At 41.0% G+C, this 72,089-nt stretch overlaps 1 protein-coding gene and 1 long non-coding RNA gene across 4 annotated transcripts; one reads left to right on the top strand and one right to left on the bottom strand.

Moving 5' to 3' along the window:
- Window positions 1-34,489: 34,489 nt before the first annotated feature.
- On the bottom strand, window positions 34,490-39,630 carry LOC310763905. The gene is made up of 3 exons (XR_014548906.1): window positions 39,270-39,630; window positions 35,812-35,864; window positions 34,490-34,617 (listed from the first exon to the last, which is right to left on the bottom strand). It is a non-coding gene; the product is annotated as an uncharacterized lncRNA (long non-coding RNA).
- Window positions 39,631-39,784: 154 nt separating this feature from the next.
- FAM204A (family with sequence similarity 204 member A) lies at window positions 39,785-66,726 on the top strand. Of its 3 annotated transcripts, XR_014548881.1 has the most exons (9): window positions 39,785-39,934; window positions 42,833-43,098; window positions 44,287-44,377; window positions 47,105-47,141; window positions 47,918-48,017; window positions 49,963-50,052; window positions 62,919-63,025; window positions 63,350-65,870; window positions 66,005-66,726. XR_014548881.1 is itself a non-coding variant. In XM_083616750.1 (8 exons), the coding sequence occupies exons 2-8, from the start codon at window positions 42,835-42,837 to the stop codon at window positions 63,399-63,401; spliced, it is 741 nt and encodes a 246-aa protein (XP_083472876.1). In that variant the 5' UTR covers window positions 39,785-39,934; window positions 42,833-42,834; the 3' UTR covers window positions 63,402-66,726. The 3 variants fall into 3 exon arrangements, 2 of the variants coding, with proteins under 2 accessions (XP_083472876.1, XP_083472875.1); XM_083616750.1 differs by having other exon boundaries at window positions 63,350-66,726; XM_083616749.1 differs by lacking the exon at window positions 39,785-39,934 and adding an exon at window positions 40,207-40,342 and having other exon boundaries at window positions 63,350-66,726.
- Window positions 66,727-72,089: the final 5,363 nt, after the last annotated feature.

Genomic DNA, 72,089 nt, shown 5'->3' with positions numbered 1-72,089 from the left:
ATAAATTGTGCACATCCTTTGTGCCATATGCAAATTTGTATTCTCTTTTGGGGAAGGGCGGAGGCTCCAAAAACAAATCAGAAGCAAGCAAGCAATAAAGTGTCTGACAGACAGAACCCCAATAGGTGAAGTCTTTCCATACTAGAAAAGGTTTCACCTGTTGAATTTCGGCCTGCCACACAGTGTTAAAAGAGCAAGAGCCCTGATTTCATCCCAGTGCCAGTTTTAAACCATGCAAAGAATTCAATCTACAAGAGTTGGAAACCAGTTATGCTATCGTGGGTTTTCCATCAATTGATCAGAAGCAATTGATATTGCGTTCATAGCAAGATCAGGCATGGAGGTTAAGGGGTGTCAAAAGAGATTTAAGATTTGCAGCAACCAAGATTTAGATGTCTGTGCTTGGATAAACTATACATTTGATATTCAGTTTGCTAAAAATAAAGCTGTATATTTTAAGAGTGTTTGTTCTGGTTATTTATCATTCATACCTCATAATAACTACAGCAATACATCAAATTCTCTCTCTCATAAGGATTTGAGTCTTTGACACTGATATACCCATTGCTGTGTTTATACCAGCAGCAGCAACCCACCCAAAGAATCCCCCTATTTTCCACCCATGGATGAGAAAGCAATAATCCCCCTCACTGCATATTGCTACTCTAATCAACTTAACAGCCATCCCCTTAAAGAAAAGCCATCCCCTTAATGCATTCCCTTAAAGAAAGAAAAAATCCAAAATGCCAAGAGACTGGGTAACAACACTGGTCTATACTTCAGGGCTGTCATATGCTTTTGCCTTCCCAATAGTTCTAAACTACAAGTCTCATCATCCCTGGCTGTTGTCCATGCCTCCAAGGGATGATGAGAATTGCAGTTCAGCAGCATAGGAAGGACCAAAGGTTCTCCACACCTCCTGCAATGATTCATTCCCCCAACATGGTGACTTCCAGATGTTTTGAACTACAAATTCCACCATCCCTCATTGAACATGCTGGCTGGTGTTTATGGGAGATGTCTAAAACATTTGGAGAGCATCAGGTTAGGGAAGGCTACTCTCCCTGCCACTGCCACTCTGAAATATTGTTGTTGTTTAGTCGTTTAGTCATGTCCGACTCTCTGTGACCCCATGGACCAGAGCACGCCAGGCACTCCTGTCTTCTACTGCCTCCCGCAGTTTAGCTCCCCGCAATCTGCTCCTGAGGCTTGGGAGAACCTCAAGAACAGCTCAGGAGGGAGGACAAGGGAGCAAGAAGAAATGCTTGTGCTGGTGGAACATTTGTAAGAGCACAATACTGAATTCATCCCAAAGCATCTTCTCTCAAAGCAACCTGGTTAAAGATTTTGTGTGTGCGTGCTCACTATAAAATAAACAGGAATAGATCGAAGCCTTAAGGGGGCCACTAGGTGGCGCATCGGAAGATGGCTGACAATAACATCTCTCCGACCCACACGAGGTAATTTGGAGGCTATGATGGGAGTAATTAGCCTCCTTTACCCCTCAGGATTGTGGGGGGGACGGCCCTTGCCTGCTGTGCCCTATACCACCCCCGAGTTTGTGGGGGTGGGGGCACTAGGCACAAAGCCCTCCTGTGGGATTCCGGCACTCCTGGACGCCGTCCCTGATTCGCGCCGCTAGTTGCAAGCATCTTCAAAAGAAACAATTTGGACAAGATAAATTGCACATGCTTCAAGGAAAAAGGGGAGTAAAGACTGCTGACAGAAGAGATCTCTGATAACAAGACAAGAATAAAATATGAGAAGATACGTCAAGATACGGTATGACAAATGACTGAGGGGGGAGGGGGAAAAACCTGCCTTCCTTTTTCTTATGTGATTTAACAAGAATCCCCTCCCCTAATGAGTCAGAAACTAAGGACTTAAGCTGTGGATTTAAGGCTGTGTGGAGATAAACTTTCGAACCAAAGCAATGTTTCAAGATGAAGCTGGAAAGCTAAGAGTTTTGGAATGACGCAGTTAAAAATGCCGTTGCCATTTTGGGAGGCATTGTTGGAGCTCTTGGGTCTGGGAGGAGAAAGAGAGAAATAGAGTTGTTTACATATCGTGGACCAACTTCTCGGTGGGACTTAAGAGCGACAAATGCCAAATTTATGATGGAAAGAGCGATGCTATCTACGAAGGAGATATATGGAAACCATCTGGACTTAGTGGAGGAACGGGAAATCCACACAGGATTATTGTTTTGCTTATCGGCTTAAGGAGACTAACAGAAGAGATCGTAAAGGAAAAATAGAAATTATATGAACAAGATATGATGTGGAAACACCAAGATAAGACTGGATAGAATTATGAATTTTGTTTGGACTGATTGGGACTGATTTGGACATTAACGCAGTAATAAGAAGATGATCTGAATCCCCCTTTGGATCTTGAAGTATGGGTTCCCCCAACAAAATTTAAAAATTTGGCTTTGTAATTTGGAATTTATGTGATGTGATTTAATTTGATGTGATTGGCCAGTTAATAAAAATTATTATATTTTTTTTTTAAAAAGAAGCCTTAAAAAACTGAGCTGAGAGCATCACATTCAGGCTTTGAACCAGAATATTCCAGTCCACATTGAGAGGTATTCTAAGCATGGACAAAGCAAGGGAGGAGGAAAGAGGAGACGGTCTGTACATTGTGGCATTGCAGGGAGAAACTGGAAGGGCCTAGGCATGTGCAGCGTGAGAAGGGGAGGGGGGGATGGAAGGTAATGCAGAATGGTATGATGGCTTCACACTGTGAAGTGGGCTCTTTCAGATATGGGGGAAAGGATACAGTCATACCTTGGTTGTCGAACACCTTGCGACTCAAACGTTTTGGATCCCAAACACCACAAACCTGGAGTGAGTGTTCCAGTTTGCAAACTATTTTTGGAAGCTGAACGTCCAACGGGGCTTCTGTGGTTTCCGACTGGCTTCTGATTGGCTGCAGGAAGCTCCTGCAGCCAATCAGAAGCCGTACTGTGGTTTCTGAATGTTTTGGAAGTCGAACGGACTTCCGGAACAGATTCCATTTGCCTTCTGAGGTACGGCTGTCTTTAAAAGGAGATGGAGAAGGGCTGTAGCTCAGAGGCAGAGTATCTGTTTTTCATGCAGAAGGTCCCAGCTTCAATCCCTGGCACCTTGGCTACCTAAAACCCTGCCAGTCAGTGTAGACAATACTGAGCTAAATGGACCAGTGGTTTCACTTGGTCCAAGGCAGTTTCCATATAATTGCATATGAGTTCTTGTGGTCCACTTTACATGGCTAAACAAACACTATAGTGTCTGAGTAAGAGAGCAAGTGACATTTCTGTGTTCCTCCCAGGGAAAAAAAATCAAACTTCTTTATGCATGTATGTACACAGAGATTACAGATGCTTCCCAGACATCTACATGAAATTTTCTAACCCAAATTTATTTCACTACCTGCTATACACATTCTTAGGTCTATTTTGTATTGGCATGGTGGTGCAAAATAGCCCCTTGGGGCCAGCAAAGTACAAGCTCACTCATATAGTAATAAATCAAAAGAAAGTGAAAGACTGTACGAATCCCTTAAAAAAAAAAAGTGTATGTACAGCAGCATTTTTTACACACACACACGCACACATACAAATGCTGGATCAGTGTGTATTTTTAAATAGCCCTCATTTTGTGCTTTGACGCTTGTCTTTGTATAAATCATGAGTTTGATTTGCGTGCACGAATATATCTTGTCAGAAGCCAGGAAATGAATCGGTGCCTTGAGCAACATATTTCCCCTGGACTTCAAACCTCAGATGCAAGTCTCGCAGCTATAATATTTCTGCGCGACACATGGAAGGGAAGGGAGACTCGTTTAAAGCCCATGTAAGCCAAAGAAAGAAAGAAACTCCGGGTTCCAGTGGGAAACGCTGGCGCACCTTGAAGCACCACATCTCAAATGCCATACAAATTGCTTTCGAACACCCTGGTGTCTCCGCTTCTGCATTAAGCCCTACAAAGAGAGATGGTAAAAGATGATGTGGCATAAGCACAGTTAATCAAGGTGAATCCCCCTCCTCTGCTGATTATAGAGTGAGGATAGATTTCTCTGGCCTTATAGGAGAAGAAAGATACTGCAGAGATAACATCTAAACCCATAATAAGAAAAAGAGATTATGTTAACTGTTGCTTAAGATGTTCCTTTGTGCCGGAGAAACAAATAAACTGAAGGCTTTGAAAAATCAAAGGGCAATTTAATGTTGCAATTCTGTGCAGACACAAAAGAATCTCATAAAGAGTGGCCTCCTCTTGTTGCAGGTAGATCACAGAACTCTCACTGTTTCCAGCATGTCAACAGTGACGCCCTGCTACAACCACCAAATATCAGTGCTGGGGATAAATGCCTGTCTGACCGGCTTTATCTTTGAAACTGGATTAGAGGCAGGGTGTTTTGTTTTTGGGGGTTTTTTTGTAAGCTTTGCACTGGAAGAGGGAGAGGACTGTTATAAGAGTTGTGTTCTCCTGGAAGATAAGTGCTTAGGCCACCTGAAAAACAACTCCAGAATGCAGCCGCAAACCAATAGTTTTATGACAGCAGCTGGACTGTGGGGTGGTTGGGCTCTCCTTTCTTTGCACCCTTCACCCCTCCCAAAGGGAGTGTGGCATGGATTTTGCTCAATGAGGCTGAGGTTTTATAGCAGAGAATGACCTGCTCCTCCCCAGATGTTGACTCCAACTCCCATCAACTGTAGCCAGCATGGTCAATGATCAGGGATGTTGGAAGTTGCAGTCCATTGGCATCTGGGGGTCCACAATTTCCCCACCCATGCTTTCTTGGGAGAAAACACATGTGAGTTAATGGAAACCCTTGCAATGCTTTGCAGATTTTAGATTTCTAAGTGGGGAACTAGTATTGAATGATCACAGAATTGGACATCCAAGAGTTCCCTGGGAAGAGAGGTGGGTTTTAAAACCACTCTGGGAATTTTCACTCTGCGAGGGGAATAAGGGTCTCCTAAAAACTCTCAGCACCTTAACAAACTACAGTGGTACCTCGGGTTAAGTACTTAATTCGTTCCGGAGGTCCGTTCTTAACCTGAAACTGTTCTTAACCTGAAGCACCACTTTAGCTAATGGAGCCTCCTGCTACTGCCATGCTGCCGGAGCACGATCTCTGTTCTCATCCTGAAGCAAAGTTCTTAACCTGAGGTACTATTTCTGGGTTTGCGGAGTCTGTAACCTGAAGCGTATGTAACCTGAAGCATATGTAACCCAAGGTACCACTGTATAGCTTCCAAGATTCTTTGGGGGAAGCCATGGCTGTTTAAAGTGGTTTGATAGCACAGATGCGGCCCTAATGTGCTATTAAATTTATTCAAAGGATTACAAAATAATACTGGAATCAGGGTAAATGGAACCTACTCAACATTTTCACCTGAGTTGAAAAAAGTTCCCCGTTTTTTGGCACCCATCGCACAAATGTCCAGCTATTCATTTGCATTGCCTTCTTTCAGTCACACTCTTGTTTTCTTCAGTAACGTCATCACATAGCTAAACCAGAACCGACCAGCAACATTGTATTGTGCCATCATCATGTTCACCATGCAGCCTAAGATTATGTAGGATCACCTCTGTGGCTAATCAAGGAAGCATCAGCCTCACTTTCAGAGAGGGATGGGGCAGGTGTTAGGTTTGGTTCACATCCTAAATTCAGTCTTCCTAAGTCAGTATATAAACCGAAATGCAGCTAACCTGAGAAATATTCACTTATCTGAATTTTGTGACAATGATGTGTGCATTGGAGGCTAAGTGCACACAGAAATGTGTATATTGGTGCAAATAATGTACAAAAATGAACAATTCTAGGCAAAACTGTAAGAAACTATGTATATTAGAAGAAATATGCCTGAAAATATGTATGAATTTTAATGAAGACTTAATAAATGAATAAACCAGAAATTGATGAAGAAACTGGGTGAACAGAACTTAAGGATGGATGAGGAAATGGGAGCATCTGAAACAAACAAATTCACTTGTCCCTGATTTTTTATGGTATATGAGGGCATCGGACAGCAAGATCTTTTTGCACATGTTGCATTATGAAGTCATCCCATTCACTCTGAAGAATTTCAGGTTGGCTGGGATGGTTTACATTACTCATCTGTAAAGAGAAAGAAGAAGAAGCTAAGTAGGAAATAATGCTGATGGTGCATCTATGAGCAGAATCAGTGGCACTAAGCAAGAGAAAAGGTGAATAATTGCACAATATTAGTGTGTTTTTAAGAAAATATTTCTACCCCACCCAAATTACTGTATATATATATATATATATATATATATATATACTAGATAACTGAAACAGGATATTTGTTGTTGCTTTAATTGGAGTGCACTCCAGGAGTAAACAATGGATCACATTCTTCCAGAAACAGTAATTAATACGTGATAATATGACATTAAACAAAGCATAAGGATCAAAACAAATATATAATTGTAAGAAAGTTCATAAGTTGAAGGGCTTTTTAGGTTATAACCTTGGTCTACCAGCAACAATGGCTTTTTAAAATTAAATTGTAGCCTAAGCAATTGTGATCTGTTGTGTGACATATGGGGCTCAGAAATTTAACTACAGTGGTACCTTGGGTTACAAACACCTCAGGTTACAAACGCTTCAGATTACAGACTCCACTAACCCAGAAGTAGTACCTCGGGTTAAGAACTTTGCTCCCGGATGGGAACAGAAATCATGTGGCAGCGGCGCGGCGGCAGTGGGAGGCCCCATTAGCTAAAGTGGTACCTCAGGTTAAGAATGGTTTCAGGTTAATAACAGACCTCCGGAACGAATTAAATTCATAACCAGAGATACCACTGTAATAGTAATAGCAGTGCTTTTATTCAACAAAGAAGGGTGCCAGTACTGTGTACCCTTGAGTACCCCCAGAAAAGAAACATTGAGTAATAGTAATAATGTAAAAAAAAAAGGAACAATGAGAGTAGGCTTTTCCTAAAATACTTTGTTAATCTTACTCTTTTAAAATGATTACAAATGCCAGTATCTGTGTGGTTGATGCTGCATATTTTCAATTTATAACACAGAGATGGGCAAGGGAAATGGCAACGACTATTGCCTGCCCTAGCAAGCAAAACCATTCTTATGAATTTGGAGGATGGCAATTCTGAAAACCTGAGCTTTGGAAGCACGCTGGGTGAAAACGCCTGACAACTTAAAATTAGCTCTTGTCTAATTGAAGAGAGAGTTGATGATTTCATTCTTTGCAGCTCAGGGTGCAGCACATATATGGTTGGAAGCAATTTAGAAACAGTTGCCCAGCTGAAAAAAAGGTGCCACGTAAAAGATTTGCCACATCACTCTCTCTATTGGCTGCTCAGGCAGCTCCCACTGTTTCTGCTGATAAAGGTAAAGCAGCTCCACCTCCACTGCTAGCGCTAAGCTGACAAATCAACCTCCAGAGTCCTGGGAGACTCAGCTGAGCTCTCAAGAGGCACAAAGGCTACTGATGTTTATGTCATACTTCAAAATGCTCTCGTTTTACCCAGGAGATTCAAGTTTTTTGGGATTATCCCCCTCCCAACTTTTGCATCCTCTGGGGCAAATATATCTCAAAGCAAAGAAAGTCTTCCTCCCTCCCACTTCTATTTCCCCCCATGAATTTTGCTGCTGCCTGAGGAGTATGTTCTACTGTGCTCTGCTGGATAAGAATTCCTGCTTCCATTTTTTTTCCCAGGCAAGGCAAGCTTTGCAAAAGATAGAGCCCCTAGTAGAAATGGACTAGCTGACATTTTGCCAATATTACAAATAAGAAAAAGCATGTGGGTCTGCTCAGAACTAATGAGAATGTTCACAAGATGCAATGGAGTGCAATGGAATCGTCAGTGGGAAAGCCACTGTATCATAATAATAATTGATTGGGCATTAGAATTGGCCCTTATAGGTAGACACTTTCAATATCCCTACTGTACTCACTAGAACTTCCTCCTCCATAAGTAGTGTGGAAAAGAAGCTGCTTGCTAATGAGTAGCCCAACCAGCAGTCAGCCCAGATGCAGGAAGGGGTGTTAAGAAAGCAACATTTTCCATTCTGCTCTGCATTTCTAATCTGCAGCACTGTTTCCTTTCTGCTGCAGTTCATCTTCCACCAAAACTGCACTCTTTGTCTCACTGTCTGCTGTGATGAAATTATGTAACTTACACAATTCATGTTATTAATTGTGTGAATTATATTGTTCAAACATTATTCCACTCTGTACATTTCAATGCAAAGGACATGCCATGCAAATGCAACAATCCTGTGTTGCTGAAATCAAGATTATAGCCTTAAAAATGTGTGCGCTTGTGTTTATAATGCCTTCCTGCAACCATTTCCCAACTTGCACAACACACATAAAAACACTTTGCACAATTTGCTTCCCATTCACTCTCACTCCCTGTCCATTGCATCCCATCCACACTATTAGTTTATCACTGTTGTGATACTGCTTCTTCCTAATTTTTTCGCATCCCATTCTCACCTAGGCATCACCATGAAAGACGAAATGTATTACTACTATTGCTACTAAATGCATTAGTACTATTATTAGATTTCTTAGCTGCTCTTCACCAAGAAGTCGCAGGATGGGTTACCACAATGTAAAATACAATATTAAACACAGTTCAAACAAATAGATGTGCCATGACCCCCAAATCTAGCAGCAGCAATCTAGAAACAGAGTCAGAGGCACCAGGAGCCAGACGAAGTACAGGGCTCTGAGCCTGCTGATGGTGATCAGAAGACCACCATGGCGAAGGCTGTCAGACAGGAGGAAGCCAGTAGGGCCAAAGCAAGCACCCTTACAGACTCCTTCATCGGAGGAACCAAAAGTGTTTCCCACCTCTCCAGCGGCACGTAGCATGAATCAGGTAGGAGTCTATGAAATGGAGGAGATGTGTCTTCAGGCCAGAGAGTGGCCCTTTAGGAATCTGAAGTCTGCACAATGGGGAGGATTATGGGAAAGGTAGTCTAGAGACAGAGGCACACAATGCCTTGGTCTGCTCTTCGCCTCTCACTAGGAGCTATCCGTGGTCCTGCAACATCTGGACCTGCTTTGCTGCTTTCCCTGTGGGGTCCTCCATTCGACCAGAACATGACATGATGAAAGAGGCCAGAGATTTTCACACAATGTACATGTGCTACTTTGTACATATAGGTACACATTTAGAAAGGATTGCTTTTTGAAATACATTTCACCATAAAGGGGAAGGCTGTGAGCACTGGGTGCATGCCCACTTTGCTGTTAGGTTGCTAACTGTGAGGGGAAAACTTCTTGCCCTTCCTCCTCTGGTCTTATATTTCTTTTTCTTTAAACTGGACTCGGGCCACACAGACAGATGCCAACAACTCCCATCACCTGCTCCCATTTGTTCTGCTGTCTGGGGCTGATGGGAATGGTTGTTATCTTTTCATCATATGGAGAGCCGTAGGTTTGGGCACAGCTCACCATGGAAAAGCAGGATATAAATAAAAGCACCAGTGAGAGAAACCAAACCTTGAAAACGGTTTACATTTACATTTTTTAATTTAAGATATTAACTGATGCGAAAGAAAGAGGGGGGTTTGCCCTGCCGGACTTAAAGTTGTATTATGAATCAGCGGCCTTTTGCTGGCTGAAAAACTGGCTGCTTCTTGAGAACACAGACATTTTGGATTTGGAAGGGTTCAATAACAGATTTGGCTGGCATGCATATTTATGGTACGACAAGGTAAAAATCCATCAAGGTTTCAAAAACCATATTGTCAGGAAAGCATTATATAATGTTTGGACTCGGTATAAAGATTTGTTAGAAAACAAAACCCCTAGGTGGTTGTCACCAATGGAGGCTAAGGAAGTGAAAAAACTTAATATGGAATCCAAATGGCCGAAGTATTGGGAAATTATAGAACATGAGGAGGGAAAAGTAAAATTGCAGAGTTATGAGAAGTTGAAATTTAAAGTAAGAGACTGGCTACATTACTACCAGATAAATGAAGTTTTTAAACAGGACAGGAAAATTGGCTTCCAGGTGGAGAGGTCAAAATTAGAAACAGAGCTTTTGGAACCCAGCACTAAAAATCTGTCAAGAATGTATAACTTGTTGCTGAAATGGAATACACAGGATGAGACGGTTAAATCAGTTATGATTAAATGGGCACAAGATATTGGTCACGACATTATGTTTGCTGACTGGGAACAGTTATGGACCACCGGCATAAAGTTTACGGCATGTAATGCCTTAAGAGAAAACATTATGAAAATGATCTATAGGTGGTACATGACTCCAGTCAAGCTTGCAAAAATTTACCACACGCCCAATAATAAATGCTGGAAATGTAAGGAAACTGAAGGTACCTTTTACCACCTTTGGTGGACGTGCCCAAGGATTAAGGTCTTCTGGGAAATGATTTATAATGAAATGAAGAAGGTGCTTAAATGCACATTTGTGAAGAAACCAGAGGCCTTTCTCCTGGGCATGGTGGGCCAATTGGTCTCAAAGAAAGATAGGACGTTTTTTATGTATGCTACAACAGCAGCAAGAGTACTTCTGGCAAAGTACTGGAAGACACAAGAACTACCCACACTGGAAGAATGGCAGACCAAGGTGATTGACTACATGGGACTGGCGGAGATGACTGGCAGAATCCGTGACCAAGGGAGAGAGACGGTGGAAGAAGATTGGAAGAAATTTAAAGTTTATCTCAAGAACTGTTGCAAAATTAATGAGTGTTAAAATGTTTTGGGTCAGGTAAAACAGAATTGCAGGGACAAACAATTGGATATGAGAAAAAGGATTTAAAGGGGGAAAAAAGTGTTATAAGTTGACATTGGGGCTTGCTGGAAAACTTTAAAGTAGGGATGCAGAAAGGGGAGGTAAGAGGAAGTCGATGAAAGAAGGTCTAAGAAAAAATGTGAAGAAATTATACGTGTTTATATGTCTGTTTGTTTTTGTATTGTTTTGTATTGTCTATTATTATGTGTTAAAAAACCAATAAAAATTTTATTAAAAAAAAAATGAAAACGGCTTACATTTTTTGTCAAACCTCACTCACTGCTCTGTAGGTTCAGGCTAGTGATGACTCTTAATCATAGTTAAAGAAGAGATCTGAAACACACAGGTTTATAAACCAACTACAAACCTTGGTTAATGACCAAACTTTTAATAAAGCATGGTCAAGTTGGTAGACTGAGTTCATACATGATGCTAAGCCATAGTTTTAAAAAAACCCCACAACAATCCAAAGTTTCATAAATCACAGTTTAGCATTACGTGTGAACCAGGCTATTATATGCAGGGAGGACCCACATTTTAGGTTTATTATGCTTGGCACTGTGGGCACCTAGAAACTTTATATCTCTCTCATCTGTTGTTTTTATGACTTTGTTCTAGAAGAATACTATGCATTTTCAGTGAGAATAATTTTGATTCCCTGAAACAGACATAAATTGGCAAAGAAAGATGAGGAAAACCTGGTAAGGGAGACCCCTTTGTCCACAATCAAACATTCCTATGCCCAACAGAATAATAATAATAATAATAGTAATAATAATGATAATAATAATAATATAATATTTAACTTTGTGTCCCATGGTAGCATGACGGAATCATAAAAAAGATCAAAGATAAGAAAAAGTGGTTCTAGGGGCTGGATTCAATAGTTCTGAAACTGTGTTTTAAGTAATCACAATCTCCATTGTTATTAGACAAGTATAAACTACTATACTAAACTATTGAAGCCAATAGTTTTCGGAAAACTACTTTGTGTACAAATGTGTATGAAGGCTGCATTAGTGATCAGACTGCCTGAAAAAGACTGTCTGCTTTGGGAGATTATTGGGCACTCTGGGCAGGGAGCTAAGGCTCAAGCTGGATGTATATACACTCAAATGGCTGGTTTTGCCCTTGTTAGAAGTCTACATAAATTACGGCCTCTTCATTTGTTTCTTTTGTTACTCCTTCAAAGACCTTCATCATATTCATCTGACAGGATTTACTCTTGGAAAACCATAGCTGATCTTAATAACCCTTTGCCTTTTAAACACAAACCTCTTTTATCCTTAATGATTGATAACTTAGCATTCGGTCATATATCTAGGGGAGATATCTCAAGGCCATTTGTGTATTCCAAAGACTAGGAAAAGAACAAAGTGGTTCTATCGTGTTCCTTTTCCCCTTTCCCCCTTCTTTTAAGTAACTAAAACTTCTAGAAGCTTTAAAAACACAAATAATTTCAGGTAGAGGACTATGTCTGAGGGAGCAATTTATCCAATTTATTCCAATTGTTAAATATATTCCTTGTCTTTGTGCATCTTTTTTTAAAAAACAAAAAACTTTACGGAAATCCATTAGTGTAACCAATTTGTGTAATCCAGTTGCTGCTCCTTTTCTGTAAGTAATCTAAAAATGTTCTTAAAGCAGCTGATATAGTTCTGTCTCTGACACTTGAAAAGCTTGGCTAGTACCCAGATGGAAGATTGCCTGGGAACCTCATATATGCCTCTCTGAAGTTCTTGAAGGCAAAGCAGGTCATGAGCATGATGAGGGGGAAATAAAGGCAACTTTAGTCTACAACAGGGGTGGACAGACTATGGTCCTCCAGATGCTGTTAGACTACAACCCCCATCATCCCTGACCATTTGCCATGCTGGAATTGTTTTTGTCAAATGGGACCAAGTGGTACGCTATGGCCATGGGCAGTTTCTAGTTCTTGGGCCAGGTCTGGACACAAAGCAATTTGGTCTGGCCCAGGTATCCCCAACACAAATGTCTTCAGGTGAAAATAAACAGAATCACAGAATCATAGAATCATGCAATTGTAGAGTTGGAATGGACCCCAAGGATCATGTAGTCCAACCCAAGCAATTCAGGTATCTCAACTAAAGCATCCATGACAGGTGGCCATCCAACCTCTGCTTAAAAGTCTGCAAGGAAGGAGAGTCAACATTCCAAGGGAGTCCGCTCCACTGCTGAACAGCTCTTGCTGTCAGACAGTTTTTCCTGATGTTTAGTTGGAATCTCCTTTTTTGTAACTTGAAACCATTGATTCAGGTACTACCCTCCAGAGCAGGAGAAATCAAGCTTGCTCCATCTTCCATGTGACAGGTGGCCATTTGAAGATGGCTACAATATTTCCTCTCAGTCTCCTCTTTACCAGGCTAAACACCTTCAACTGTTCCTCATAATGCTTGGTTTCCAGACATTTGACCATCTTGGATCCTACAAGTAATGTTACATCTGATCTGGGTGTTCTGTTTATTTGTTTAACGCAATGTATATACCGCTTGATTGCAATCAAACTTCTAAGCAGTATGTGACGTACTGCAGCTTGTGCATCAGTGTTCTTTCAGAGCCGACCATTGCTAAATCCAGATCTCAGTCTGGTGGGCTAGGTGGCCCTTGAGTTTAAATAAGGTGACCGTCTCATCCCTGACCGCTGCCCATGCTCACTAGGGCTGATGTGATTTGTAGGCTGAAACATCTGGAGGGTGCCAGGTTGGGAAAAGCTGCAGTATGGATATCCTTGCATGATATTGTAATCTCAAGTATGGGTCGATTCTGTTCTATATTAATAGCCTGTGCTGGAGCAGCAAAACCAGACTCTTTCATCTGCCCCACCTGCAATGAAGCATGTCTATCCCGTATCAGTCTCTATAATCACTGGAGGCACTGTAACTCTCTCCAATGGTTTGATTTTATCTTCCATTCTCTCTCTAGACAGACAAATGCCAACAAACCGGATCTGCAATTAATATATCGTTGGAACACTGACATATGACACAGGTTGGTTGGTTGGTTGGTTTCATTTATATTCCACCTTTTTTCTCCAAGGATGGATCTGGCTGAGTGGAGATTTGAACTCAAGTCTTTCAGGTCCTGGTCTGACAATCTAACTACTACACCACACTGGCTTACAGTGTTAACAGAGGGATGTAAAAATTTAGTACCACCCAGATTTGCATTTGACTTCCAAGTGTGAGAAAAGTTTCTTTACTTATAGCTGTTTGGATTGGATTTTTCACTGATAAACAAACTTCTGTTTAGCCTCGAACTAAGCAGCTGAAATTTCGACTGACACCATGCATGAAAATCACATTAGCCTGCTTGTACAAAAAATCCTGCTCTGGCTACCTCTAAAGTCCTAGTTATTAACTTACAAGATCTTAAATTGACTTGCTTTCTGAATACCTCAGAGACATTATGGGACCTTATACATCCTCGGCCATTTTCCTTTGGCCTCGGTCAATTGGATTAGTTCTTTCTGGCTGAAGACATTGAGCCACAGGGCACTTGAAGCTTTTGCTTCCACCTTATGAAATTCATTAACCACGGAGGTCAGGGTGGCTGACTTTCTGATATGCTCTCAATCGGAGATCAAGTGGTACCTTTTCTGGGTTGCTATGCAGCATCTGCAAACCTTATGCGAGCTTTCATTTAGATTTCTGTATCACTTTTTCCCTGTCAGGGTTCAGTCAGGCTAGAAATGTATTTATTTACTGATTTAAGAGCTGCTTCTCATCCCACTGTATCTTTTTGAACATACATTGTATTGAAAAATGATCCAGATGTCACATCTTAAAGGAATGAGACCCACAATGTTCAACTTTACCTTCATGAAGAGGACATTGTCACCAATAAAGATGCTTGGCCCTCACACTAGTACTACCTAGGCACTGATCACCTGAAAGGCTAAAGCAGGAATGAGGACCTTTGGGCCTGAGGGCCTTTTTGGCTCTCCAGGTCTCTCTATCCAGCCCATGGCACTTTCCCCAGACAATCCCTCCCCATCACCAGCTCTGCTTCACACCCTCTTTGTCTGGAATGTGTCCTTGAACTCTGATGGTGTTTCTTGTGTAGAGGATAGAGAGTGGCATGTGACTGCATACAGAAACTAGCCTAGTGTACAAGGGTAAAATTTGCCTTTGTTGCTTCACCCACTTTTTCTCCTGGCTCTGCCCACCAATGGCATGTGGCCCCCAAAGGTTGCCAAGAAGGGAAGGCAGTCCTTGGGGTACTGGGAAAAAAGGTCCCCCCAACCTTGGGCTAAAGTATGACTGGGCCCTGGCCCTGAAACCATGCAAGGCTCCTAGTTGTATGGAGGAGTCTATGTGGGGCAGCTGTCTCCTCTTCAGACCCGAACATAGCTGTCAACGTTTTCCTTTTTTGAAGGGAAATTCCCTTATTCTGAATAGGATTCCTTGCAAGAAAAGAGAAAAGTTGACAGCTATGGACCTGAACCACCTTTGCAGAGGCCAGAGTGACTACATACAACATCAGGACCAAGGCCAACAATGTTCCCTCTCTCTCCCATTCATGTGTTTGTAAAGCTCAGCAATTGGGTACATATATTATACGCTCACTGAATGTTGCATGTAAATGGCTGTACAAGTGCACCGCTCAGCTATCCGCACACATAGATTCATCCTAAATGTGATGTGTTACATCATGCATTTAGTGCATTATTGGACCTGAAACTAGCAAGAACTGAGGCCTGCAACTAAATATTGCAGTGTGGGGTGATGTTTTTCAGCTAGATAAGTTCTTCCTGATGTTTAATAAGAATCTGGGTAGTACCAAAATGGTTGGTACCACCCCTGGAGCAGGGGCAGTGAGATTACTTAAATGTGCGCTAAGAGGAAAGGGGGTGGCAGAGGACACTGGAAGTGTAAATGACTACCAGACTTCGAAAAGCCAGTATACTGGATCAAGTTCATCAATTTTGCTTAATTACACTAAATGGTTTTGCTTATTACGCTAAATAGTTTTAACAGGATTCCGAATAAATGTGCAATTAATTGTTACTGTTTTGAATTCTTTTTTGTTATCGTCTTCCTTAGCAAACCACTAATCTGAATAATGCTTTTTATAGGGTAGGATACGGGGCACTCGGGATGAGTTTATGGAACCAGTGGAGTAGTGACCTGAAAAAGTTTGAGAACCACTGAGCCAAACAGTCATTCCCTTTTCCATGACACTCCATTCCATCACCTCCCCTCTTTTCCTGCTCAGCTCCCAACTTTCCATGCTCGCTGATCTTCCCTGGTTCTCATTGGATTCTGTTTATCTGAGGGGGGGGGTAACTCCTTTGGGTCCCTCCAAGTCTCTTTGTACTTCTGCAAACTTTAAGGTACAGTGGTACCTTGGGTTACATATGCTTCAGGTTACAGACTCCGCTAACCCAGAAATAATACCTCGGGTTACATACGCTTCAGGTTACAGACTCCGCTAACCCAGAAATAATACCTCGGGTTACATACGCTTCAGGTTACAGACTCCGCTAACCCAGAAATAATACCTCGGGTTAAGAACTTTGCTTCAGGATGAGAACAGAAATCATGCTCCGGCGGCGCGGCAGCAGCAGGAGGCCCCATTAGCTAAAGTGGTGCTTCGGGTTAAGAACAGTTTCAGGTTAAGAACGGACCTCCAGAACAAATTAAATACTTAACCTGAGGTACCACTGTACTCTCCACACCTGCTCATACCAACCTCTAGTGTGTGGATTTTGCTGACAGCAGGATCTGCACTCAGAGAATGAGTTCACCATTGGTATAGAAAGAATGTATTTGTCAGAGGCAAATGCTGGGAAGTTCTCCACACACGCTGAGAATAATCTGCATTGTTCACGCACAGCATTACTCAACTCATAGAATAAAAGAGGGCAGCTTCCATGTGAACCCCAGAACTGCAAGACATATGGTGGGTGTAGAATTTCACTTTCAGTCTGCAAGATACACTGGCACATTGCGTTAGGAAGACTTTCAAATTAGTAAGTGGCTATACAATCGAGATGTCATGCCTAGAGTGAAGCACTTAAAAATTAAAGTTAAAACGTTAGCGTCACCTCCAGAGACATGTAAGACACATGCAGGTTTTCTGGTTTGAATTATTTTGAGTGGTTCATGATGGAGAAAAGAGGGGGAAGACATTTTAATAAAAAATGACCCAATGAAGTCTCCCCTGCCCAGCCAACTTTTCACAGAACAGGTTGACAGGGCATTATGAGTTCTTTTGTGACTTACTGTACACGGAAAGGGTCACAACATCTAGATTTAGTAGCATCCTAAATAGGTACAGTAATTTATTCTGGTTATTCCATTACATTCCCTCTCACTGGGAATGCTAGTATTTCTGAATGGCTTCCACACAAATGGAAACCAGCTGAAAAGCTGACCACGACCAAGATGTAATTTAAGATGGCATTTAAGTCCCTTTGTCTTCCCCGTCTCTGGAGATATCATCATCAAATAAAGAATTCATCAGGTAATGTTTTTTCTTCATTATTCAACAGCACAATTCTGAAGTGGGAAAGATAATTAGACATACAGTACTGTCGACACAAAGTTTATGGGGAGATTCTGATTAATTAGCTATGGTAAAAAGGGTTTTATAGAGTCATAATTAATTTATATTTCAGAAAAGGAAGGCCAATGCATTAAAAAAAAAAAAATTCTCCTAGCAACAGGTATCTCAAAGTGTGCTGATTTTCTGATTATCTGCTCTTTGGAGGAATTGCACAGGTGTACTTCTTTTCAAAGAAGCAAATGCAGCTTAATCAGTACAGCTCTGTTGGTTTCATGAAGAATAGGTCTATTGACTCCTATGAGCAATGATGTCCCAGAACATGGGACTTCTGCATACCAGATGCCAGAGCCAGTCTACCCATGAGGCAGGGTGAATGAGCTGCCTCAGGTAGTGGAAGTGCAAGAGGTGATGCCCCTCCCACTCCTCCACTGCCATTGTGACCCAAACGCCACTCTTCTTGCCCCAGGGTTGGAGAAGATGAGCACCGAAGCCTTGTGGAATGCCCACCACCACCACCAAGTTCAGCAAGAGGGAGTCATTCCAGCACACAATGTTGCCACTTATCCTTCATACTCCTGGTGCCAAGTCCTTGTGGAATGCCCCCCATCACAAAATTGATGAGAGGAGGGTGCTCTAGTGGCAGCAGAAGTGGCGGTGCAGGTGGAACATGCGATGGGTAGGGCTGTGCCTGCCAGATGCTATGGAACAGGAAAGGGCTACTGCATCCTTTGGGTCTTGCTCTACGGTGTGAAGAAATTGGGCAGCCAGGATTTATTCTCCCTCTTCCATAATACTAGAGCTAAGGGTAACCCAACAGGAACAAGTCAGGTCAATCCAATCAGCTCAGTATTGTCTACTCTAATGGGTTGCCAGTGGGGTGCCACCCAGATGTTGTGGACTACAACTCCCAGCATCCTTGATGGTTGGCCATGCTGGCTGATGGAAATTGGAGTCCAACAACTTTGGCTGCCTTTGGTCTATACTGATTCATAGTGGCCCTCCAGGGTTTCAGACAGGAGTATTTCCCAGGGATGCCAGAGACTGAATCAGGGCCTTTTTGAATGCAAAACATGTGCTTTTCCAGCTGCAGCCCATCCCCAATGAAATTGGTTGCCAGTCGATTCAGGACAGGCAAAACTAAACTACTTCTTTGTACAATGTGTCATTAATTTCCATAATTTACTATTACAAGAAACGGTGACAGCCATTGGCTGAGATGGTTTTCAAAGGAAACTAGATACAAAGTATTGGAGACTTTTGTCGGAATCCATCTGTCTCGGGAGACAATGGAGGACTGTGCCTTAGGGGGTGAAGTCAAACTGTTGGAGAGTTACAGCGCTTGCTGTGGTTGTAGAGACCAATACGGGAGAGCCATGTTTTGTTGCAGCTGGCTTAATAGGCTCACCAAAATCAAAAGCAGTATGCCCAGAATGCTAGTTGCTGGGGAGCAAAAAGTGCAGGAGGTTAGTTTGCAAGCCTATCCAAATATACAGAATGTTGAGATATATACACACACACACACCGTATTTTTCGCCCTATAGGATGCACTTTTCCCCCTCCAAAAATGAAGGGCAAATGTGTGTGCATCCTGTGGGGCGAATGCAGGCTTTTGCTGAAGCCTGGAGAGGGAGAGGGATCGGTGCGCACCAACCCCTCTCGCTCTCCAGGTTTCAGGAAGCTATCCGCAAGCCTTGCAAGCTGGTCTCCCAAGGCTTGTGGAGAGCTGCCTGCATCCCGAAGCCTGGGGCGCACTGAAATTATTTCTTTATTCCCCCCCCCCCCCAAAAAAAAAACCTAGGTGCGCCCTATGGGCCGGTGCGCCCTATGGGGCGAAAAATACGGTATATATATCTCTTAACCCTCTGTGCATTCTTGCATTTGTGGGAGTTCTCACCTCCACATGAGAATATATATGTGTACAACACATGTCACAACATTGAAAGTTGATTTAGCTTTTCACCTACTTAATGTTGTGGGAACCAAACATACATGGTATGCAAGGAACTTGCACTTAACATATCGTTTTCCCATGTATTACAGCAGCTACCACAATCTGAACAGTCTACTGAAATACTGGTTGTTGTCTTAAAACAAAGGAAGCTGCCTAATATCAAGTAAAATTATGGTGAAGCAGAAGGGAATATTCATAAAGAGTGCCAAAGACTTGCTTCTATTTCTGAGCTAAGGTAATAAAGACTAGCAAAGAAAAAGAAATTAAGCTGCAGAGCTATTAATATTGCCCATTCAATAACTGGTGGTGCATATTGGAGATGTGCAGCATTACGCAAAATGGTTTGGAGCTATGAAAGAAAAAAAGCCCTGCAATGCTCAAGATTCCTGAATAAATAATTCTCAATTAAATGTTAGCACCTAATTATGTTAACTTACAGTAATTACCGATGCAATTATGAAATTGAAGATTAACCTGAAAATGTAGGCTAACTAATTTATTTTTATGATAGCTGGAACTTTAATGGGATGTGTAAGGCTTCTGCCATTCCAGGTATAGTGAGGTTACTTTAACACGTAATTTAAAGAGACTAATGAAGGTCCAGAGCATCCTACACTCTAGCAAACTTTCTCAGCAAGTGTATTCTCATTGCATCAAACATTATTTATCCTAGTATTTCTTCATAAATCCCGTAAAGCAGCAAGTTGCCTTGTATCACGTCAGACCATGGGCCCATCTAGCTCAGAATTGCTAACACTGGTAGTGACTCTCCAGAGTCTCAAGCATACCTGGAGAAGCTGGAGATTGAATCTAGACCCCTAGGGGCTTGGATGGCTGCATTTGGCCTCCAGGCCTGGGGTTCCCCCTCTCTGATTTACACAATCACACCAGAGATCAGGGGAAGGGATTTCAGATCAGAGGTCTGTGTTTCCAGGTAGCCCCGTGGCCCAGCACCTGCATTTCTGTAAGTAAGCATGGCACGTGCTAAGAACAAAGCAGCCTTAAACTTAAAGCAATTGGAAGAAGCAAATGGACCCATCAGAACACACTTTAACACATATTGCCAAACCGGGGCTTGAACCCACTTGTGGATTGCTGGGTCAGAAACTTGGCTGGCATTGTTATCAACTTAAAGCACATGTGGCAAGTGCAAACTGGGTAGTGTGTGCATTTGTTTTAATTAGGTATATTGATAACACTGATGTTTGCTTTTTCTGTTGTAGAGCTGCATGCTTATTAAAACAAAATGTTAAGACTATAGTATCTGCAAAAGTCATTGCCGAGTAGGTTTCAGAGAAAGGCAGGCAGCATGCAGAATATCGTTTTTGTATCTTTTTAGAAGGCTGATACTGATTATCAAGAATGAGCTATATAGGGTGGTTTTGGTTTTTTGCTATTGTACCTAAACAGCTGATGCAATTGAAGGCATCACTTGGATCATTCTGGATTCTACTTGTTTCTGAAAACAACTCTTGCTTATCGCTCTGCCAGTGAATCATGGAGCTGACTTGCTGACTTGCATGCCCTGTGACCCCCTCGCCCCCGATATATAGTAAATAACCAGAAAGGACAAGTGTAAGTGAGGCCTGGACAGGCCTTCTATTTATTCCCCAGGCACGGACCCAAGTGATACCTGCTGGTACAGTTGGCCCCATGGAGGTCCTGCACAGTAGCCTGCCTGAGATTGGCCAATTTACAGTCAGGCTATGATCTGACCAGGCCTCCCATCATGGGATTGTGAAGGGGGGGTGGTGCCAAGCCACAATGTCACCTGCCCAATGAAGCGGTAAGCTGACTTATGGAAACAGACCATGTGTCTGATAGATCATTGATCTGTGATCTCAGTTTGAGGTCAAATGCATCTGAACTGGAATCAAGCCTGGCTGACCCACCAAAAGCAGCCAGTCTCCACAGCAGCCCCTGATCCCCCCTAGGCCCCAGAAAAAAGAGCCCATGTAGGTTGCTGATGGAGCTGGGAAGGAATTTTGCCATATATAGATACTGTGTGTGTATGTTGGGCATTTAACATTTCAGAAGATTTGACAATGTCATAACTTGTGATTGGTGACAAAGTGGGGGGGGGGAGGCTACCCACAAACTCTTGTGCTTCCAATAATTGGGAACCATTCTTCACTAGAGAATAGCTACAAGACAGAGCCCAAAATTGGGAGCTATGGAAATCATAAGCAACTCATGACTTCCAGCTTCATTCCTAGTTTTCCCAGCAGGCCAGTTGGCCTGGTTTCCATCATCAGCAATGCAGCTATTGCTAACATCACAGTGTTTCTGTACAATGTGTGCCAAAGTTATGGAATCTGTATACAAACTCAATGAAGTTGGGATCCATCGTTGGTGTGTGTCTCCCTTTCTCCGTTGTACAAGAACATATTCAACAAATGTCTTCATGAAGACATCCAGAGGATGAAAAAATTTGAAAGCACTTTTGCTTTGGTTTACCTAGTTTATTATTTCAGACTTTGGATTTTGATTAAAACCATAGAATTTGGTTTGATTGCATGCAGCCTAAATGCAAATGTATTTCACTCATTAAAGATAGATTTTTTAAAAGAACAAAATGTAGTTTACAACAAGCCGGAAAGAACAATGCAGTTTGACCGTGGATTTAGTTGAGTAGAAGCCTGAAAATTCAGGGAATGGATTAATAGTCAGCAAAATAAATGGAAGTAACATTCTTTCCTTTCCAATATGGCTTTACATGTGAACCTGCTCAACTAGACTTGCTGAAGTCGAAAAGAGAGCAGAATGCAAGCAGTAAGCCAAACAGGAAATTGCATGCCCAATTTTGCAATCCCTCATCATCCACAAAGTCTCTTGGAAGTCAATGCTGTTGAAGCCCGATGTAATCATTTTATTTACTCCCTTATTTTTCAATGAATATGAATGCTCTAAACCTAGCAACAATGCCAAGTTTCAGTTGTGCATGGTATCTGCAGTATATCCTTGAAGTAACAAAGCACCAGAGATTACTTCACGTGTACAGATTATGCATTATTTGTGAGGTTGTCACTTGCACTGCTCTTTCTTTTGCAAGTGAAAGCATAAAACCATGTGATTAGCCATGACACACTATGTGTTGGGTTTTACCCAGATAAACGTCAGATTTAGATAATCCTACAGAATCTACGCCACATACTCTTAGGAACATGACTCTCTGAAGTTTAAGAACAAAAGAGTTTTCTCCCTTCCAAATTTTTACAGTGGTGCAACAGCATTACAGGATCAGGCAAAAGTTTAAGAACTTTCTAAGGTTTGCACCCCAAATTACTGGAGATTAAGATAAGAGCAAGTGGATTATGTTCAGTATGGAAAACTCTATTGAGCCATTTGAGAATACCGGTTTCTTGCTGTACTCATCTCAATGACAGCACATTACAGACTCAAGTGAAGAAAATATATTTATACCATGTTGGTTGAGACATCTGGATGAGCCGCTAGTAAAAAAAAAAGAACTGTGCTAGGGAAATGTGGGTTTTTAGTATTCATTGATAATATATTAATAACTGATGAGCTATTCATCATATGTGCTTACTGTTTAAAAAAATCATTTTAATAGGCACCCCAGCATATCTGCTGGTGAATCTTCTACTTCTTCCACCCAAGAGGTGAAACCAAGCTGATGTCCAAAGTGATGGTCCAGTAGATGAATCAGCTCCCACTCTAGTGAGGTTTGCTTAGAAGATATATTAATATTAATACGAAAAAGATAAAATAGTTAATATGCAGCCTGAACATTATACTCAACTTTTGGAGGGTTGTTACTAGGCGATTCAGCTACAATTGGATTATTGATCCTTCAAACTGAAGATACCAGCAGACATTGGTATGGTTTTTGGCTCTAGCAATCTGCCAGGCATTGGAAAGACAACTTTAATCCACCCAGTTTAGGATGGAAATGTGAGAGTAGAACAAAGAACGCCGTATCGTCCTTTGCCTTATACATCCAGCACTTTCTGATGACCCAGAATTTCCTTTCATTTACTTTTGACCAGTTGATCATTTAACCAGTCAAATTCTATATTTTAATTTTGTTTTCAAACTGATTCCCTCTGCCCCACATGGAATAGGTTTTCTCATCTGCTCTACAATATGTGTAACTCAGATTTCTAGATGTTTATTAGTACTTTTAACATCATTCATTTAATGTTTGCTGACATTTTCTCTTTGTGCTATTTCTATTGTTCAAACATTGAATTTTGTTTTAAATGTAAAAATTGCATTTAGAGGAGCAGGGGGACGATGAATTTATTTAGGATGCTTTGTAATGATTTTAAAAGAAAAATAAAACCAATTATGATTCAGGCATGAGAAAGTGAGTTCTGAACATTTTCATTCGTAATGATTACACATTCGATCCCGTAGCAATTTTACAGCAAAGCAAGCTGAATGTGGTTCTGACAATATGCAAAGGAGCTTGAGTTTAATGCATGCTGGACTAGTGGATGGGAATGAACTGGACTGTGAATCCCACTCTCCCACTTTATACTTAATTTCGAGTTATCAAATGTCCTAAAATATTGTGACTCCCTTTCCCATAGCTATATTGAAGGTTATTCAAAATTTAATATGTGGGATATACAAATGTGAAATGAAATAATTGCTGTATTTGAATGCCATGTTAGACTGAATGACACTTCAATCGTCTGATCTACCTAATGCTCTATATATCATACAGACAGAAGAAGCTGCTTTATATCAGCTCAGATCCTCAGCCCATCTAAATCATCATTGTCTACTCTGGCTGGCAGCAGTTGGAGGGAAAACGCATCACACAGCATTATTTGGCAATAAACTACATGATAACATCATGTATACAGAGTCAAAAGACAGGGATAGGAGTGCACTGGAACCAGAGTAATGTGCAGATTTAGGGCAGTGCAGGCAGTTCCCATCCGGAGGGTGCTGAGCTGAGGGGGACACAAAATAATAATAAATAAATAAGGAATAATTTGAAAATAAGAAGTATTGGGGGCGGGGGGAGGACATGCCGACCTTCTCCTTTAATTCCTCATGGAACAATGCTACAATTTCCTTGGGTAATAAAAATGGTGGTCACCAGCCAGCAGGCACTGGGGAAAGCTCTATTGCAACCGCTGTGAAATTAGTGATAGTGGGGGGGAAAGGTAAACCAGGAAAAAGGTTTCCATCCCTTTCCCTCCCCTCTGAAAAGTTCCCATTGGAAAACGTCTGCTGGGCATGGAACATTCTGTGAAAAAGCACTCCGGCTGAAGAACACAGTAAAACAGAGCACAGCATGTGCATTAGTTTTCCTGATCCTGACGATTGGTCCAGTTGTTCTGATTAAGGATGCATGCATCTGTCAATTTGGCAAATTGATCAGATGTGTGGACTACCCAGCCTCTTACCCATTTTGACTAACAGGCGTAAGTCAGTCACAGAGGTTTCATCCAAGAATTGGTCTCTGATCTCCCCATACCTCCAAGTGACAACTGCAGGGTTAGAATTGCAGCTGCTGTTTGCACGGCAAGACCCACAATATCAGTTAGCCTTGGTAAGTGGCAGTGGCAGAGGAAGGGGGTGCGGTAGGGGCAGGTTGCCCCGGGTGTCACCACTGGGGGGGGTGACAAAATGCCGGGCTGCACTCACCGCGGGGCCAGCAGTGCACCTGAACCACGTGTCTCTCCTGAGAAGCAGTGGCTTAGGTGTGCGCAGGTTCTGTGATGCCCAAACGCTCTGCCCGCTGCCTTCCCCTCAGCTGTAGGGTGGCTGAGTGGGAGGAGGCAGGCATGCTGGCTCCTTGGAGGTCCTGCAGAGTGTCCTGCCCCGGCTTGCCCCGCCCCGCAGGTGGCTGGCCCCACCTGCCACCCCAGGTGCCTGATTGGCTTGCTCCATTGCTGGTAAGTGGCCTGGGAGGGGAGAAGGTACTGACTGGCCTGATCGGCTCCTGCCCTCTTTAAGAAGGGTTGGATTTGCAACAATCAGCAGGTAAAACTTTTTGTGGCAAAGAGTTAAACATTATTACCACCTAATTAATTGCTGCAGGTCTAATGAAGGCTGATCGCCGAAGAATTGGTGCTTTGGAATTATGGTCTGGAGGAGACTCTTGAGAGTCCCATGGACTGCAAGAAGATCAAACCTATCCATTCTGAAGGAAATCAGCCCTGAGTGCTCACTGGAAGGACAGATCCTGAAGCTGTGGCTACAATACTTTGGCCACCTCATGAGAAGAGAAGACTCCCTGGAAAAAGACCCTGATGTTGGGAAAGATTGAAGGCACAAGGAGAAGGGGACGACAGAGGGCGAGATGGTTGGATAGTGCTCTTGAAGCTACCAACATGAGTTTGACCAAACTACGGGAGGCAGCGGAAGACAGGAGTGCCTGGCGTGCTCTGGTCCATGGGGTCACGAAGAGTCAGACACGACTAAACGACTAAACAACAACAACAATGTTAAAAGTTCAGCATTGGAGGTGACTGCTTTGAGTCCACCCCCACCCCCCCGTATTACTGCAATGCAGCTGTATTATTAATTATTGTTATTCCCTCCTCTCCTCTGAACAGAACCTTTCAAGAGTCCACATTTGGGGAACATGAATACTTTTCCCCATGGCTGCTGTTGAGACTCAGACGGCTGCAATGAAGAGTTTAAAACAAAAAACAAAAAACCCCAGTGATTTCACATCCTTAAGATGGAATGTTCCTAAGATGTGAAATGTGACAGGCATGGCTTTTCATTCTCAGGGACCCTCGGTTTATTCTTTTCAAAAAAGAAAAAGAAAAGAAAGAAGCTTACCTCTTTTGAGGTTGGATTACGCTCCTTGAAAGCATAATCTATATCAAGTAGTAGTGTGTGGGCACATCATCCTCAGAGAAGCAACCAGGACAATTTTTTAAAAAAGTCATAGAGGAAACCACATATGGATCTGTTCCCAATGATGATCTCATTCATAGTTTTAAAAAGTGAATTTAGCTAATGTGCATGATGTTAAATGATGCCAGAAAGGCTCTCAAACTTTGTGCCATGCAACTCTGTACATTAAGGGGGGAAAGGCTTGAGCCTCCTTAAGGTTACAGTAGCCATCTCTCAACCCAAATCTAGGAACAGAAAGATAAAAGGTGAGAAAGATTATATTAGTATTAGTATGCCCATGTTGAAATCTTGCTGAGCCATGATGACTTGGACTTGTAGTGACTGTTTCTTCGCCTAACTTTTGGTTGTATTTCCTTGAGCCTTGAAAACATAAACTGTATCAAGCTACACTGAATGATACTGCTACATACCCAGTCTGGGTTTGGAACAGTTGCAAAATGTGTGGTAAAGTCTACAAAAGTGTAATGCACATTTTAGATGTGTATTCTAAAGTAGTATCATGCGTTCTGTGTTCAATACTACTGTTTTATATATGAACACTATGGAGGAGGGAATTTAATGTCTCTGAAATTTGCAGATTTCCTTTTGATTCCCATATACTGTACCTATTACGGAATTTTCCAATGCAAGCGTAAGAGGATTTTGAAGGTTCACCACTAGTCACACAGAGTTTTTATAGATTATTGCAACCATGAGTATCTTCTATCAATAAGAACATTAAATATGATACCAGTTTTTATTGTGGAATTAGAAAAAGCTGGTCAGCTACACTGCTGCATTCATAGGTTCAACAGGAAGGGGCATGAGAACAAGAGCCATTGCCTTGTGAATGGCAATTCCCGCCCCCTCCAAAAAAGTACACTATCCTTCTTTTCTTCTTCCTTATTTTCCACTCACTCTTTTGGTCACTTCAGTAATTGTGGGTCATCATGGCTACCCAAATTTGGCTGCTACTATTGGTAAAGTAAAACGGTTTAACTGCCAATACTCCCAGCTGCAAGTGTGCTATGGCTGATTGCTGCAGCCATCTGTAGAAAAGAAAACCTTAGCCAGTTCAGGAAGAAATTCATAGCTCTCAAGAAATAGCATTACATCTGGATAGTCAACAAGATCATACGCCAACATCTATCGGTGAAATTATGTCTGGAGGGTGGGGTGGGGGAGTAGCCAAAAAATAAGTGCTGAATTTCTCAGATGACATTAGGAGTGGCTTTTAGGGATATAGGTAAGAAATGCATCATTTTTGAGTTAGTGTAGCTAAGGCAAAGCCCATTGTTCAAGTCCAGAGAAATAGTATAATGTAGACTAGAGAGTCATCAAGAAGTGTTGTCCCACTGAATTATTGAGATAGAAGGCATCCAGTTCCCACTAAGTCATGAAACATATGAGGTAACCAATCTATCTCAGGCAAACCTACCTGACACGGATGTTGTAGTGATGAAATAGGAGGGGGCAGAGATAAATGCACATGAAAATGATGCATATTGGGGCAAACCACCAACAGCAACCATATATGTTAATGCAGTTTGAGCTGGTGGTGATTGGTCAGGAAAGAGATCTTAGGATTGTGGTAGACAGCATGAGGAAAATGTTGGCCCAGTGTGTGGCAGCTGTGAAAATGAATTCCATGTTAGGAATCATTAGGAGACAGACTGAAAATGAAACTACCAATATCAGAATGCCTTTGTATAAATCTATGGCAGGAGTGTGAGCTCCTGGGGACCAAGTCCTTTTGGCATGCCCCCCAATATCCAAATATCCATGTCCAAAAAGCACGGAGGTGAAGCACAGAGCTTTAAAATGTGTGTGGGCAGGTTTGTGGTGGAGAAGGCTACAAGTGCTTAGTAGTCATGATGGCTATATTATTGTCAGCATTGGAGGCAGTGTGCCTCAGAGGCTGGCAATCACCTGTGGGAAGAGTGCTGTTGCGCTCATGTCCTGATTGTGGGTCTTTCCATAGGCATCTGGTTGGCCACTGTGGGAAGAGCTTGCTGCAACAGATGTTAGATGGGTCTTTATTCTGATATACACTGCTTTAAACTCCTCTGAGAAAATGGTGGGATATAAATGTTCTTTATTGTTGGCATCCATCTGTCTCAAGAGACAATGAAAGAGTGTGCCGTCAGAGTTAAAGTCAAACTGTCGGAGAGTTTCAATACCTGCTGTGGCTGCAAAAACTAATATGGGAGAGACATGGTTTGTTGCAGCTGGGGCCGATAAAAGCGCCCAGTTTTGTTGGTGCAGATGCACCATGGTGTCCATTCATAGATGAGTCTTAACAAAGCGGGTATCTCTGTTCCATGAAGCTTCCTGGTTTCCTGGAAGTGAAAATGTCAACCTTCCTTCTCCTCCTCTGTCTTTATTATACCCATGTTTCCACCACAAGGGCAAGATTCAAACCTGACATTGACAAGGCACAGGGTTTATTATGACAATGTGGTGGCTAGAACTTGCAGGGCCATTATTTCACTGCCTACTGTATTTTTTAATTTTCCTGTGATAGAAGAAACTATTCATTTTGGTGGGTTATGGGAGAAAGAGAGAGGGAGGAGGGACGGAGAGAGAGAGAGACTGGATTGTTCCAAAAATGTAAAGCAGGATCAGCAGTGAAAGATGTTGAAGTGGCAGCATTTCCCTGAGAAGCAGCCAACTTAGAAGTGGGATGTGAGATTAGTGTCATCAGGAGCTGCTGAAAGAGCTGCGGAGGCAGCTTCTGATGGGGCACTTTCCCTTTTAGTGCAGCCTGGGAAGAAGAAGAAGAAGAAAAAAGAGTGCAGCAGAATTGTTTAGAAAACTCCCTTTGAAATGTTTCCCATCTGTGTCCCTACAATATGGTTTTGCTCCTAAATCTTCTCTATATGTTCAAGTGACAGGAAGATTATTACATGCAAAATGTTCTCTCTCTCTCTCTCTCTTTTACACCCCTGAGTGTTGTTAATAGGGCTGAAACATTAGTGGTGCAGTCCAATGCATGCCTGCTTAGAAAGAAACCAAACCAAGTTCAAGAGGACTTACTTCCAAGTAAGGGCATAAAGGATTGCAGCCTTATCTAACAGCCTTGCCTCTGAACCCACTTGCCATTGGCTGATCTTGCAGGCAGACTAATTCAAATTATTCAGCCAGAGGGAGAGAGCTACAAGGTCTCCCTCTGCCTGGAATTTCTGGCTGTTGTGGCTACTGTGGTGGCCGGCTGGCTCCGTCCTGCCAAGCCACCGACTGATGAGGAAAGTGGTACTCTTTGGGCCTGTTCTGGGGGGTCCCTCAACTCTCTCAAGGTGTTTTTGCAGAAGATGCTGGGTGATGCCGTGGGGAGGGGATAGTGGCAAAAAATGCCTCCCATCCTCTTCCTTTAGCAGATGCCTCTGCTGAATCAAAAGCATAACAGGCATAACAGGATGACACCCAACAATCTCGTGTTCTGCAGCAGCCTATGTTTTTGTTCCTTTCCCATTTGTGTTTAACATTTAAAGCACAATTAATCAATCCGCAAAGCATACAGCTATCTTTTGTGCTCCCAATACACTATAAAAATGCCAGGAAGAGTTCACGGTGTTGGCCTTTGAACATTTATGGCCAAGTGTGTGATTACCTGGAAAGTCTCATTCATAATGAGCTCCTCTGACACTTAGAAAGCATTTGTACAGCATCATAAGAAATGTGCAATACTTTCTCTTTTACGAAGTAATTATTAATGCATAGTTTCTTTCAAAGGATCAAGGAGTTACATTCCTTCTTTTTCCTTTAGATGATATAGACCAAGGTTTAATTATGTTCACCAATTCTTGATAATCACTATCTCCCTTGGAATGCACATATTCAAAGGGGAGGAGTGAAATAATCCAAATGTATTCTTATGAAAAGAAAAGGAGCTTTCCCCCTTGCTGAGGAACTGGAGTGATTTTAAATAGTCTTGCATGTTAAAAAAACATGTTTCTTTTATGACTGCATTCTGTCCAATCTGCAACTGAACGCCACATATGCTCTCCTCATGCTACTATAAGGAATTATCGAGGCAAACATTTTAAAGTTCAACTACTCAAGTTAAGTCAATCCCACTGCATTCCCACCTCACTTCTTGATGAACTGTTTACTGAGCATTCATCCCAATTTGTTTGAGGGGAGATTATCCAGTCTAGTCAAGCAAATGTTGCCCAACACTTTCATGTAGGCATTTGGAGGTCCAACATGCTGGTAAAGTTTAAGGTTTAAGGTGGCCCTCACAATCCATCCTCCATCAAAAACAAAGCCATGTCCCCCACACTCATAATATTCTTAGGTGTGTTCCTTCTCCAGTCTTCAGTGAGTGACTGCAAGTGGGAAAACAGAAAAAGGTTCTCCTTTTCCTTCCACTCTGCAAACACACACACACCCTTCCACAGATCATAGAATCATAGAAACATAGAGTTGGAAAGGACCCAAAAGTCATCTAGTCCAACCCCGTGCAATTTAGGAATCTTAGCTAAAGCATCCATGACAGATGGCCATCCAACCTCTGCTTGAAAACCTCCAAGGAAGGAGATCACACAGATCCTTCTGGTGCCACCTTAACTGAAGAGGATGCAAACAGCAGCAGCAAGCCCAACAACCAGGCAGAAGCTGATTGGCTTTGCATTTTGCTTTGCTTCTCAGATTTTCCCAAGACCGAAGAAATCTGAATCCATGCTACCAAAATGGAGGATGGGTTCTGCTTGAAGGTAACATCATGTGAACGATGCCTAGAGATCTTGAACTCAAACATCCTCAAACTCAAACAGTATAGCCCAGTGTGGACAAACCCTTAGGAGCTTCAAAAGAGGAATCAATGAATTTATGGAGGAGAAGGCTTTTGATGGCTGCTTGTCAGGGTGATGATACACTATGTCTAGGATCTGAGGAAGCATGCCTATGGATATCAGTTGCTAGTCCACAGAAGCAAGAATGGACTACTACCCTCATGTACTGCTTTTGAACTTTCCAAGGGTATCTGGTTTGCCGCTATGAAAATTAGATCTGGCAGGGTTCTTCTTAACAGCATTCCAGCACTGTACCCTGCCAGAATGCAGTTGGGACCTTCCATGTCTGAATGTTCCTCATTAAAAACAACAATCTATGCGCAACATAAACTAGCCAATCAAGGAGAAAGCTAGGGTCCCTCACACTGCTTATAGGGAGTTATTGTTTACGTATGCTACTATGTTATGTATTTTTGTGTTTGTACATTTGGACTGCCCTGTGGTCCTTGGATGCAGGGCAGTATAGATATGAAATGAATAAATTTCTAAGCAGAGAGGTTTGGATCAACAAGGATGTTTGAGTGGGCCCAAGACATGGTCTGAAGGTACCTTCAGGTATAGGGTGGTATATAAATTCAATTAATAATAATAATAATACATGATGCAGCGATCTTGCTGAAACTTAACAAGTTTTTTGTCTGGTTAAAGCCTAGATGAGTATCTAGAAACTTAGGGTTTGCCACCATGAGCTGTGTCATGGAAGTACAGATAGGTAATGGATAAATGAGGGCTATATTAGTTCAAAGCAGTGTTTGAAGTACAGTGGTACCTCGGGTTACATATGCTTCGGGTTACATACGCTTCAGGTTACAGACTCCACTAACCCAGAACAGAAATTGTGCTCCGAAAGCGCAGCAGCAGCAGGAGGCCCCATTGGCTAAAGTGGTGCTTCAGGTTAAGAACAGTTTCAGGTTAAGTACGGACCTCTGGAACAAATTAAGTACTTAACCCGAGGTACCACTGTATTAGGCACCAAAAATATGGAAGACCGCCTCCACCTCTACTGACTCTTTTGGGTGTTAAGATCAGCAGAGGGGACCTTCTTGCTAGTTTAACCACCCTCAGATGTTTGGGGAGTGATGACTCAGGAGAGAGCATTTTCTGTGGCAGTCCATAAACCATGGAATTCCTTCCCCACATCTGGCATCTTCACTGTATAGTTTTTGTCTTATGCTGAAGGCAAACCTTTTCAGTATGACCTTCGACAGCCTCTTCTTCTGATTTTAAATTATTTTAACTTCTTTCAGTATTGCATTTTTATATTGTTGTAACCTGCCCCAAGACCTTAACAGTGAAGGGTAACAGTGAAGGTTAAGAAATCAAATAAATACAATAAATAGATTCATATCCAAGGTTTCTTGCCGGCATATGGGCGGAATAACAAAAAAAGAGTGTAGATAATATTGTGTGAGGATTTGAGAGTTGGTAGTTTTGATTCTGAACTCAGATACATGACAACATTGTCCTCATATTGGACGATTTATTTGTACAGTTAGCAAATTAATCCATCAAGTCAAAATAAATGTTAACTCTATGGTTCCCCATTCACTTCAGAGGAGAGAGTTAGCCTATGAAACTGAATGGGGGACACCATAGTTGAATATGGTGACAAAAATCAGAGTTTAGATACGTTAACCAACTATCACTGCAAATATATATATATATGTGTATGTATGTATGTATTCATGTATGTATGCATATATATATATATATATATATATATATATATATATATATATATAGTAGTGCCAAGCTCCTTAAACAATTTAGAGTTAGGTATCTAAAGAGAAGGTTGGGATTTAAGATTCGTTTTTCATTCAAACTTACCTAATTTGCACTTTCAGAAACCATGCAAGACTTGAAACACAACCATCTTTCAAAATTCGCACTTCTCCAATTTTTGCAGTGCATGCTCCAGCCAAGTAATGTGTGTACAAAAATGCATGTACCAGAGAAATTTGTGCAGAGAAAGTCACATATTAGTGACATCAGCATACAAAAATGCATTGCATTAAGGACCAATTGCTTTCTAGAAATGTGTATATTAGGCAAAATTGCATACAAATGTGCATTTAAGGAGAAATTCACACTAAGATACCTGCGTGCTTTCATGAAGACTTCAGAAATACATATTTGCAAACTGATGTGGAAATGTGGAGAACTAAACCTAAGATTGAAAAAAAAGTAGAAACCCTGAAAAACTGAAATTTGCATATTTGCCCATCCTCAGCCATGGCCAATGTACTTTTGTGAAATATATTGGACTTGTTCCTCAGGAAAGGTGTATGCTCAGCCTCACATTCACCTCTACATGGTGCTGTTCCTGTTGGGATAAGCTACAGATTTTTTTTTTCTAGATGAAAGGAATTTAAAATAATGCAAATACCTCTATTTGTCTGAGTTTTCTTTTAGGGGAAATATGTTGCAGTGGGGAGAGATCTAATATAATTGTTATATACTCATAAAAATGAGCTCAGCTTTAAACAGTCGTCTAACCCATTTTGTTCTAACATCTAGCAAACTCCAAGAAAATCTCTTTTTACACAATCTTTTGGATATGTCATTTGCCATTTATATTTGATGGCCTTAAGGGGGAAAAGTTATGAAAAGGTATTAATGCAAGTAGATAATAAAGCTGCATTCTATAAATCTATAGCAGCTTAGAGTAATCATTAAAGCATGCAAAACTCTTTCATCTATTCAAAAATATGCAGTGCACAGAAAGCCTGCTAAGGTGCATGACAAGTCAGAGTTAAATATATATTAATAAATGAATTAGCTTCATAAATAATAGCCATAATGACATTTTAGGAGACAATAAGTCTGAGGATTGTCAGAAAATGGTTGATGTATGAGCTTCACGTCTCAGTGATTCTTCAAAATGAATAGGCTTTGTGGAGATAGTTCAGACCCGCGACCAGCCTATTTCCTTGAATAATTTACTTGTTGTCAATTTGTACAGCCACATTACACATGCAAATTGTGTTGCCTATGCAAACACCACTTTGAGATGATAAAAACAAATTTACGAAGGCTATAGAGGAAGGATTTATTTCACTTTCTCGCCCAGGTCAAGCAATACATGTATCTGACGATTGTGTGTACCCAATTTTGTTGTAATTATATCAGCAAATTATTCTTTATAATCTTATTATTTTTAGCAGTCTCCTTGTGCTTGGGATAATTAGCTTTCTTCACTCAGTGTAAAAACAATTCAACTTGCCAGCGAGGCAGGGCACAGCTCCATTATCTGTTTTGGGTTTAAATTTATTCCCTATATTCTTGGACACTTTGTGTAAATTAAAAATTTCATAGTCCCTAATACTGTACACGCTGTTCATTCAGTGATGAATTAAGGTCCCTAAACCTCTACGTTTGCTATTAGATATCTCACCCACTTTATATGTTAATCTGTGCTAATGAATTCCACAACCCCTAGCCACAGCGAGATGACTAAAATTATTACCACTTACAGAGATATGCCTTTTTCATTTAAAGTTCAATTCAAATTGCTCCCATAAACAGTCTGCCACACAAAGATACCTCCTTTAAAGGAGAGTTACTTACCTGTAAGTAGAGTCTTCTGAAGGTAGCATTATCTTTGGATACACATTCCAAAATCACGTGACCTCTGGCTTCATAGCATGGGAAAACGTTGCTCCGAGCTCAGGAGACACACTTGCCAACTTGTGGAAATCCAAATGGAAATTTCGACTCCTCCCCTTGACCTTGGATTCCCCTCCCCCTGCCTTTACTACTTGACCTGCGATGAAAGGACAGCCATTTTTGCATTAATGAGGATAACATCCTAAAAGCATGGCAGAAGCAACAACGTGAAGATGCTGCCCACTGACATGCTTGGAAGCAGAATAGTCGGAATCAGTGTTCAGCTGGCTTTTTTTGTCCTATTCTGCACATTCCAGTGTTGGCTTCTCCTTTGAGGTCTGTTTGAAAGACATCAGCTCACCTACCTAACTGTTCAGATGGACCACTTTTATCTTAATTGTTTTGCAAAGTTTACTTTATCAACGGCACAACCATGTTGCATTTTTTTTAAAGACCCAAGAACTGAGGTTGCCAGATCAAATCAAAGAACTTAGTCCCTTCGTGATCCACATCCTGGCTGGTCAGGGTTGTATTGTGAAGTGTTTGGATTTGATTTGATTTGATCTTAGATAGCCTTAGACCCCAGGAACATTGGTTAGGGGGCTTTAGTGAAGGTGAAACTGAATGGAAATAGCAGATTTCAAAATGAGAAATGCACTTTATTACCCTAAAAGTGCACAGTCTATTATGTGAATATGATTGAGGGCATGATAAATTTCAGATTGAGCTCAGGAAAAAAAGTTATTTTCTAGTTTGGGGTTGGGGTGGGGTAACTTGCATTAGCTAATCCTATTCCAAATCAAGACAAAGAGAGCTAAACAAAGTGGGAAGGGTTCAATAACTGTTATGTATGTATAATGCAGGAATTGAAAAAGATTTCTGGGTGTTTAAATGCCATAGTAAGAAGGGCTCTACCGATGCCTTTTTGGCAGGAAAAGCAAAGCAAAAATTTAACCCCCTCTTGTTCGTCCATAATTCACCCATGAAAACAGCATGAAAGAATTGTTTGCTGAAATACCCACCCAGATTTTATCATATGGTATGAGGCTGAGGCTGGTGGGGCACTGCCCCATTTACAGTAATAGACAGCCTCCACAGTATATGCTTAAATCCTGTGGTCCCCCAAAACATCTGGGCTGCTGCATCTGTACTAGTTGCAAGCCTTTGCTGATATTCCACTACTGTGCTGGCATTTTGGCTGTGATCTGTTCCTGCTGCCAATATGGGAGGTTTTTTTGGCAGAGGGAGAGAAAAGTTGCTAAATGAATGGAAAAGCTTTCATTGCTAGCAACATAGGGAATGATATATGTAGATCCCTGACAGTACAGTGATGAAAATGGTGGCTACTTACTTGGTCATCGTCTGATCTTCCTCAAGGTCTGCACCGCAATTTGTGGAATAGCACTGACAAACCAAGGAATGGATCTTATTACCAGCGTAACCAGTCTTGGCATATGGCTATAATTATACTGTGTTTTGTGTTGTGCAATTTTTGCACTTAGCAGTACTCCCTATGACCTAAATGATTTTAGAATCCCATTACATTGCAGAAACTTCACTTTCCCCAAAAGCATAAAGTCTCTTTATCTATCTATTAAATGTTGATTTGAAAGTTATTGTTTCAAAGGATTAATACAAATGTCTAAAAAGTAAGTGGCATAGTAAAAGGGCAGTAACATTTTAAAGGTCATTTTATTGTCTTTGCATCTCTTTCTAAAATCATTAGTATTCGTTTTCAGCAGGGTTTTTTAAAAAAACATGCACACCATCACGCTAGACAATTTCCCATTATGTTCACAAAAATGAATACAGGGTAGATACTATACTAACACAATGACTGTAATCTACTAATACAATAAGTTCTTCAAACTATGTTTAAACAAAAACTCTGTCCTTGATTATTTCAACTTATTTCCAAAACACTATCTAAAATGAAGAAAATTAATATTTCCCCCCCAGATTTTTGAATGAAAGGAACTTTGGATTCATTCCTTGCCACCTACTGTCAAGAGCATCTAGTGACGAGTGATTATTTAGTTAATTTATCTTAAATATACATTTTAACATCAGGATTATATAATTTGTCACCTTTTGTGCAAATAAGTGCATATGTAAATTCCAAATAACATTTATTTCTATCTAACTGTGAAGTCACCAAGCACTGTTCCAGTCAACCCGTTGACAAGAGAGAAATTGTTTAGTGTGAAGTTTTAAAGAAATCCAGAATATATCTGACCAAATTACCTGACTTTGTCAAGTTTGTAATAATATAACAAGTAAAATGAACTCAACTGTGATCCTTATGATATCAAAACTTTTTTTTTGCTCAGATTATCAACATTTCTTTGTGGAACAAGAAACAGAGGGGAAAGATGGATGGGTAGGAATGGTCAAAATTCTCATATGATTTCAGAGGAACATATAATGGTGGAGAGAGGAGACTGAGCAGCCATGCTTCAGAAGCACTCTGCTTACCAAGCTTGTGGGTTGGATAACTACTGTGAATGAGACAGAAAGAATCAGAAGTTTTACAAGAACAACGAAGGTTACCTCCAGACTATTAAGGCTACCTCCAGGCATTGTTAGTGGGTGGTTCCCTAGACTGGATGGATGGGAGGCGGCCTGTTGAGGTACGTAGATTAGGGTACTCCAGAATCCTTTGCTGTCACTTGAGGCTCAGGTGGCCTCAGTGGTGTGGAGTGCCTTCCATCACTTTTGACTGATGGCCCAGCTGCTCCCCTATCTGGACCATAGGCACCAATTCTATGGCACCTTGGTCCCTTTGCCCCCTCCAATAAAATATTGAAGGGGGCTGGACCCCTCAATATTTTCTACAAGTTGGCACCTCCCTCTCTCCTCCCTTCCTTGGGCAGCCAGCTCCCCCAGCCGGGCACCACCCTCTTTTCCCAGATTGCCTCCTATGTTTGGTACCATTTTCAAGTGTTTCTAAGCCAAGCCAGGTGGGAAAAGGCAGGCAGGCAGTCTGAACAGTAGGAGAGGCAAGTGGTTGGCAGGTGGGGTAGGGAGGAGAAGCAAGTGAGCAGGCAGAAACTTCTTGTGCACAGGCAGGGGGCAAGAGGTAAGCGGGTGGGGGGCAGGGGGAAGGGGGGAAGGGAGACCTGCCCTCAGTTGCATGTGACAGAGGAAGGTGCTCACTGCAGAAGTACAGGGAGTGGGGAGCAGTGGGGGTGGGGGCCCCTGCTTCACCCACCTGCTTCGTCCACCTTTGAATCTCTCCCTCTCAGTCTGGTAGCATTCCTCTGCTCTGATACACTTACTAGTCAATCATTATTATTTTTATTATCTGCTGGAGATTTCATCAGATAAAAATGACAGGTATGGGACAAAGTCTGGATGTTTCAATCTCTCAGAAGATGTTAGGAAACTATCTTATGCCACTAGTCCATCTACATCAGCATTGTCTATATTGACTGGCAGTGGTTCCAAAGAGATATATTTCCTAAGTGGAGATGCAAGAGGTTGAACCTAGAACTCTTTGCATGAATATGTATTGTGCCGTTGAGCAACAACCCCTCCATTAAGCACCAATATGACATAGCTGCAAATGAAGAAATTCTAGTTCCAGTTTAACATCATTGTCTGCATGACTGCCTTTTATTTTGTAGAACCATTTCCTTAGTTGTGGCATCTGGATTTGTTCCCCCACTCAGTTCCCCCCCCCCTTTTTCTTCTTTTTTCTTTTTGCCAAACAAGCCAAATAGACATGATATGTTGTTGTTGGTGGTGGTGGTGGTCGTGGTGGCGGCGGTATCAGTCTATCTTGATAGACAATGGAGTGCACCTCCAGGGGTGAAGACAAACCACTGTGTTATCAGCACCGAAGTGACCTCTCTGGAGCACAGGCCTGGGCAGTGTGTATGGAGGCCGTGGTCTGCCCAGGCAATAAGATCCCCCTCTCAGCCTTACGGATGTGGTCCAAAGGAAAGCAGAGCAATATGTTTGGCACTAGCTTGGCTGTAGTTACCAGAAGGAAGTGTACCATCCAGCCATCTTAAGGACTCTACTCTAGATTTCTGTAGGGTTTACTCCTTAGCTTTTTCATCTTCTGAAGATGCCACAAGGCAGTGGAGGTTTAGGATCAGAGTTTTCATTTTCCTATATGGACTGTAGTGAATGCTAAATAAGCACGTTGCCCAGTAGCAACAGCACCACCATCCCCTTGTTGAAAAATGTGGTCTGGTTTGCTAATGTTCTTTTGTGTATCACACACTCTGCTACGGCGCAGGTGGGTAGATTAAAGTGAAAACTGGCACAGATGTATGATTTGCACAACACCCTGCCTTTTTATAGTTTGTGGCATTAAAATTTCCAGTAGTAGCATTAATAACTCCATAGCCTGTGCTTTAATTATGGTGCTTTGTTTTATGTTTGGGAGAATTCATGGCACATGACTCTTTCACTCATATAAATGATTGTTTGGATGAATACCAAGACCAGAATTTTAAATGAGAAAGGATGTTAGCTCTACTGACTTCAATAAATAGATCAGATGTCAAGCATTTAAGATACGGGGACTACTGTTGTGGCCAATTTGAGCTAACAAATGTATGTTTCTGTGCATGTGTTGAACTGGTGGGTCCAGAGTGTGGCGAATGTGCCATTAAGTGCTTGCTAGGGCACAAGGAGAAGGGGATGACAGAGGACGAGATGGTTGGACAGTGTTCTCGAAGCTACCAGCATGAGTTTGACCAAACTGTGGGAGGCAGTGGAAGACAGAAGTGCCTGGCGTGCTCTGGTCCATGGGGTCACGAAGAGTCGGACACGACTAAACGACTTAACAACAACAACCTTTAAAGAGGAGGTTGTGCAACTTTTTCTGAAAAGATCACCCTGGATGCAGAAACATTTGACAGTTACCTCCTATTTCCTCTCTTTTGGAGGAAAGTGCTTGAGAGGGTAGTGGTGGCCCAACTTTAGGGACTCTTGAAGGAAACCAATTATTTGGACCCATTAGCTAACCGGCGGGTCCTGGTGGTGATGGCAACGATGTTTTGAACATCACCAATGCAAAAGGCAGCTTGTAAAGGTTCTTAAACCTCTCTCGGCTGTCTTCACCAGTTGATTTTTTTCCCCTTTTCTTCTCTGCTTCATCATCATCACACCTCCTGAATTTCATCCTTAAAAACAACACCGGTCCTCATTTTTGAATTCCGGGGGTCAGATGTATCAAAAAGAAGCTGCTTTCTTTATCTGAATGGTTTACACCAGCTCCTCTGTCACTTCCACCTCACGCCTGAAAGGCTATAGAAACGAAACCCGGAAGTTTTGTGAGAAAGCTATTAGGACTGCAGCCTTTGGATCGACAAACCCCACCCCTCCCCGCTTCGGCAGATGGTTGCTATGGGGACCGCCGAGCCGAGGAACGCGGATTGGCTGAGGGGCGGAGTCAGTGCATTCGAGGGCGGGCTGTGCAAGGAGTTTCAAGATGGCCGCGATGTAAACAAGTGCGGGGGGTAAGTGAGGCGAGAAGAGTGAGGCGGCGGCGACGGTTCTTCTCCAGCCTGTAGGACGTTATTGGGGCAGAGTTTTTGAAGGGAGGCCGGGGGAGCTTTCCTCCTCAGGTTGGCTGAGGGTGGCTGTGAGTTCTTCCTCTCTCCAGTCGCAGGTTTACGCGTCTCCTTTGTAGGAAGTCCCATAGAGTTCAGTAGGGCTTGCTCCCAGGTAAGGGAGGTGGGCGATTGTGCAGCTTGCCTTGCTCACGAGTAGTAGGCTGCCAATAAAACGGGTGCTATTTTCTCCCATGCCAACCCCTTTTCTGCCCGCTTTCCGTTGCACTTTAATTACAAGGCAATGCAAATCGCCAGCACCGAAGATCACGCCAGGCAGGAGGAGCCCCATAACCGCACCTGCCCTTCTCGAAGGTAGCTTTGTGGTTTTACTTCCAGCCCTGTACAAAGGGCGTGGAAACTCTCGTGAATCGATCGCCACAATCGTAACCGGGCTCCTAGGAGAATAACGTATTTCACAGGACTGCAGAGAGAGGTGCTGCATAGAAGATGCAACCCTGAGCTGTGCCTGTTAGATAGGAGATGGGGAATCTGGTCCTCCAGATGTTTAGTATTTATTTATTGAATTTATATACCACCCTATACCTGGGGATCTCAGGGCAGTTCACAGAATAAAATCAAGATATAAAACCGCAAAATACCTAATAAAACTAAAAACAACAACCCAATATCGCCCCCCCAACACCCCCCCACACATTTTAAAAGGGCATAGGATGTCAATCAGATCAACCAAAGGCCTGGTTAAAAAGGAATGCTTTTGCCTGGTGCCTAAAGGTTTATAATGAAGGCGAACTTCCCTGGGGAGAGCATTCCACAGATGGGAAGCCACTGCAGAGAAGGCCCATTTTCATCTTGCCACCCTCCGGACCTCTTGAGGAGGAGGCACACAAAGGAGGATGTTGGGACTAGCATGGCCAAGGCTCAAGGATGGTGAAAGCTGCAGCCAAGCTGCATCTGCAATGTTAAGAAGTTCCCCCACCCTGTATTAGGCCAAGGTTAGATGCTGAATCTGTGGCAGGAAATGATTTTTATTTTATTTTATTTTGCAAGTTTTAAAGAACAGCTAGTTGTTACAGCTGCATTCTTAAGCATAAAATCCTGTCTTATAGCTGGGGAACTCTGAAGTTCAGAGAGATACAGTTTGACATGGATCAGGGAAAATAAGTACAGAGGACAGTAACTTAGCTACAGTCCTAACCTCATTTACCTGGGAGTAAGTCCCATTGAATTCTGAGTTAGGAAATGGTCATGATTGGTCTGTTAGTTTAAGTACAGCTCCTTCAGCAAGAAAACCAGGCCCTGTGCGTTTTTATTGAGAAGTGAGCCTCACTGGCTTCAGTAGGCCTTACTCCTAAGGAATGGTGTACAGTATATGATTGCACAGAATCCAACATATTAAGACATAGTAGAGAGTAAGATGAACTTCAAACAGCACAGATATCCACGTATACTTCCAACATTTTACAGATACAAATTAGAATACTCCTGAATATAAGTGTGTGACACCAGAGACTGAGAATCTGCAGCACAGTGCCTTTCCTTCATCATATTACAGGAAATAAAAACATAAACATGCTGTTTATTCTGTTTATTTCATAGATTTTATATACTGCTTGATTTCTAGCACCCTCAAAGTCATTTACAAAAAGAAAAAATGAGAAAATCAAGAAAAAATTACATGCAACAGTGGAAAATGCAAAATCTGTGCTGGGGATTATTAGGAAATGGAATGAATATAACTGGTTTATCATATCTACTGCTGATGACCTTCATCTGATGCCAAGTAGAGTGGCCCCTGCAACCTGCCATTCTTCACAGAGTTGGCATCTTGATAGAACCGAAGGGAGAAGCCTCCAAGAAGCCCAGGGAAGGCTGCTGTGTAGACAGTGCCCTGACTTATGAAAGGCACCTGAGAATGGACAGCCCCAAGACATCTAATGGAAAAAATGAGGGCCATTTGTATGTGCTCTGTTTTTAAGGCTGGGGTGGGTGGCTGCTCAGAAGGAAACAGCTCTCATCCTCCTCCTGGTATCTGAGATCCATAGCAGGAGGAAGAAGATCAGGGTGGCTTTATAATCCTGTTCCCAACTGGCAAAAGAGAGCATTGAGTGGCAGACAGAGAGTAGTGTCCCTGGGCAGGACAGGATACAGTTTGCAGCATACCCTGCCAAACCTGGCTTATTTGCAAATCTGTTTGTGGCCACATTTGGAATACTGTTTTTTCACCCAATCTCGAAAAACATACCCAAATGAAGAAAGTTTAAAGCATCTGATCTAATCCTGGGGTCCCCAGTGCTGCACCAGTGGGCAGTCTCAGGTCATTACTATTAAGTATATTTGACTTATGGGTCTTTTATGTTGCCCTTACACATGTGCCACTGCCACACACCCCTGCCCCGGCATCATACAATTATGGATTATGGCTGCCAGACCCTGCCAAAACACATCATCATAATATACATATAAAACCACTGCTCAGTGTAGTTGCATAAACTGCCTGTTTGATAAACAGTAAGATGTTGGACATTAATTCTAATAAGCCTGTGTAAGCCACTTAAAACTTCAAATAAAAAAAATGATTATTTTTGTAATATTGTATTTTTCTAATTCTCTTTTTATGTCCAAAGGATTTGCTTTCACATTCTGTTTCCTTGGATCTTAGAAAATCTGAATTCACTTTGACATTGATGAATGAATAGTTAAGAAGTAAGATGCACAAGAAGTTCTGACTCTGTTTTCATTGCTGCTGAAGAGACAGCGAAAGCCCTAAAGACATTTTAAATAATTTTGTTAAAGATTTTTTCACAGTGATAATGTGTATGTTATCTTTCATTATGTACCTAGAGATGTGGAGTGGACTGTTACCGCCTGGTGTGAATGAAAGTGATGTTGACACAAGTTCTGATGATGAAGGAACATGGGATGGGCCTGGGCCTGAGTCCATCTTAAAAGAGACAAGAGAACAAAAGGATTTGAAAGGCGTTCTGTCTTCTAGCTCTGAGATTCAGGAACCTGAAAGTATCACTGAAGGCAATCCTTTTACAGCAGTGGCAGATGAAGGACAGGAATTCCAAACATGTCCTTCTGGAGTTTCATTAGATATGTGGAAAGTAGGTATGAGTACAACTCTGCACATGACTGATACTGTGTTTTGGTGTAGTAGCTCTTGTAGCTGATGTTTACGTAGGTAATCATTTTTGAAAGAACAGGTTGAAACAAGAAGTAAAATTATGTTAAATGGAACACAGTCTCCATCTTAAGCTGTTCACCTATGGAGAAGAAACTTCTGGGTTTTGTTTTAATATCAGTGTCCCAAAGGTTGCTCACTTAAATAAGAATGGAGGGAGGTGTGATTATTTCTCAAGATGTGTGCTGGTGTTACCATTGTTTATCAAGTTCTGGTTTTGCGTCTGGAGATCATGGAATCAAACTTGAGGCTTGATTTAGTAAGCAGGTTTGGCTACTGTCTGTTAATCTTTATCAAAGTTTCCTAAAATGCACACTCTGCCTTCTCTTTTGCTATATCTTCTAGCAATTATAACCTGACCATCCTTGAGTACTCGTACTTTATTTTTCAACGTATTTCATATTTGTTTTATATCTTCTCCGAGTCCAGAAAACAGCTCAAGCAATTCTGCATGTCCAAATGGATTTGGGAATTAGGTATTTGAAGCAGCTGCCCCTCATGCCATATAATGAACACTTTTCACGCTGGGAGGGGTTCAGAAGCAGTTTGTGATATGGCATGGTGAGGCGGTCTGTTTTTCAAGGGAAAAAAAAGTAAATCTCCCTGACTATGCCCAAACTTTTAGGTATGCTAAGGGATCTTTTTGGGTTCCAGCCTTTATGCAGAATGTTGAAATTGACTCCGAAGAATATGTCTGCATAGTTAATGCAGGAAGTGGAATAAATCACATAGAGATCTGTGTAGACTGTCAGTGTAGTCCTGAGGCTTCTTGCATGTGTTGAAGCTGAGTTAACTGCATCGAGATGCTGTGCATGTATTGTTTTTCCTTTTTCACTGCCATGTCATTAACAGCATGCACATTTCCCTTGCACTCATGCAGCAGCTACCATGAACAAGGAAGTCCATGTTGCTTGGGAGTTCCATGTCCATTTTAGGGTCTGCGGGCTCTGATCCTTGCCATTTTGGACCTTTGAATGCAGCTTGCTTCTATCGAGAGTGTTTTATACAGTAGATTTCTGAAATAAGTTGATTTTGTACATTCAGTGACTTCACTGTAAAAGCAAACAAAAGAACATAGTGTTTCTCAGTATGTGTTTTTCTCTTTCAACAGAAATTTCAGAGCCTGCAAAAGAAAAACTTTGAAATGAAAATCCAAGTCAGTCAGAGTGACAGGAGGGGAAAGAGAAAGCGTTCCAGAAAAGGTGTTCTGCTTAATTAACAGAAGTCTTGGGAAATGTTGTTGTTTAATAGCTGAAAACATTGTGCTTAGTCCAAAAATGGTTAAAGCACGGATTAGGTGGCGGTAGTGACAACGCATACATTGTGGAATATTGAACTTGAGGATTTTTCTATAATTTGGTTGTGATTCAGAGGTATAAAACATAAATAACATTATTTGTTATGGTCAGGATCCAGAGAACACAACTAGTTCCAAGTATCCAAAGGACATCTTTCCAGAAGAGCAGCACACATGCCACAAGCAGATTATTAAATCTGAGAGCAATTTTAAAAGCAGTTTGTAGTAAGGCAGGAGGGACTATACTTCAAAGAAAATGCCAAAGGCCTTTGGGCATGTCAGAAATAGCTCTTTGAATCTTGGCCCATTTATGTAGTGCTGCTGTACAGTGTTTGTCATTTATTCTTTCTGCGACCGCATTACATAGGTCATTCTAGTTTTATTGGAGAACCAAAGCGAGAGAGAGTGACTTACTCACAGACTCCCAGTTGACTGAGCAGGGATTTAATTTCAAGTTTGGGTCTTGTACACTACTCCTAATTAAACCCCAGTGGTTCTCATGTGTATTTTTATTCTTAGGCAATTCAGCATTTTAATTATTAATGCCTTTTCAGGGTGGCATTTGAACTAGCACTTAGGTTTTTGTAGATTACTATGTGATTCAGCTCTCCAAACCTCTGTGCCCAAACCATCCTACTAAGCTTAGTTGTCTCCATCATAATTATTCTCTGTGGGAAAACTGGTTTATGCTCACATCTTGCCCCTTTGAAATCCTACCTCTATGCATTAAAAGGGGCTCTGTTGGAGGAACTAGGCAGCAGCATGATGGCAGAATTGATGCGCTGATTGGGGAAATGAAGAAACTTAGTCCATGTACCACCACCACCACCAGGGAAATGTCTTTGGGTTAGGGCTGGTACACTGAGACATGTTTAACTGAAGCCAGTAGAACTGACTTCTACGTAAATCATTTGGATCTGAGTATGAAGGGGTTGTATAGATCCGTAAGAATAACATCAAATAGTTATTTTGTACCACAGTAACAATAACATCAAATAGCTATTTTGTACCACAGTAACAATAACATCAAATAGTTATTTTGTACCACAATAATTATACATGTAATTTCCGCAGTTGACTAGAGCTTATTCTCAGTTGTGTATGCTTTGGATATCTATTTAAGATACAGTGGTACCTTGGTTGTTGAACTTAATCCATTCTGGGAGTCCGTTCAACTCCTGGAACTATTCAAAAACCAAGGTGCAGCTTCTGATTGGCTGCAAGAGCTTCCTACACTCAATCGGAAGCTGCGGAAACTGCATCTGGAGTCCGGTTTCCAAAAAATGTTCACAAACCAGAACACTTACTTCCGGGTTTGCGGCATTTGGGAGCCGATTTGTTTGGGAGCCAAGCCCTTCAACAACCAAGGTACCACTGTACAATGAGAATAGTACAGTCTCAATCCAGTCTGATGCAGTTGTAGCACTATATACAGAGGGATTCCAGTGGAATATAAGACGATCCTGTTCTCCTCCCCTCCCTCCACAGCTACTCAGACCAAACCATTTGTTATATGCATATTGGAGGTGTGTATAGACCTCCAATTCCCTGTAAAATCAGACACATTCCAGCACATTGCTATGGATGTATGTGCACCTCTGTAGAAAAGGGGGGAAAGATTATATTGTGCTCTGTGACAGGGGTGACTGTCCCGCCCCCTGAGGGGAAAAAAAGGCATCAGCTATTTTTTCTGACCTTAGTGAACCTTCTTCCTACTTGCCACTGTGCTAGAACCACTGTTTGCTGTAAAAAGAATTTTGTGGGTGTTATCAGAAGTGCATAGAATAGTTGCTGCACTGCCTCTTCCTTATTGAGTGCACTTCCACCACACTTACCTCTGCCTATTAACCTCTGCCCATGGTGCTTCCTGTAGCTTTGCTCCCAAAGAGATGTGATCTCTGACTGGAGCAGCCAAAGCATGAAATGACAGGAAGCCAATCAGATACGAGCTGTTATGGGAGCAGCCAAAAGCCAACAGCAGAGGGAGAGCCAGAGGTTGCCTGAAGCAATAAGCAGAGGGAGAATTTGTGAAAGATTGCCTGTTTAGAAATGTTGCAATATTGGTTCCAGAGACACTCTCCTTATGTGAAAATATGAGATCATTCCATCAGATTGTGTGATAAAATTAATGATTTGGCAGATGATAATAGTTGTATTGGAATTTGTTTTCTGTTCATCAGCAATTGATGAGACAACTGACATAGCCAACACTGGCCAGTGGCAATTTTGTTCATGGAAATCTCATCAGATTTTGAAACTAGAGAGGACTTGCTCGTTTTGTGGCAGCAATGAATGATGCTGCCAAAGGAGAAGATACCTTTCAGAAAGTTATGTCTGCAGTCCAACAGATGGAAGCTGATGTTTAACAACCTTAGTGGCCTTGCCACAGATAGAGCACTAACCATGGTGAGAACTCAGAAAGGATTGATTGCACTTATAAAGAAAGTAATAGAGTGCTAGAGTGGTGAGTTAATTGTGTGTCACTTCATTACCCACTAGGAGAACCTGTGCACAAAACTTGCATCTGAGATGTGTGATAACAACAGTTGTTTCATGTATTAAATTTATTAAAAGTTCGGGTGAACAGGAATTTATAACAAATACAATAACTTAAAGTACTTTATTTCTTCAGGTAAATTAAAAAAGAAAAATGAAGAAACAACGGAAAGGTATTTAAGAACTTTCTGTGATTTAAATTTATTCTACAAGTTTAATAAATGAAATAAACATAATGTTAAGTTGCAGTGAACTTTACTTGCCGTATTTTTCACCCTATAGGACACACTTTTTCCCCTCCAAAAATGAAGGGGAAATGTGTGTGCGTCCTATGGGGCGAATGCAGGCTTCAGGAAGCTATCCGCAAGCCTTGGGAGCCCGGCGCGACTTCCCGCTGGGCTCCCAAGGCTTGCGGACAGCAGCCTGCAGCCCGAAACCCAGGGAGCGCACCCCGGGCTTCGGGCAGATATCCGCAAGCCTGGGGAGACCGGCGGGAGTTCCCACCGGGCTCCCCAGGCTTGCGGATAGCAGCCTGTTCTGGGGCTGGGGTCAGGGGAAGCCCCGCGCCTGGGGGGAAAAATATTCCCCCCCCCTTTATTTCCCTGCCCCCCAAAACTAGGTGCGCCCTATGGGCCGGTGCGCCCTATAGGGTGAAAAATACGGTACTTTTCTGCCTTCAGTATATGAGGGATTATGGCCTATGTAATGAAAATATATGTACATATTTATATTTAGTGATATCAGGCTAGACTTCCTTAGTTAGTTAAGATGCCCTTGTATATCAAAAGTAACAAATCTTGATTACAATCTAACTATGTAAAAATTTCAAAATATCAAATGTGTAGAAGCAGCGTTTTATTCTGAATACGTTCTTTAAAAGGATGTTTTAATGCATGTTTCTTTTCAAATGAAATAATAATCTCCTGAAAATGTTTTTTCCCCTTTGTAGCCAACAATCTATAAAAGAAAGCCAGTTGGAAGAGCTTACTAAGTATTTTGGAATCAATGATAGATTTAAATCAATTTCAAGCAAGGAAGCCCCTCCAAAGGTACTATACCAAACTCCTAACTTTAATATGTATACTTTGTTATTTTCTGAATAAAAAAATAGGCATAACTTACTCATTCCTTTGATATGCTTTCTTCCAAAGTTACTTTCTGAAGAGCATTTCTCTCTTTCTCTGGAATGTTATATTTGCCACTTGTGTTTTCCAAGCAATTGTTCACAACAAGCAAATACAATGGTACCTTGGTTTACAACCATAATCCGTTCCGGAGGTCTGGTTGTAAACCAAAACAGGTTGCAACCCAAGGTACCATTGTATTTGCTTGCTTGTAACCCAAGGCGCGCTTTCGCCAATGGGGCCTCCCCCCCCCCAAATTGGTTGTAATCCAAAAAAAGGGACACACACTTCCGGGTTTGACGTGGTTGTAATCCAAAACGGTTGTAATACAAAGCGGTTGCAAACCAAGGTACTACTGTATCACAAAACACTTTAAAAAAAATGTTCCTCGTTGTGGTATTTGTCCAGCTGCTGGAGTTGATGTCTACCTTACAACTGCACCCTCTGGCCTGGAAACCTTTGTTTCCCAATCCTAGATTACGTGAGGCGCTGTGGTTACTATATCTAAAGACTGAGCCAGCAGTGTTTCATAGATACGCTTCAGATGTACTGTAGAGGAGATGTTAGTGTTGCTTTAAGTATTTGTGAGTCAACCAAAATTCAGACTGAAATTACAGAAAAGTAGAAAGATCTCCATCTTCATACAAAAAAACCCAATATTTTTTTCTTACAGAATAGTCCTTTACAGTGCTACCTTATAAATGTCTCCTCACAAGTAAGTCCCATTTAGTTAAATGGAGCTTGCTCCCAGAGAAATAGATATAATATTGAAATCAATGGGACTAAAGCATGCTTAACTTCCTCTCTATTCAGTCCATCTGTGGCCAAAGAATTTTGTTCCATTTGGTGTGTTTGGAATAGGAGTGTAAAACTTTGAGTCAAGCTGCCCTGGTAATAAATAACACTTTACTTTCTGCCAGCTTTACATTATTTGTGTTGCATCTTACAAAAGCCCTAGAATGTTTATTAATGATCAGTAACAAATTATTTGTTTTCTGCTAGCAATAGATAACAAAACAGATGGAGTGACTAGCAAATGTATGTAAAAATAAATGTAAGCAAACTGAGATGCAGTGAATATCTTCTTAATTGGAAGATGACATTCTTCTAGTAAAGTCTTGACACATCAACTTGTAATCAGCATTCTATTTCCTTCCCCTCCCCTCAGATATATTACAAATAGAGTGTTCAAGAAAGATGAACCTAGAGTTTCAGGGCAGAAATCTATTACATTATTATTATTGCATTCATTAGTGGGCCTTCATTTGTAAATGTTAACTCAAGACAAGTTAGGATTTGCCTGTGTTATTAAGGCTCATTCTTATTGCTTGTTTTTAGAGATTAAAAATGTAGTCCTCTCTTCCTTTATAGTTGACAATTTGCAGGCTTGAATTCAGTAATATGGTAAAATAGTGAAGTGACAGCATGCCAGAATTCGTTTTTTGGATAAAGATAAGATCTAAGAATTGTGAAGACGCAGTGGTAATTGGCATTCTTCATATATTTGACACATACACATATTCAGGGAAGCTCCAGGGATGGAACAGATAAGTCAGATATTGAGATAAAATTTTATTGTGACAGGCGTAAACTAGCCTATGTAATTTTTTTTAAGTGCTGTATTTATCCAACACATAAGGTGGAACTAATACAATGATTTCTTCTCAAACAACCATTCTGTGGATATCTATGTACTTTAAACTACTTTCCAAATACATTCTGTATGCGATTTGTTACACACAGAAATTACAGCTCTGCAAGTGAATATGGTTTTGTACATATTGTGATACATTTCTCCTGAACGTGTTTTTGCAATGTCCAGTTGATATTCTACTGGGAACTTTCCTTTTTGTCTTGATATTTCTTCCAGTCTGGCCTCGAAATCAGCATAGACAGATCTTTGGCTGACGGAGATATTGCACAAGCTGAGGAACTAAGTGATAGATTAGCTACTCGAGAGGTAGGTTGAGCTTTTTCGAATATCTTCACACAAGTCTTATAATGTGGATTAAAATATGGTTATGGGATTGTTTCTGTTTTCTAATCCTTTACTTCTTTTTGGGCAGCCCTTTTTTCAGCTATAGTATATGGGGGAAGGGGATTCTTTGAGAAATGTTATGAATATAGAATGTTGTTGGGACAGACATCACCCTGAAGTCATTCAGGGGTAAAATAAACCATGGAAACATACCCAGAAAGTAACCATCTCTGTGGGACTTCACAGTTATTTTTATGTGACAGCAGTTCCTCACACCTGTTATTGCTGCTATTACATTTTAAAACTCCTCCTCCAGGGGGCTCAGGACAGCATACATGGTTCTCTCGCTTCCACCAACCATTTTATACCCAAAGCAACTGTGCATACCTGAGAGATGGTGAATGACCCTGAGTCACCCAGTGAACTCTATGGCTGGGTAGGGGGTTTGAACCCAGGCCTCCACACTGCTAGTTCAAAATTTCATGTGCCTTTGAATAAATTGCTGTTAATACTCAAAGAGAAGGATTAAAAAGTATGACATGTGGTATGGGAACTGCCATTAGGAAGTGTAGGGAGGACAATACCACTGACCTGTACATAAAGGCCAGTTGATGCACCAGTCCTGAAAGACCTACATTGGCTCCCAGTACGTTTCCGAGCACAATTCAAAGTGTTGGTGCTGACCTTTAAAGCCCTAAACGGCCTCGGACCAGTGTACCTGAAGGAGCGTCTCCACCCCCATCGTTCAGCCTGGACACTGAGATCCAGCTCTGAGGGCCTTCTGGCAGTTCCCTCACAGCGAGAAGTAATTTTACAGGGAACTGGGCAGAGGGCCTTCTTGGTAGTGGTGCCTGTCTTGTGGAACACCCTCCCACAAGTTGTCAAGGAAATAAACAACTATCTGACTTTGAGAAAACATCTGAAGGCAGCCCTGTTTAGGGAAGTTTTAAATGTTTGATCTTTTATTGTGTTTTTAATATCCTGTTGGAAGCTGTCCAGAGTGGCTGGGGAGACCTGTCCAGATGGGCGGGGTATAAGCAAAGTGTGTTGGGGTTTTTTGAACTGTATTGATTTAGGGTGCAAATGCGGGGTTTCTATAATGGTCTTACGTAGGACGAAAAATGCTCATAGGTTTAGAAAAATAAAGATCAGTTCATCTGTTGACAAGCTATTTTTTCTGTGTGCAAGGAGCATTTTTATAGTAGACCATTTAGGGCCCCATTGGTGACCTGGCGTGATGTGATCCAGGAAAAGCTTTACTGTTTGATGCTATTCATTTTATAAAACTGATCCTAGTTTGCTGCATTTTTGATTGCAATTAATTTCTTACACCTTAGCAAATAATTGTATGTTTTAAAGCTTATGGCAACCATTCACAAAAAGGTTAAGCTCAATTAAGCTGCTTTAAAATGAGTGGAACCTAAGCAATTTCTCCAATTGCCCCCTTTGTGAAGAAGAAACATGGCCAGTGCTGTAACACATGCTCTTGCTTCCCCATAATAATGTGTAGCAACATGTTTCAAGTTGGGATTCTATTTCTGGTCATCAATGTGTGAGAGAGATAAAAAAAGTTTGAGCCACTTAGCTTAAAATAACAACCCTATATATTAAACTTATGCTATGAGCTCCTTTCCTCAAGGAAGGTTGCCTTTCTTTCCATTTTTTTTAAAAATACATTTTTTAAAAAATAATTCTGTAGTTATGAGAATACATAAGAGTTATGTTGGATCAGATCAGCATTCTGTTCCCTCAATGACTAACCAGATGTCTAGGGAAAACAAACAGCACCTGCACTGGAGGTAATTCTAAAAAGACAATAAAGGCAGCACCTGATAAGTCATGGGAGGGCGTTCCAAAGGGTAGGTGCTGCCATGTGAAACCCTCAATTCTGACATCTTACAGAGCAGACCTTATGGGATGGTATCTGCAGGATGTCTTCTACAGAACACAGTGACCAGTTGGATATATCCTGGACCTAAGCTGTATATGATGTTGTACACTAGTACCAGCACCTTGAATTTAGCCTGGTAGCTAATTGAGAGGCAGTGCAACTATTTCAGCAGCTGTCTATCATGGTGATATTCTGGACAGTGAGCAGCCAAGCAGACACATACATATTTGTACTAGCTGTAGCTTGCAGGTCAACTTCAAGGTTACCAGCACATGGAAAAACAGTGGTCATGCTATCCCAGTCCATAAACAACCATGACTGCTTTACCACCCATAGCTGGCACAAGGAACTCCTAGCCACTGAGGTCACCTGGGTGAATAGTAACAGGTGGATCCAGGAACATCATCACAGCATGTATCTGCTCCTTCAGGGGGAATATGACCCCATCCAAAGCAAGTGGTTGACCAGTTATCCAGGCTTGGGAACCGTTTGCCCACAGTGCCACCATCCTGCTAGGATTCAGTCAGTTAGTTAGCTTTCATCCAACCCACCACTGAGTCCAGGCACTGGCCTAGCTCTCACATGGTATTTCCTAATTCAGATGTTACAAAGAAATAGACTAATAATACTTCACCCCAGAAGTTACAGCTGGCTCACATTTAGTGCTTGTCTCTTGGAGTTTGTTCAGTAAAAGGAACTTACCTTTCACTACTGGGTTTACTGAGCTTGTGCGTTGATGTGTAAAGAGCTAGTTCTTCTTTCCCTACCATACACCAAAGTTCCTAAATTTTAGAAATATACTCATTTGTCCTTAATATGTCCTTAATATGTGAAATTAAGGGCATTTGACTATATTTATTTCACACTAAGTTCACCATAGAAACAGATACTATAGGTGCCAATGACAAAGGGTAACTTAAAACTAGAAGATATCACCCATTTTTATTTTCACACTAAATGAAAACCTGGGCTGACCCGTATTTGTGGGTACAGCTGTTTAACAGTGTGATGGAATACGTGTACAATGGATGAGTGTTCTTTGGAAATCAGGTGTATAGGTTTTTAATCAGTGGTATTTTCTTTTTCAAGAAGCAGTAACTGGAACCTGCTGATAAAGCCTTTGCTTTGAGGCACAGATCCCAGAGTCCTTAAAGCTGTTTCCTCCCTTAATAAGTGAAACTAATTTTTGATGTATAACATTTATAAGCCTGTGAAACTGATAGAACAGCATCAGTATTGGGGAGGAGGAGGAGAGCCAAAAATAAAAAAGATGGCTAAGAAGAGGCTATGAAAACATGCTTTTAAAAGCTAGGGAATGCCAAAACATAGTTGTCTATCATTCTCTCACAGAGAGAACCAATTTTTATAGAATGGGGTTGCCTCAAATAAAAAAGGGATGTAAAGAATGTACATAATCTAGAGCCAGGCAGTGTAGAATGAGCAATATATATTTTTGAGATATGGGGAATTATTTGGCTCTCTGCAACGGGGCACTTGTTGCAGTTGTATTTGGGTGCAGGCAGTTATGCTGTGGCACTGCTCTATTGTTTTTCAGGTGTTTAGTGTTCTGTTGATGCAATAGAGTGTGTCAAGAAATGGTTTGATATCCATAGGGCTGTGGGTATCTGCCTGCAGACACTTGGAAGAGTCTTAACTGTAAACTGTAAACTTCTCTCGGGACCTTCTGGTATCATCTTGAATTGTCTTGCTAATTTCTATTTCTCCCTGAGATTATAGGATCACGGTGGACTTGGTTAGAATATCTGGTACACAGGCAGCAACCATTTTAGGCATGTTAAATTTATGCCCAATTGCTGATGCATGAGTCCTTTTGGACCCAGATGAGAGGTGGCAGAACGGTGTGGGGCATCCTTGTACATGCTTTGCTGTCACCTGTGGGGGCCTGGAACAGAACTGCCACGTGAAATAGCTGTCACCTGCAGTGTTGTCAGTTCCTAGTTATAATATGGATTATATTGCACCTGTTTGTGCTGGTAGAAATTTCAGTCATGTTCACAAAGCAAGGGGGCAAGATTACTGTCAGAGTCATTGATGTTTCCATGTATTTCTCCAACATCAATATAATGAAATCGTGGTAGCAGTTAATGAGGGACTTCATCAACAGCTGTTCAAAAATCTTGGTATATAATTCCTACTAGCTTGTTCCTGTTCTCATGTTTGATGGCACTCTCAAAGAACTCTAAATGGTTGGTGAAACAAGACCCTTTGGAGAATCCATTCTGATTGTTCCACATTAAGGCTTGTTCTTCTATATATTTGAAGATTCTAGCATTAGTAATGCTTTCCACCAGTTTACATGAGACAGAGTCAGAAATAGTTCTCTGCATAAAATTATCAGGTTTCCTTCACGATCAATATATTGTGATACAGTTTCTTAAAATCCCTTACTTAAATCATAAAACAATATTCTTCAAATGTAATATGCAGGAATTCTCCCTTGAGGGTCAAGATGCACATGGTTCAGAGAACTGAGCTGGCAATGTAATTTTAATTGTTAATATTTTGTGAAAGTTGTGGGTTGTAGCCAGAAAGTCATATTCAGAGTAATAAAAATAAATGGACTTAGGTGTATTGAATACAGTGGGTCTAATCTGGAGTATGACTTAGTTGGATGAAACCCAGTAGGCTTAAAACTTTGCTTTGATTTCATGTGCTGTTCTTATTTATAATGGCTTGGACTGTGCTCACACAGCATGATTTACCCAACCTCTTCATCTGTGCTGCAGCCTCAAGCAAACCCCGAAAAGCTACTCTTGAGGGTCCAGAATTACATGAGATGAAGTGTAGGGAACTGCAACAGGAAGGGGAATTGGTGGGAATTGGAGGCCACCTTAAATCTATGAAAGTGTCTTCTGCTTGTGCAAGTTTACTTTTGGATCCAAGCCAAAGTTAAGAATGCAGAATAATTAAGCTATAGCTAAATTATGTGAGGTTTCTTGTTAATCTTGGGTGTCACAGAAAATCGTACTACAAATTATTCATTTACATAATTATTCCTTTGGACGTGCTAAGAAATTTAGAATTCCAGAATTATACTGGCCATATAAAAGATACCCCATTTTGCAACCTACAGAAAGGCTTTAACAAGTTGTTATTAATCAGTGTAACTTTGATTAGTTTAAATTAAATAGATTGTTAAAGAACACTTTTACATCTCCGTGAAAACCTCCTGACTCTCTGGGCTGCTTAACAATTCATGTATTTAAATATTTTCTGAGTACTGTACAGGACTGACTATTAAATAATTTGAACACATTTTCTTTTAAGCAATATAGTCTGTGACCATTTTTTAAAAGCTTATACAGCAGTATACTTACATATCTGCTACTGATTAATTCCCCCCAGCTTAGGTCAGCAGGGCCCACCTCAAACAAATACGTTTGGATTGGCCTCAAATCTCCTCTGCTCTATCACATTCCTAATGTCTCCCCATAACCCCTCTTCCCCAATGCTGGGGCTGGGCAGGGAAGGTAGAGCTGCTTTGCCCAGCAGTGTCCATTGCTGCAAGGAAGCATGGAGCTACAGTTTCCATTCTTCCTGGATTCACCCAGGCATTCAGCCGGAAGCCTCTGCTGTTGGGAAGTCTACCTGTTGGGAAGTGGCTGGGGAAACCCAGGCAGATGGGTGGTGTATTCTTCTCCTTCTTCTTCTTCTTCTTCTTCTTCTTCTTCTTCTTCTTCTTCCTGCCACTGGTGCTATCTCCTTCATCAGAGTGAGGTCAAGAAAAAGGGGCTCCTGGTGGTGTGGATTGGCAAGGACTGATGGGGATGAATCTCTAGGAAGGCTCCAGCAGCCAAGGTTTTTCAAGGATCCAAATGGAGCATACATAGCAGCTCAGTTCCCAGTACAGTGGAGCCTTGGTACTCGAACTTAATCAGTTCCAGGAGTCTGTTCGATTCCCGAAACCATTCAAAAACCTAGGCGCAGCTTCTGATTGGCTGCAGGAGCTTCCTGCACTCAAGCGGAAGCCGTGTCAAACGTTTGGCTTCCAAAAAACATTTGCAAACTGTAACACTTACTTCTGGGTTTGCGGCATTTGTTCATCAACTAAGCCGTTCGAGAACCAAGGTTCCACTGTAGTTGGATAACTTCTCTGCTGCTCTGCTCATAAGTGACTCATGATTCACAACTTCTGTAATTTTCTATGGCAAGCTTGATAACTCAGTGCCATCACTATAGCTTTAGTTTTCCTTCAGTATTTGAACTGTTGAAGAAAAATATTTTTATTAGTAGTGGTACTTTAATTCTTCTATCATTGAAATTTGAGTGGTTACTTGTTTACTATGTGTGAAAGATCTCCTGCCCGATCCACCCTCAAAATACTCAATATCAAAAGTTTTTCAGTTACCTTGTGACTTAGTTCCTTTGCTCTGTTTTGTAATAGTGCATTAAAATTAGGGCAGTAACTTAAAGAGCAAAAGGCCCTACCATTTCTGACTTTTCCTGTGCTATCATTCCATTTGTTCACCTAGTAGTTTGCGCCCTTTAGTGTAAGAGATTTCACAAACAATAATTTGTATGTTCTTGTTTTAAATTTGTTCAGATGATTCATGATAATAAATATTATTTTAAAGTGTTCAGTCATTCCTGTACTATAGCCAAACTAGTATGTTTACTCTTCCATCATTCTAAATGTGTTCGATTGATTTTTATTGCCCTCTCTGTGATCCAGTCTGCTAATACTTAAATGAGCAGTCATTAAAAGGGGGGGGGGTCAATTTTGATGATTGTGCACAGTAAGAATGTGGGTAGTGTTGTCTTCATAAGGTTTTCCTTCTGTACTTTTAAAGCCCCATTTTAAAGGGATTAATAGTTGTCAGATCCTACAGAGATCCTTATATTCAATGAACACATGGGGCAAAGTCTGGGAGTTATACCTACAAAAGACCCACTGAAAATGAATGACTGATGCTCTTTGCACAGTCTCTATAATTTATGTAGCAGATCAATTTCATTTCAGATTATTTTTCATAGACACAGTTGATACACTGTACAGGGAATGGATGTGTTGTTGGCCATTGCGAATAGAGTTGGCAGTTTCCAGAATCACATACAAAATGTTCAGTAATACTTTACGTGCTCAAAGAAATTAAAAATATATATATTAAAAAATGTAGAACAACCATGTACAATTTAGAAATGCCTTTTAATGTTAATGTGCTGGGGGAAATAAAGACAAATACAATATATTTGTGGCTAATTCTTCTGCCTTTCTAGTGAAGGTGTTTCTGAGTTTCTCTTCAATGAGGTTGTTTTCTCTTAACCTTTAGTATATGACAGGGGTTATCACCTAGGATTATATTCATATGCTCTCTTAATTATGTATATCTTCTTTTTAACAAACCTTTAAAAAAGATTTCAGATGTTACAAGTCTAATTAAAGAGACAAAGCACAGTTTATACTGTAGATTTTTTTCTGCAGTTCAATTAATCAGCATGTTTTCTCTTTTAATTAAAACCATTTTAGTAAATTAAAGCCCACAGCAAAACACATATATAATTTGTTTGTAATTAGCTCTTAATTGGTGGTAGTTGAAGCTTAGCACCCTTGGTTTCTTTCTTCATGATTGCCATTTTATTAGCAGCCAGTCATTAATTAATCTTTTTTTCTAATTAGCTTATAAAACTGTTGATGGCACATTATTGTAAATGTGATTTTAAGTTCAAAGCTTGTTAATAAGCTTTCTTACTTAGAAGAACAGAGATAAAGAAATTGCTGAAAACAGTACTACAGTTCTTTTTTTTAAAACAGCCTTTCTTACAAGGGGACTGTGTAAAACATCTAACAGCTTATGGTTAATTTTTAATGCTGTTTCTTATGAATGGAAGAAGTTACTTGCATATAAATATTTGAATCTAAAACAAAGCTCAAATATAGGAACAGTTTTTAATGTCCATGCTATATGACAGAGTTGTCCACATATACAGTAATTTGATGATTTAATACTCCTCTATAGAAACCCAACAAAGGTATTACAAAGTATTTTGTACTAGAAGTTGAACAAATCATTGACAGAAGACCATTCTCACTTGAAAATCCACTCAATATTCTTGTTTGCTTTATATAGTTAATATACATCAGCAATGGATAACATTCCACAACATAAAAGGGGAAAATCATAGCCGCAGGCAGAACCTGAAATAACTAGATTCATATTTGATGAGAAACTGTAATATAGTATTAAAAGGCTGTTTGGTTTCTCTGATAGACCACAGGATGCTTCAAGACTTGTTAGAATAGAGATGTTCTTTTAAAACCCCTTTGGGTTTAGCCTTTTATAGAACATGCCTACATATGACATTTCTGAATCCAGCCTTGAATGTCCTAGAGAGTATGTATTTTATAATGGGGTCTTTGAAATAAATCTTTATCTTTTGGTGGACTTTCATTCCACCAGCCCAGAGGCTCAAGGTGGCACCCAAAAGGTGAAATAATGTATAAACCTAACCATCAAATATAATAATACAAAATCTTAAAAGCAATACACAGCTCAAAACAGAGGCATCAGTCATTGGTCACTAAAGGCCAGCCTAAGCAAAATAGCTCTGCATTGCTTCCGGAAGGAAGCCAGACGTACTCAGAGATGCTTCCAAGAGGAAATGAATTCCATGGCCAGGCAGTTGCTGTGCAGACAGCTTGCTCCCTTGCCCTCAATGTTCTAACTTGGCGCATGAACCATGAGAGCATCTTCAGCGGATTTCAAGGGTTATGGTGGGTCATAGATGGTTCCCCTCCAAACATTTCATCAAGCATCTGAAGCTTTATTTGTTTTTTGTAACGTTTCCTGAAGTTGCAGTAAACACATTTTGCAGCTTTTAAGATCGTCTATTTTCCTCTCTCTCCTTCAACTTTATTTACTATTTCAAACTTCAGCCGTTCCTTTGCTTCTTCTTTTTTTTAAAGGGTTTTATGATGCTGTGCAAGAAACACTAGAAAGGGATAGCTGACAAGGAAAAAATTAAAAATTGGATAAAAAGTAAATGAATAATGTCATATTACTAAAAAGATGAGAGGCTAATTTGTGCCGACTTTTTGCTAATTTTGTTCAAGCCTCAAAATGAGGAGCTGTCACCCGTTCTGTGTAGCACTGATGACAGTGCCAATGATCCATGAAATAAGCTGCCGCTGGCTTTGTTCTGATAAGAATGAACAAATCTGCACAATGTACGGCTCCCTGAATCTCATTTTCATACTTGCATGCAGGCTAAAAGAAATAAGCTGTTTGCAGGCTTGATTAATCAGACATTTGAGGGGGTTTTGTCTCTTTGATCTCTTTCGTCTCCTAGGTAACTTGCTTGACATTAATGTTGAGCTTGAGTAAAGACAATCAGGAATTGTAGACCAAACTGATATAAAAATTAAAGACCTTAGCACTTTAAGTACTTCAGTAATGGTTCCGCTTTACTTCAGAAAACATCTGTTTTCATTTAATTAAAGAACAAAAGCGAATAGCATAAATATTTTTCATAGAAACCTGTTATTCCACAAAAAAAGTTTTAAGTATGAAAATTGGTATTTTTAAAAAATATGTGCCTTCATATGGTTTGGCACGAGATGAGGATCCAGGTATTCTTCATGGCTATACAGGTTTTTTTTTAATGAAAAATAATGGATAGCAAGTTTGCCGTTATGCTGTATTAAGCTGCAAGAGCAAGATTTTTAAAATGATTATCTATGAACTTAAATTAGAACAAGTTTGCCCCCTAGAAAACTAACTTGATTTTAAAAGTTTGTCTCTGAAAAATATGTACTACATTACAAGGATGAGCCATAATATCTACATTACTTCCCAATATGATTTACACACTTTAAACCTATAAAATTGAAAGGATTTTTTTTTAAAAAAAAAAATGTCGCAGTGCGTTTGCTTGAGGTTATGCAGACGCTTTTACAAATCTTCCAAGTGGCTGTAAAGATGAATGCCTCAAGGGTCTAGCCAGGGCCCTGCTTTTCCAACCAGCTAAAGCCCTTATCTTAAATCCAAGCAAAGTACCATTAATCTTTTTGAAAGACCTTTTATGGCTTTTAATATATCCCAAATTAGAACATTTTACACCCTTGGTTCCTGAAATGTGGTGATAAAAAGCCTTTAGAGCTTAATTTTCCTTACTGCGTGCTCTGACCAATTTGCAGTTCTTTGTGATAATGTTTAGACACCTTAATTAAAATGCAGCAAAATATTGGATGTTCTATATGGAAAATGCTGATACTTTGACTACACAAGAAATTGTTGTATGTATTTTTATTCATGTTTTATTGCTTCTTACAACATTGTATTTTGCTGTATTATCTGATGGCCTGAAACAATTTTTTTTTAAATAAATATAAAACCCATTGACCAAGATTTCAGGGGCTTCTGTTAGGAAAGGAAGTGAGGCTGTATGTGAGGGTGTGGATGGGAGGGCAGTATGCTCACACTTGAATCAGACATGGCTGTGTCTGATTTATTCACTGCAGATTTGTCCTTTAGAAGTTGCATCAATGCAGTCCTTGCACAATAACATTAAGTCTGCAAAATGGTTCTCTCTCCCGTTCTTCGCAATAGTACGGGCTGCTTTAGCCCATTCTAGAACCATGGTTTGCCAAGTCTGTAAGTGTTACTTTACTCCAAAGATATCCAAAGAAAGAGGCAGCAATCCAGAGAATTTAGCCAGGCCTTATTAGCTGGGCAAACAAGTTCAAGCTAGCTAATAGTGGGTAAGCCACATCTGTGGTTACAGTGCCCAGATCAGGGTTAGAAGCTTGCAGGCATCCTAAGTACTTGTGTGAGCTTTATAGTTGTTTAAAATGGCAGAAATTAATAAATGGGTGTTCTGGGATATAAAAGGGGGTATCGGGGCGGTTAAAAAAATACTGCTCTTCTTAAAAAACAGTAACTTTTTAGGCTTTGCGGTGCTTTATTTATTTATTTAAATGGCTTGATTGTAAGAAAACCTAAGCGGTTTCCAAAAATATAATTATATGTTATATGCTGGCAGGGTTTCAGTCATGTCAGCAAGAGTGCTGTAGCGTTATACACTATCCACAGCTTTCGGATCAAGCACAAGCCCCACATAGAGTGCATTGCAGTAATCCAATCTTAATGCATATTCCTAGATACTTAGGTTGCTGTATGAATACAATTCCTGAGCTGTGATGCTAATTATCTGCGTTCTAGTTAAAACATATTTCATTCCTTGGGCAAGTTACTTCTCTATCCCCATTAATTTCTTCATTCAGCCCTGTTTTGTTTATCTTTCAAATGTCCTACTTTTTTCAGTGATGTTGCTATAATAGTGTCAGTGACTTCACCCGATTTTTGGCATAGGTTTTGTCTACCTCTCAAGATAATCTCACCAAACTCTGCATGAGTGTTCCTGGAGTGGGGGCAGCAATCTTTGTTTATATTTGAAAGCTGGGCACCATTTTGAATCAAGATGGTGGGAAAAAATCATGACTTCACTAGATTTTTGACGTGAAGAATCCAGACTCACATATTACGCTATCTATTTTAAAATCACAATATTTTTTAGTTTCTAAAAGTTCCCAGGCACTCCCCGCTAGTATGTGTATATATGGAATTAATAAATATATATAGATGTTCATATGTCTATACCCCACCCCACCCCTCTTCTCTCCCACACACCTCTGTTTCTTTCCTTTGGCTCCTGCTGTCCTTTCATATGTCAAATGGCATTTTCAAGTTCAGAAGAAGCATGCCATAGAAATACCAGTTGCAGGGGCACAACAGCAGTGCTGGAGAGGGCTAGCTGCTGCCTTCATGCCATGTTTATGGGCTTCTCACTCTGGGAAACAGGATGCAAGACTTGATGGGTCTTTAGTCTAATCTAGCAGCACTCGTACATTCTTGTGGTACATCACTGGCAACCATATAGGTTACCTCTGAGTTTGGTTAGTAACTTGGCTGAATCATCGTCCCTCAACACATATAGAACCTCTCTATGTGGATCAGTTGGATCCCAGCCATTGTATGTATTCCATCAGATACTGGTTCTCCGATAACCCTGAACGAGTGGTCCTTGGATTTGTTTAGTGTAGGTTTAACTCACAGCTTTAAACTACAAGAAAAAGCTAACCTGCCATGGATTTGTTATCACATGGAACACATTTACTGAGAGAATCAGAATACTGAGATAAACTTTATTTGAATTTAATATTTCTGCTATTCAGAGCGGCTGTGGAAACCCAGCCAGATGGACGGGGTATACATAAATCATCATCACCATCATCAAATAGTATTTTTTCAGTTGATTTTATTTTTTATTTCTTTTTGTTGATGATGATGTCTTGTTGTTATTGTGACCGATCAAAAATATAATTTGGTTGTAGCTACTTTGTGGCCTCTAAAGGTGGAAAAGCAAAGTATAAATGTTTTGTGGAAATCAAATATCTGAAATGGTGCAGGGAATCATCTAAAAACCCAAGAAAATTGACTTTTCCTATGCCTATGCAAAGCTTGGAAAGCCCTAGTGGTGTCTCCTAAGCACTCAATTTAAAAAGTATAAAGAAGGCATGAATAGCCAAAGCAGTATATCCATTCCTGCTCAACTACTAGAGAACATGTGCTGAAATGAAACTTCACAGCAACTTTGACTCTAATAGAACAACTATTACGTTGTTGTTTTTACACGATTATCCCACCTAATTTTCAAACTGTGCCAAAACTAATTTGATTTCCCATGATTTACATCATGGCGGTTGGCTGCTAGGCAAATAAGGAACTTTTCTTTCACTGAAAATCAGAACAGGCTTCACCTTCCTTCCACCTGTTGCTGAATATAATGTATTCAGATATGTTCCATAGTAGATGCAGGACAGTTGAGTCAGGTACAAATGCTAAAAATGTCTCAGACAAAGCTGCTTGAAAGGGGCGTTCTTTTTGTACCTCTTTAATTTCTCCTGTGAACTCACTTGCTTATGTTCTTCTCTCCTTAGCTTGGTGTGAAAATTTCCAAAGCTGTTGCTTGTCGAAATTTTGTGAAAACAAAGCAAGATGCAGAAGCTTGTCAAGAAGCCCGGAAGAAAAAGAAGCTTGCATGGGGGTGGGTCATTGGCCTTCTATATTTAAGACTAATAGAGATTCTGAGTAAAATGTTTTCTGCCTTCAGATTGGCTTCTACTAATCCTTGTTTGCTTAATTTGACCTTGGCTTTTTCCTTGAGTAGTGCATCTGCTTAATGTAGAGTCTTTACTACAGCTGATACATTATTCAAATGTTTATACTTTCCCTTTTGTGATTGCTAGAGTATTAAAAATCTAGTTCCAATATAGCCATTGCTGCTAAATGAAATTTGATTGAAAACTCCCTAAAGTGTACTTTGGTAGATACTGACATACGTTTGTTTTTTTGTTTTTGTTTTTTTCAGGTTTGAAGCCAAGAAAAGATGGGAAACTAAAAGCAACATGGGATACATGTAGTTAGTTGTGTCTTGGAAGGGGTGGGGGGTGACATTTAAATCTGAGGGGAAGTGTTTGTTAATATTGAAGATACATAAATTATGTTTTTCATTCGGTTTTATTTCCATTAGTTGTGCAGCTGGGGGAATCACCGTTGAGTAATTTAGGCTTGCATTCCGTACTCTTTAAGTATCTCTGGTATGTCTCGAATATACTCTCTTTCGCCCTGGAAACATATCCAATTTATTTCCTTTCAAATATTCTAAAAATTTAAATCTCTCGTTTGCCATGTAACTATTAAAATACAGTCTAGAAAAAAAATCTGTCTTAATTTTTTCAGTTATTTATTAACATAAAAAACAATCTTTATTTACAATAAAACACCATTTGGAAAGCCTTGTTTTTACATAATAATGAGACCAGGCAATGAAAATATTCCCTCAAAACAAAACCGCAAGCAAATTAGCAATAACTCTCACCCCCACCACGTTTCTTTAAATGTCAGTCACCTGTATGAGAGTTAAACTGGTAAATTTCATTTACTATTAAGCGAGATTGAAATATTAACTTAATGGTGATTTATAATATTTGAGTACTTTGAGCTAAAACATGGTGCCAAGAAATAATAATTTGAAGGTTTATGACAAGTCCAAAGTTTTCCATCCTAATATGGAGTAGTTCTTTCTTGTTTGGTAGCCCTGAGGATGTTTGATTTTCCCTCTTTCACATGGAACACTATATTTCACAAAAGGAGCGTTTTCAGTACAGTAGGCTAAAGTCAACTGTAATTAGTTATATTGACAGTTAAATGTGCAGCAAAGCCTGTAAATCACTGGCCCAACAGGTTTGTACCACAAAGCCCCATAAATCAGCAAAGTCTTTATTCTGTACTCAGGGACTGTTTTCGGAGGGGTTTTTGTTTAGTGAAGAGAAGAAGCGAGTATTGTCGAGACTCTTAAAGTCTCAACAAACTTTGCTATCAAACAAAGTGGGCCTCTTAACTGTTGATAATGCCCAAATAAATGTTAATAAGACAGCACATACTTAGGCATACCACAGCCACTATTAATAATATTGCCAACGAATGCGGGCTTGCTTTTTTAATATTTCCAAGCCATCCTTTTTGTCTTCTGGTTCTCCAAGATGCAGTCCTGCAAAGATTGCATAACTGTATGCATTTAGAGAAGGACTTATGCATATAAGACTAAGGAGCATGAGAAAGATACTGAAAAGGGAAGTCAAGTACTAGACTATGAGAGGCAGTTGTGTGTATAGGTGGGTCGACCTAGTAGTAGCAGCAGTGGGCAAGGTTAGAATTATCCCTTAAAGTCAAGAGGCAGACCTTAACACGCATCAACAGCCTTCCCTCCCCTCCCCAAAAACTTGGCAAGAGCTACTAAGGTCTTGCGGCACAGAGCCTGAAGCAGAAGCAGCCATGCTGTGCTCACATCGTGTGTTTATATGATGGATCCTGCATTTGACATGAGAGATCAGTTTACTTACAGGACTACAGTTTGCATCTAGCCCCCATGCTAAAGCACCTCTAGCTATCATGGGCTACAGAGGATAAGATTTCGAAAGAAATATGCCTTTACTGAGATCAGGCACAGATGGTAATAAAGATGATAGTAAAGATGGCATAGATCTGAATAGGGAAGTAAATAAAAAGAATACCGGTAATTTCTTAGACTTGGGAGGATATGTGCTGTTGACAGCATGCACAGTTAAGGACTATGGATGATATAGGATAAAACGGGGATAGTTCCCTCTGGAATCTGAAACAGGTGCAAGTGTGAGATTATTTGAATGTCTTTGCCATTTAACTTGCAGAAAATGATACTTGAGAAAGGGATTCATTCTTTTTATCGGACTAAGAAGAAACTGCAGTAACAAAGCATAGCTTGCCATGGTTAGCTGCTAGCCAAATGAAATAAGGTGCCACATTGTACTTCAAAAGGCCGTCAAGCTGCATAGAAAAGTGAATTCCACACTGAAGACATAAATGATAGGCACTGGATGGTCAATGGCAATAACGCAGTGCAGAGCCAAAATACTTTCTCTCCCCCATTCCATCCAACTTTGGCTCCCTATTCACAGATTGCAAAGTAGCTGGCTTTTAAACATGCAAAAGTCCCATCAAGTGACTTTACCCCATTTTTAAGTCCCAAGCCGAAGTACCAGTGGCAAGAGTTGTGGAAAGGTCAAAACAATATGCTGAAACCAGTATATTGATTGTGGTCAAATGCATCACCAAAAAACTAAAGGAACAGAAGTTTCCTGGCTCTGGTAAGAGTTGGGCATAGAGTCTCCACCAATCAGTATCCATTGAGGAAGAGGTCCCACTCATGTGCATACCTTGCACTGCTCACTGTTCATACCTTGCTGGAGTCTCCACAGTTTTGCTGTATACACATTTCTCTGCTCTGAATTTAGCCTCAGTTGTAGATGTCAATGCTGATCTGCACATTTTATTCTGCTTTATGAGATCTAGTGCAGGCTTCCTCAACCTTGGCTCTCCAGATGTTTTTGGCCTACAACTCCCATGATCCCTAGCTAGCAGGACCAGTGGTCAGGATGATGAGAACTGTAGCCTCAAAGCATCTGGAGGGCCGAGGTTGAGGAAGCCTGCTCTAGTGCCTGTCTTTTAAATGCCTTTGAATTACTGAACGCAAGCTGCTGATGAAATAATGCTCCTGAGTTTGTAATAAAACCAATGTGTGGCATAATGTGACATAACTGTCACTGCTATACAGTGGTACCTCTGGTTAAGAACTTAATTCGTTCCGGAGGTCCGTTCTTAACCTGAAACTATTCTTAACCTGAGACACCACTTTAGCTAATGGGGCCTCCCGCTGCTGCTGTGCCACCACTGCGAGATTTCTGTTCTCATCCTGAAGCAAAGTTCTTAACCCAAGATACTATTTCTGGGTTAGCAGAGTCTGTAACCTGAAGCATCTGTAATCTGAAGCGTGTGTAACCTGAGGTACCACTGTAATTGTCCTACTTGCCTACTTATGTTGTCTTTCTTTTTTTCTTCCAAAAGAAATAGAAAAGCATAGGAAAATATGTTTGGCTTAAGACTGATATCAGGCCTAAAGCAACTATTTGTGTTTCTAGAAATAGAGAGAAGTTTGACCTATGCTATAGTAAAAGTTTTAAAAACACATAACACTACCCAGTTATCATGTGGTATTCAGATTAGGGGCAGATGTAGTTTGTTGGCCATTGGAACAGTTCAAAATACATTTCAGAGATCACCTGGGGCAGCCAATGCTTCTGCAACTGGGCTTCATTTGAAAGCTGGTACATGTTCTATGTCAACTAGAATAACGTTTCCGGTGTTGAATTATTGGCTGCAGTCACAATTCATAGACAATTCTAGACTTTCCAAATTACACTTAAAGGAACTATCATGACCTGAATAATAATTCTTGGTTGGCTCAGATTCACAAACAATTAAGCGGATGTTTCTTTTCAGGGGAGTTCATCTTGGAACAAGACGGTCTATGAGTAAAGGTCCTGTTTAAAACTAGACATACTACAAGAGGATCTAGCATCAGGTGATGAAATGGTCCCAGACTCTTTAAAACAGGCAGCAATTAGACCACTCCTGAAGACCTGAACAACTGTAGCCCCATTGCAAACATGCCCTTCCTGGGCATGGTGTACAAGAGAGTGGTTGCACTCTTGGATGAAACCTATTTTCTAGATCCATTTCAACTGGGCTTTAGGCGTCTTGGTTGCCCTGAAGGACGGAGTGCAACCCTGCCAATTCTCTGGGACCTTTTGATCCAAGAAGCTTTTGATCCAACAAACCATGGTCTCCTGGAAAGATGGTCTCAGTTGGGTGTTGGAGGTAGTGCATTAGAGTGGAACTGCAGCTGCATGATCCTGCATTCCAGAAGGTGGCGCTCCACAATTACTCTTTTGCCCCTTGGCAGTTACGCTGTGGGGTCATCTTGGGAATCCATTTTCTCCCTTGTGCTGTGCAACATTTACATGGGAGTGTTCGTCCAGAGATTCTGCCTGAAATGTCACCAAAGCATGATGCCCAACTCTCTTTTTTCCACCTGGGTAGGTGGTGGATGTTCTGAATCAGTGCAGAGAATGGTAATGGACTGGATGAAAATCAACAACTTGAGACTCAGCCTTGATGATGCTGATGCTGATGATTAGCCAAAGGCCTTGGACAGTGTTTCTCAACCTGTGGGTCCCCAGATGTTGTTGCACTACAACTCCCATCATTCCTAGCCAGCATGACCAGTGGTCAAGGATGATGGGAGTTGTAGTCCAACAACATCTGGGGACCCACAGGTTGAGAACCACTGGCCTAGGAGAAGAGGAATGGTTTTGCTTGGCACATGAAGATATGTAATAGAGGTGCCAGGAGAGCTTCCCTAGAAAGAGCATTCCACAAGCGGGGAGCCAGTGCAGAAAAGGCCTGCTCTAATGTTGCTGCCTTCCAGACCTCTTGCAGAGGAGGCACATGAAGAAGAGCTTCTGATTTTGGTCACAGGGTCCGTCCAGGTCGGTTCCTATGGGGAGAGGGGATATGGGGATAACTTGGATGAGTTGTTGGTGGGTGGTTTGTTTGCCCAGTTGAGTTGTTGTAGCTAGGTCCATTATATTCTTTCTAAAGGCTCAGCTTCACAGTTTGAGGGTGCAACCATTGTTGCTGGTGACACAGCTGGTCTCAGTGGCACAGGGTGCCTTTTATCAGCTTAATCGGATATACCAACTGTGAGGCTATGTGGACAGGCTATTCATTCTTCAGTCACCTCCCATTTAGATTACTACAATGGGTTATATGTGGGTCTTTGAAAATGGCCTAGAAGCTTTAGCTGGTCCAAAACAAGGCAGCAAGAATACAAACTGGGACTGGCTGTTCTCATCATACCAGGTCAGTATGTATGGGGTCTTAGGGGAGGGGTTGTACCGCTGGTGGGAGACCTGTCGTGCTCCTTCTGGGGTAGTTTGCCCACCCTTGGTCCCCACCCTGCATTCAGCCCTCACCTGTGGCTCCTAGAAGCTGTCAGCATGGCCACACAAAATGGCTTTGACTGGCTGGCTAAACTAGTTGAGGGTAGCCAATGGATCTCAAACCCTCAGTGAGTTAGGGACTTCCCCTGCATGAGAAGGCAGGCTGTGATGGATTGAGCAGATGAGATCAACAGTGAGCCCAAAAGTCAAGAAGGTGGTTTCTGCATGTGCTGTAGACGCAAGTGAGGGGCAGGTGGGGCCCATCAACCTGGGAAGGTAGCCCATCTAGGAGAAGGAAAACTCTGATCCTAAATCTCCACCGCCTTGTGGAAGAAGGAAAGAGATAGGGCAACCAGAGATAGGGCCTTTTCCCACAGTTCTGGCCCTATTGCAGAAAGCCCTCCCCAGAGAGGCTCACCTGCCACTTTCCCCCATTTTTTTAGAGATTCTCACTGTTTTCAGCTCTTCTGTGTTAATGTGTCTTTTCAGGCGGCTGGTTTTAGTTAGCTCTGTACTGCCGTTTGTTTTATTCTGCTTATTTTTAGAGCTCTTGTTCCATTTTCCTTCCTATCTATGGAGACAAGAGGGGGACAAACATTGCACCAAGTAATGCTCCAATCATCCTATGCAGCATAGGATTTGTTGAAGGCACACCATATTACTTCACTGTGTTACAGCTGCCTTGCAGTTGTCATTGTTTTGGAGTCCCTTTGGTTAGCCATCCCAGTAAATGTGGGGTGGTCTTATTTGTTGCTGTGGTATGTGTTTTTGTGTTCTTGTAATTTCTACCACCTTGTGGTCCTCGGATGAAGGACAGTGTAGAAATTTAATAAATAATAACAACAAAGGAACCTACCTTACACCGATTCAGACCAATCGATCAATTCAGATCAGTATTGTCTATTTAGACTGGCAGTGGTTTTCCAGTCAGAAATCCCTTGGGTTTCAGCCAAGGAATATTCCTGGCCCTACCTGGATATGATGTGGATTGAGCATGGAACATCTTGCATGCACAGCCTGTGCTCTGCCACTGAGCTATGGCTCTTTGCCAATGAACTGGTATAGGCCACACTATTTTTATTACTGATAAATGCCCTTGATTGAGTGTGGTGGTTATGGTGGTCTGAATGGGTAATACCAAAATGGCTTTGACCATACAATACAAGCTGACATGACTTGACTTGATCTCTATCTCCTCCTTAATGGGTAATTGAACCTTTCACAGGGGGAAAAAATCCCAAATGACTGGTGTGATTCATAGGCCTCCAACATTCTTGACAATTATTTCTGTAGCGGTTGTGGTTAAACAGGCACAACAGCATTCTAAATTGTCAATTTTCTCTCCTCCGCAATGCTTTCCCAACACTTTATGCTGATTATAGGAAGTAATTTCTGAAGCCTTGACTTCAACTATAATCAATCAATATTTTGACAGCATAGAGCACTTTAAAGGGAGGCTTGCAGTGAATGTTTTTAAATATCAGTCATCCAATGTATTTCTTCATTTCTATACCGTGCATGCAAATCACAAATACTTACTGCAAGACAAGTCTCAGGAAAGAATTCCTCCTCGTCGCAAGGTCTGTCAAGCGAATCACTGAAACTGTACCCAGATGTATTGTTAACATCTTGTTCTCCAAGTCACAAACTATTCCCTTTCTTGGATGCCTAAAAAGAAATGATGGTGAAAGCATTGTCTGCCATCAATCGACATTTGCTACTCACTTGCCTATATCATTATCATATGAGGACCATTTACACATATCATTAGTGGTTCTGGTGCTGTCTTGCTGTGGTGTGCTCCCCCAACGCAGTGGTATGAATCTGAATGCCAGAATCATGTGTACCAATCCAGTTGCATGGGTTTTCCCCATGATCATTGACCAAGTGAGCAAGAAAACAATCAGAGGGAAGGATTCCTGTGATTGATCCTCTTCAGATGTGTGCTGCTGTGCTATGCAATCTACTTTACCCACTAGGGCAGCCTTTCTCAACCCTAGATGTTGTTGGTCTACAACTGCTATCATCCTTGACTGTTGGTCTTGCTAGCTAGGGATGATGGGAATCCAACAACATCTGGGGACCCAAGGTTGAGCAAGGCTACACTAAGGTATTTAAGAATTGCATGCAATTCACGTTTATTTTCAGAAATGTTTATAGACTGTTAAACATTTAACATGACCATAGTGGTGTACAAGATTAAATTTGAATGCAGTGAAACCCATGCAATGTAGTTCCCATGAAATTCTGCCAGTGAGTGGACTCGTCTCTTTGGGAAAGGCTGCAGAATTTTTTTTTTTTAAATTGTTTAAAAGAAGGCTTATGGCCACTGTCTAATTTCTATGGGTATTGTGTTCCACAGCTCTGATGCTACTATCATAAAGGTCCTAGTCCACAGAGCCATAGAACAAACTTCTAGTGCATGCAGTTTACAAGGAAGCTTTTGCATATGACTGTAGTCACTGTGCAGGAATATAGGGAATAAGGCAATCCCTTGGCTATGAGGGGTGGTGCTGGCCAATGTTATGGGGGCAACAGCCATGGCTTTAAAAAGGTTTGCTGGTTGCATTCCTGCACTAGCAATAAAAAGTAGGACTGTAGTATAATTTTATGTTGTGGCAGTAACGGGGAGCAGTGGCAATCAAATGAAATCAATCTGCTTGTGTTCTTCTGCTTGATTATCCGGAGAATTTGCCTGAACTCTTTAGTATTTGTCATTTACCTTCCATGATAGTGATAAAGAAAAGGCTTTGCGTTGTTCTATTTATTTCATTTTTCTAATGGGACTGGTAAACATTAGGGAAAGAAGAGGTTTTAATTGGAAGAAATATGGGTGTTAGCAATATATTGTGGGTTTCACGGGATAGTCATTCTACCTTTCTCTAAATTTCTTTCCTTAAAAGCCCTGGTCCTTGTTTTGTGGCAATAATTATTGGAATCCTGATGGCAATGGTGTTTTGTTCCCTGCGTGACAGCATGGAGGGCATCTGTGTGATGTTATTTCACTTTGTGATAAACCACTAGGTCTGTACTTATCTGCACTGCTATTCGCATTCCTCATAATTCTGCCCTTTCAGCCAACTTCCTATACATTTTGATCTGTCCTTGATGAATTGCTGTGCAGTGACTTCAAATGGTCAACAGTTAATGAGACCAATGACCTCACACTGTTTAACATGTAGATTTGTCATTTGATGGATTGCTGTTCTGCTTTATACAGTAAGCAAGAAGCCATTAAACACGCCACTCTTTAGGTATTTATAAAACTCGGACTGGAGCCTTTGTTGGAAACACCAGATATGCAACTCATTATTTACATTGGGGGCTAAAGTTACCTTTTGGCACTGAGGCCAATTAATAAGAAGACATGTTAAAGCCATTGAATAGAGGCAAATGTATGTAAATTAGGAGCAGAATAATTATGAAGCTGCACTTGCAGTTTGAAACGTTACCCTGTCCTCCAGTGCAATTTTGCAAAAGAACTTGATATTGGCAAACGGATTGTTGATGGAAATAACAGCAAGGGCTGGGTTGAATCCTTCACTGCTGATTTCTGGGGTTGTGTTCCAAAAGTTAATGCCAACATTCTTCCTTTATTTTATTTTATTTTATTTTATTTTATTCTTTTATTTATTACAGGTCTTAAACACCTAAAATGTTTTCCAGAGCAACTAACAATAAAACCAACCATTTTTAAAGAATTGTCACATTAAAACGCAAAACAACATA

The sequence above is a fragment of the Podarcis filfolensis genome, assembly GCF_964270895.1.
Source record: "Podarcis filfolensis genome assembly, chromosome: 5".
NCBI lineage: Eukaryota > Metazoa > Chordata > Lepidosauria > Squamata > Lacertidae > Podarcis > Podarcis filfolensis.
Note: the sequence above shows the minus strand (reverse complement) of the source record. Positions and strands in the feature narration are given on the sequence as shown.

Bases quoted from the DNA above. Each gene is read 5' to 3' on its own strand.
- FAM204A (XM_083616749.1), top strand. From the start codon at position 40,222: ATGCCAACCCCTTTTCTGCCCGCTTTCCGTTGCACTTTAATTACAAGG. The intron at 47,142-47,917 runs GTATTTAAGAAC...TCCCCTTTGTAG, and splicing joins AATGAAGAAACAACGGAAAG to CCAACAATCTATAAAAGAAA. The intron at 48,018-49,962 runs GTACTATACCAA...TATTTCTTCCAG, and splicing joins GCAAGGAAGCCCCTCCAAAG to TCTGGCCTCGAAATCAGCAT.